The 72,089-nt window shown below is 40.3% G+C and overlaps 1 protein-coding gene across 3 annotated transcripts; it reads left to right on the top strand.

Annotated features, from left to right (window-relative positions):
* The first annotated feature begins 13,647 nt into the window (after nt 1-13,647).
* Nucleotides 13,648-63,364, top strand: LOC148033518 (uncharacterized). 3 transcript variants are annotated; one of them, XM_087681467.1, is made up of 17 exons: nt 13,648-14,118; nt 14,619-15,121; nt 15,270-15,540; nt 15,715-16,022; nt 33,061-33,237; nt 33,425-34,201; nt 34,424-34,521; nt 34,616-34,678; nt 34,914-35,002; nt 35,087-35,152; nt 35,313-35,409; nt 35,505-35,950; nt 55,080-55,154; nt 55,267-55,337; nt 55,515-55,572; nt 55,955-56,225; nt 62,008-63,364. In XM_087681467.1, exons 2-17 carry the CDS (start codon nt 14,706-14,708, stop codon nt 62,661-62,663), a joined length of 3,939 nt encoding a protein of 1,312 aa, XP_087537593.1. In that variant the 5' UTR covers nt 13,648-14,118; nt 14,619-14,705; the 3' UTR covers nt 62,664-63,364. The 3 variants fall into 3 exon arrangements, with proteins under 3 accessions (XP_087537593.1, XP_087537592.1, XP_087537591.1); XM_087681466.1 differs by having other exon boundaries at nt 13,649-14,118; nt 15,270-15,534; nt 33,425-34,228; nt 62,008-63,363; XM_087681465.1 differs by having other exon boundaries at nt 13,650-14,118; nt 33,425-34,228; nt 62,008-63,362.
* Nucleotides 63,365-72,089: the final 8,725 nt, after the last annotated feature.

Below are 72,089 nucleotides of genomic sequence, written 5' to 3'. Positions count from 1 at the left end.
CTTGATATGTTAGAGACATATTTCCTTGCAAGATTTTGTCTTCTTTTCTTTACTCTCTAATACAAGTTGATTTTATTTTTTTATGCTCTCTCTCTCTCTCTCTCTCTCTCTCTCTCTCTCTCTCTCTCTCTCTCTCTCTCTCTCTCTCTCTCTCTCTCTCTCTCTCTCTCAATTCTATTGGTGTTTCTCTCAACCATGTTAACCTATCTTGTAATGACCTATTAGTATTCTCCAAAACATCGATCTTATTTGTTAGCTCTGAAATATTTATTTGTACAGTTATTAATGCTTTTTTTCTTCATGTGCATTTGATCTACGTATATGTAAGATACATAATATAACCTCATACGATAGCCAAGCATCCGGTTGTAACCTTCTCCAACATATCTTATGTAGTCGTGAATATTGAAAAAAGGTAGAGCATTACCTATAGAAGGATCCTTGGGATAAATATTTCAATCCACCCACAAAACTATATGCTTTTTTCCTTGTAACCACAACCTATTAGCCTTGATCTCATCTATCATTACTTGATGATGTACAAGATGTATAAATAGGATCTAGTTGGATGGTAAGTTTGTACCTGTGTGTGCCTACACTTATCTTACTTAAAGATGTATTGCTAAACATTTTAGCATATCAACCACACAAGAATCTCATAATGATATAAAGGAAGTGCAACGAAAAGAATGACGAAAGAAAATGGTGTGTGAAAAAAATATGCGGAAGCAAACAAACTTGATTTTGGTACAAATATCTTGAGAATACAAAATCTGTTAAGTTTCAAGGCAAAAAGGGTCAAAAAGGTGACTCGTGACATAGATTAAAAGATGAGGGCAATTAATGGCTAACCTCTTCAATGAACCAAATATTTTCTCATTAATCACATTTGAGCAACCGAATTTAGAGGTTTCATTCTTCAAAATCCTCAACTAAGTAGCAACTAAATCATTTTCTTATAAGTGTCTTTTTTGAAGCATTTTTTGCCCTAATGGGTTGGTTACATGTGTGCATACATTCAAAGTTACAAAACTACATAAAGTATGTGAAGCATGTCAGTTTGGCATAGGCAAAGGCAATCATTTTTGCATGATAGAGATGATAGTAATTATATACTGGATGTAGTACATACATATGTTTGGGGGCTTAGCCAAAATGTATCCGTTGGTGGCAATAAGTATTTTATTACTTTTATTGATGACTGCTCTAGGAAACTCTATGTATATTTTATGAAGAAAAAGAGTGAAGTGTTTAAGCAATTGAAAACTTTCAAGACTATTGTTGAGACAAAAACATATTTGAAAGTTAAGTGATTGAGGTCAAAAGAAAGGGGAGAATACCTCTCTAATGAGTTTAGTGATTTTTCGAAGTCTTACGAGATAAAGTGACAATTTACATGCAAGTATATCCCACATCAAAATGGGATTGCAAAAATGAAAAACAAGCATATTGCTGAAGTTGCACGGGCATTGTTGGCTAAAAGGAATGTGCCCAAGCATTTTTAGTCTAAGGCTATTCATACTGATGTCTACATTATTGAACAAGTCTCCTATAGCTATAGTTTATAGTTTGACTCTCGAATAATATTTTACAAGCAAGAAACTTGATGTATCATACTTGAAAGTGCTTAAATGTATTGCATATATTCTTATGCTTGATGAGTTAAGGAAAAAATTAGACCCAAATGCTAAAAAATGCATTTTCATTGGATACTCTATTATGTAAAAAGGGTATCATTGCTATAACCCTATTTTAATAGTGAGTCTCGAGTGAGTAGGGATGTTTTTTTATGAAATGGGTAGTTGGTATGCATCTAGTGGAGATACATAGGATGTTTTTGATGATCATGATAGTCATGTGTAAATAGAAAAGTAAGAATCATTGTCTCTTAGTGGACCAAATATATCATCTAGTGATAGATCTATAATTATCCCTTAGTTTGGGAGACTAAGGAGCTACCCCACATCTTCAAGTGCATCTACTAGTGTTGTAGGTAATAACAAAGGAAATAAGAAAGTGTCAGATGATAATAATGCATTTGCTAGTCATACAGTTCTTAAAGGGGACTTTAGTGGCTCAAAGAGTTTGGATGATGAGCTTGGTATCCCTTCAATCAAGGCAATAGGTGTACATAGGGCACATGGTGATGTAAAGACTCCTTTAAGTGATCCACTAGTATGCAGCTTTAGCCAGGTGAGATATCTTGTTAGAAGATTTGGTTTTGAGGGTTATACAATGAACCATTAACGGATTCATATATGGTGAAGCTAGTTGAGAATATTGTGCCCACTTGATAAGAGGGAAGAGAGGTGAAGAATCTAAGAGCACACACATGAAACAATGGAGACTTGAGCACAAAAAGAGATAGAGCTCTTCTTCTTCTTCCACAAAAAAAGTCTACAACAACGATAAAACACTAATATGAAAGTACCACAACATATGTGCATGTGGTCACTAAGTATAAAACTTATAGGGAAAGAAGAGGAGGCACAATGAATATGCCATAATCAAGGATGGACTACATGGGTATAGCCGTGTTGTAGAATAAGGTCGTGAAATCCAAGCATAATTCTAAAGCATTGAAGTTTCTCAGCTCCCAAGGTCTTGGTGAAAACGTTACCATCTTGATCCTTTGTGCTAACATAGACCAAGTCAATATCATCTACTAGAACCAGTTTCCAAATGAAATTGTAATGGACCTCTATGTGTTTGGTTTGCACATGATACAGTGGGTTCCTAGCCAATTGAATGCTACTAAGGTTATCACAATAGATAATAACCTTCTTGTTTACATGCATCCCTAAATCACCAAGTAACTTGTGTGACCAAGATACCTCATATACTGCAATTGTAGCACCTTTGTACTCTATCTCTGTACTAAACAAAGACAACTTTTGATCGTTTCTTGCTACTCCAAGTAACAATAGCACTTTCAAAGAGAAACATAAAACCACTGGTAGACCTCATATCTGAAATACTACCAACCCAATCTACATCTAACCATACAAGTCCAATGATGCACCTACACCATAGAATAAGGCATACTCTAACGTGGACTTGACATAGTGCAATGTGCACATCTCAAATTCAATCTTTAGAAGACTCTTCAAATTGACAATCTTTGTCTCGCTATCACCCACAATGATCAAATCATCTACATATATAGTAATGACCACAATTCATGCATCACTCTCACATACATAGAGCAAGTGATCAACATATGCTCTATGAAATCCATCTTGCAACTCCCCTCGGCCGAGAAGACATTCTTTACATCCATTTGATGCATGATCCAACCCTTTGATGTAGCTACTACTATGATAGCCCTTACCATGGCCATTTTAGCCACTAGAGCAAAAGTCTCCTTATAACCAATACCATGAGTTTCCTTTGGCAACTAGTTGTACCTTACAACGCTCCATAAATCCATCAGGGACTTATGCTTGACCTTGTAAACCCATTTGTAACCAATAGTTTTCTTGCCTTCAAGTAAAGGTACTAATTCCCATATGTTATTATCCTTAATTGGAGCCATTTCTTCATCCATAGCACAATCACATACCTCATTACCCACTGCATCATCAAAAAAAGAGAGTTCCACATCCTACACAATCTTAGTTATGTATGCTATCATATGTCAATCACACTGCATTGTCTTTCTTACTCTACTTGACCTATATGGACTTGGATCACTACTAGGTGCTTTAGCATTCTCTTGTGCCTTCTACACACCATGTTTTTTAATAGACATAATCCCAAACTCCTCATCCAAGCTTTGCTCAAAGCCATTTGAATCGAGAAACTTGATTATATATATATCATAATAAGTGAGTCCCTAGCTTTCTCTTTACATTTTCTTGACATCTATGATGTACTTGGTGTTTTAACTTGTTGTCTTCATTTGCCACTCCAAGGTCCATCAATGGAACCATGACCAGGAGAGTGTTGTGGTTCACTCAATATCTATGATTACTGACTTGTTTTTTTCATAGCCACACTCTCATGCTCATCAATCCCAATTACATTCTATACATTACTATACCAACTACTCATTTAATAAAAAACATTACCCCTGCTAACTCTAAGCTCATATATAATAGTGTTATAACATCCATATCCTTTTGCTCAAGAGAATATCTAACAAATATACACTTTTCTACTTTAGGATCCAATTTATTGTGCAATACATCCAAATAATTTTAGATATGACAAATTTGGCTTTCTACCTGTAAACTTCTCTTCGGGTGTCATATCATGTACAACAGCAGTGGGTGTCCTATTAATAATGTATACAATAGTAGCAACTGCTTTAGCCCAATAGTAATAAGGTAGGTTTCTTTCTAACATCGATGCACGAGCTACCTCTACAATATTCATGTTTTTCTACTCGGCAACTCCATTTTGCTGCAAAGTATATCTATATGTATACTATCTTTATATATCATTTTTTTATTAAAAAATCAAAAAATCGTTAGAAATATATTTTTCCCCTCCATCTAACCTTGGGCATTTAATATGTAACCCTATCTCCTTCTCAACCAAAGCCTAAAGGCTTTTAAAGTGAGTGAATACTTTGTGAGTATGATCATCAATGAAGGAAACATAATACTAGCAACCACAAAGTTGCAATCTTTGTAGAACCCTACACATCAAAATGTATCAATTGAAGTGGCTCCTTGTATACATTCTTTTTGGTGTGGAGACACATACCTTGCTTTCTTTCCAAATTGATATGCTTTACATACTTTATACATTCCATAAACTCAAAACTTCGGCAAAACATCCACAATGTGTTTTAATTGCATGTCTTTCAACTACTACATATTCACATCACCAATTCTCTTATGCCATATTTCAATATCAGCCACCACAACACTTCAACTTTGTGCGAGCATGGCAACATCCATTTTAGGTAGACTTTAATCAAGAGTAAACAATTTGCCAACATGTTTCCCTTTAACAACCAACCTTAATCATTTTTAGATCTCTTATATAACAACTATCAAATGTGAACCAAACGTGCAATCCTTGTTCTGCCCTTTGACCAATAGAAACCAAATTTTTGTAATATTTGATACATGTAGCACATCAATCAAGTACTTAGTTTTACCATCCTACATACTAGAACATTTTCAACATGAGTAATGGGGTGAGCTATATCATTTCTTGTCTCCATATCACTTGGAGACTGCACATCTCTCTGAACCACTCTCTATGAGAAGTCATGTGATTAGAGGCACCTGAGTCTTCATACCATACATCATTCTTTTGAGTCATAATATTTATAAAGTGTTGCATAACAAACATTTGTTCACTTTTGTCATCATTGTTTTTGCTGCTACTATTGGATGCATAATTGCCTTACTACTTTATTCAATTTCTATTTTTAGCCTTCTTTTTGAAGTAATTTTTAAAAATTTGGCCTTTTTGACCACAATGCCAACACTCTTTGTTAGCACCTCAAATTTGTTGCCTATTAGGATCTGCAATTCGCCCTCTTTGACTCCCCCTTCCTCAAGACTATCCTCCTCTATTTTGATGTGTATCATAACCTTGACCATGACTACCACCTTGGCCTCTACCATGATCTCTGCCTTTTCTAGTAGAGTAAAACATATGTTTATACTTCTTCTTGCTTTGAGAAGAAGAGGAATCCAAGCCAAGCTTCTTCTCCTCAAGTATCGGTTAAAAAAAGCAAGCCTACAAAATTAGGGATACCATCCCTCGTATTCATAGATGACCTAAAGCTCTTGTATTTATCTCCAAGTCCATCTAAGCATGTATGCACAACATCATCATCATCATCATCAACTACCACATTGATAGATCCAAGAGCTTACATGGTACTCTTGATCTTCAAGACATAATCATTAATGGACATGTTTCCTCTTTTGACTTGGTTCAGCTCTTCTGACTTGAGCTGCAACTTTCTAGTCTTTGTGTTTACTTCGAACAACCTTGCCAAATTCTTCCATTAAATAGTTGGGATATCAGATTCTTGCAAATAGCCCATCACTCTATCAGTGACACTAACATATAGCCAATACATGACTTTATGTCTACTCCCAATCTTTATTAGCCTTTACCTATTCTACAGTAGCATTTCACACAAGAACTTTGGGTGTGCTATTGCCATGTCTCCTTCAGTGTAATTTCAAACATCTTTGCCCTTTAAGAACTTTGTCATCCTGAAATTCCATGTAGGATAATTATTCTTATCAAGCTTCTTGCTAACAATCTAGTTGAATTTATCAAACATTTTAGCAAAACAACCAACTTATTGCAAAAAATTGCAATTTGCCAAGAAAGTTGATACCAGGTGCACCACAACTAAACACACAACCTTTTTCAATGATTGCGCAACAATAACCACAATTTGCAATCTGTATGCAAATGCCTCTTATATTTGCAACCTAGTAAACACCTAAAACCTTACATATTCGAATCTATAACTTGTGCACCTGTAAAGGGCTAACACAATTAAAATTATAGTATACCTAAGAATTGTTTTCGAACCAGATGTGGGTTCAAAGCGGTAGAGCCGAAATGATCTCAAATGCCAAAAATCACAGTGGCTAAGCCCTAAGGGGCTTGTTTACAATATATATACTATTATTCTTACTCATCAAGTTTCACTGCAATCGGAGACTACAATCCTATCAACTTTAGGAATCCCTTGCCGCTATAACCCAAGGTAAATTGAGTAAGGTGGAAGAGCTTCTTACTCATTACTTGCGTACTTGCTTTCTTGCTCCAATGCCTTCACTTTAGCCTTTAATTGAGCTCCATGCAACCATGGGATGGCTCTAATACATGAAAATAGACAAGATGGGAGAGAAGTGAAAAAACCAAGAGCACACACATGAAACAATGGAGACTTGAGCACACAGAGAGATAGGGTTGCAATCTTCTTCTTCTTCTTCTTCTTCCTTCTTCTTCTTCTTCTTGCACACAAAAACTCTAAGTCTACAACATTATAAAATATTAATATAAAAGTGCCACAATGTATGTACATGCGATCACTAAGTATAAACCTTCTAAGAAAAAAAGAGGTGGCACAATGAATGTGCCATAACCAAGGATGGACTATTGGGTGTAGCCCAACTGTAGAATCACTGGTGCATCCTCATGTCGGTCGCCTAACATACCAATAAATAATAACTTGCCACATCACCAAGATGTATAATGGATGCTAGCTCATGTAGAGCTTGAAATCTTAACAAGATATACGGTTAGATTTATGTTTTTCCTTAGTATTATAGCAATTACTTGGAGTAACAAAAAGCAACCAAAGATTGCTTTATCGAGTACAATGGTTGATTATAAAGGTGTTACTATGGCAGCATGTGAGGTAATATGGCTGCAAAAGTTATTGGGTGATTTAGATGCGTAGAGAGATGGTCTAGTTGTCATTCACTATGACAATATGAGCAATATACAATTAGTTAGAAACCCAGTGTTCCATACTAGGACAAGATACATTGTGGTGATTTAATATTTTGTGAGAGAGAAGGTACTTGGAAGAGAGACTGACTTGGTATATGTCAACAACACATAGGAGCCAAAAGTTGACATTTTCACAAAGGCATTGGGTGTAGAGAAGCTTCAAAAATTTCGAAGATTACTTGGAGTTGCAAAGATGTAGTTGAGCTTGAGGGGGAGTGTTAAGATAACAAGCTCAACATGTGCGGAAATTGATAATGGACCACCTAGTTAGGTGGGTCTACACATCTACACTTAGCACATCAATGGTCATTACGATCATCACATTGTCATTAACTTATCACTTATTATATTTAGCTAGTTACACCTATCTACAATTGGCATAATTATAGTGCTAGTTGATTCATATAGTCAGTTATGCATTATTTGATGTAGTAGGTTACTTTCCTTTATGTTGCATCTTATTTATATGTTGTGTACATTGCATTGTGTGTGAAAGAAAAAAGAAAAGCCAACAAGAAAACGTATTGGCCTCCATCTCTCTTCTTGTATTCTTGAGTGAGCTTCCTCTTTTGTGTATTATGTGTTTGGTGCAATAGCTCGAGCAAGTCCTCCCACCGTGTGATTTGTAACATCTAGATGTAGAAATGCATGGCCTTGTCTACTATTGAGGCTAAATACATTGTAGCCCATTGAGGGTTGGAAGGAGACTCTATGGTTAAACCATCTGGTGTGGAAGACCTTGGTATGACTATGACTTGTACATTGCATTCAGGCTCTACGAGTGCCATTCAGTCTTTCATGTGAAGACAAAGCACATTGAGGTTTGTTATCACTTTATCTGAGAGGTAAAATAAGCATAGGATGAGATGGCGTTTATTCCTTATCTTATTGTACTTATATATTGTCACTTTTTCTTGTTTTCTCCATACTCAAGCACATTCACCTTTAATTGGGAGATTGTTGGGGGTTAAAGGTTGTATGTGCCTAGCTACCTAAATTTACTTATACTTACCCACACACTTGTAGACTATAGGTGGTAGGCACTTGTCACTTATTCTTTATTCTTAACATGGCAATAGAATAAGGGAAGGTAGGTTACACATTGTGACTATTGGAGTTTCCACATACCATCTTGCTCTCTCTTGCTTGAATCTCCATAGCTTTTGCTTCCACTCATGCTTCCACTTTTGCTTTACCTTTCACTGTCTTAGTCTCTTCCTACTACTTTTAGCTATTGGCCCCATTGCCTATAGTTTTCAATAGCTACTTTTTATAACAAGTACCATCTATAGTTATTCTTGAACCAGATTAATATTTGGTAGCATGTACTTTTAGACCAAAGTTGCACTTTCCAAGAATCTCCCTTGTCATTTATCATTGTGTCTCTTTGAATCTTAATTGTAGTTGTTCATTAGCCCTGGCCATTATCATTTGTTTAAAACTTATGCCTTGTTTCTTAGACACCCTAATTATTGATGCCTTGTGACTAAATGCCTCTAACATTAAACTACCATCTCTAATCCACGACGTTTGCTTTGATTGCTTGGCCTAGACTATCCATGATGCATATACCAACCAACCACAATGCAATTTGATAGTCTATATTAGTCCACTCTAGACTTTGAATATGCACTACCAAATTGCTTTGGGCAATTGAACCACACGTTGCTCCATCATAGTACATCCTATTGGATGGTGAACTTGCAAGCTAGAACCAACTCATACTCAAATATGACTTCTAGAGTTAGTTCTGTAATTTCCCACTACAACCACTAGTGTCCAACTTTAGGCCATGTATGGGAACTCCATCCAATCAACCATTGACTACAAAACTGATTGGTAGCACTTGATTATGATCTATGGACATGACACTAGATGTCAAGTATCTCCTTTACCACCATGACAATGAAACACAATCAACATGGATTCAATTTCTTGGTGAGGTGTCAAACACATAAAAAATGATGTAACCAAAACCAAAGATTGCCAACACACACAAAAGAAAATGTGAACATTAACAATTTTTATTAGGAGATAAGAGATAGATTAGTAATGATGTATCAATCATTGCACTACATCAATGCCCATCAAAATTAGGCACACGAAAACTACATTGATCAGAGTTCATCTCTCTTTCCACTGTTATGATGGTTTCCAAAGTGTTTGTGGTCAAAAGCACTACGAATTGATCTCACACACACACACACACACACACACACACACACACACACACACACACACACACACACACACACACACACACACACACACACACACACACACACACACACACACACACACACACACACACACACACACACACACACACACACACACACACACACACACACACACACACACACACACACACACACACACACACACACATCACAATAAACATAGATTCATTATCATCATCAACCATGAGCAAATGTTATGAGCAATGTGAGAGAAAGGGAGGTTGGCAATTGATGAGGCACAACCACCAATATATAACTTTGATATCTTATATATGAATATTCCCCTTGTGTCCTATGGATACATTCCTATACTAAACAAGTCCTCCAGTTAGAGGTGCTACGTGACCTTGGTTGGTTAGCTCCATTTATAATCCCCCAACCTCTTTTTCTACCCCACAGAAAGATGTAATATCTAAGAGGTTCTTGTGTGCCAAGTGCTAGACCTGAATCCTTGAGTCATTTTGCACCTTTCTTTCCCTACAATCCCACATAAGTGCCAATCCAACCACCCACAAACAACAAAGGCAGAAAAAAAGCACATTGGTAATGAGAGAAATTTTCATTCACCAATTGCTAGCTCAACGAGTGGTTGAGTCACCATGCAGACATATGCCCAATTACTCTTAGATACAAATTGAATGTTTGCTTGTCTAAAGTATTGCCTCCTACCAAATTTCTCCATGTTTCATGTTTCCTCATCATCAACAATGTTTTCCATGCTTGAACCGTGGAGAATGCCATGGTTGCAACAATATATCATAATGAGAAGTAAACTAAAGAAGCAATTACATAGATTGGGTCTTCAAGTGTGTGATACAACAAGGGAGTTTTAGCTTGTCCAATGCTAGAGCCATCTTGCAATTCAATAACATGTGTCCTATGCACGAGAAGACTATCACTCCCCTTAGGAAATGATTGGATGCGAGGCTTTTATTATAAATATTGAGGCTCATTAAGAACCTCAACCCCTCCTCTCTACTTCCACGAATAATTTCTTCATCCTTCCACACCTTGCATTCCCTCTGCTACACATCAAGTCATGATTCATAATGAAATGACTCACCAAGTTAGTCGTACCAACATCAACATCACATCATCTTCAACAAAATCCCAATCATCAATTGTACTTCATGAATTTCCAACCAACTTGGAACATAGGCTATTGCAATCCTCAACTTTAACAACATCCACACTAGGGCCCGTATAGCTTGAGCATCAATAAGACACATTGTCCATCCATGACCATCGTTGCTTCTCATACTGGCAATCATCTAAGAGGAGGCAAATGTTAACTGGTTATATAATTTGCTAAAATAGTAATTGTTGCTAATGATAATGACTATTAAAAATAGTAGTTGAAGCTTGAGATATCAAAAATTAGAGAAGACTAAGGTTGGAGCCAAAAAGTGAAAATTTCATTTTTGTAAAATATGAAGGCTTGACATTAATATTATTAGAGCTTTGTAATTAATTTTCATGTTCTTAAAAATTTCGTAATAGCTTAAAGAACTCAAAGCACACAAATAATATTTAATGTAAAAGTATAGTATTGGCTCACTTTCATGAAAATTGTATAAATTTGTAGGTAGAAGCAATAACTTGTAAAGTCCACATAATCTACCCTAACTTGCATGTAGATTTAAAGTCCTATGATAGTTGTGTCTTCTAATTAGAATTTCTTGTGAGTAAGCCATGTATAACTACATGCATTGTAATATGACACAAGAAATAAGAGATGAGGGCATCCACCTATGAAATCCTATGTGTAAAAAGTTGAAAATGAACAAAATATTCAATTATTGTGTACGTATACTTTGAGAGCTTCTAATTTCTTACATTCTTCTCCTTCTTGTAGCTAGAGAGAGAGAGAGAGAGAGAGAGAGAGAGAGAGAGAGAGAGAGAGAGAGAGAGAGAGAGAGAGAGAGAGAGAGAGAGAGAGAGAGAGAGAGAGAGAGAGAGAGAGAGAGAGAGAGAGAGAGAGAGAGAGAGAGAGAGAGAGAGAGAGAGAGAGAGAGAGAGAGAGAGAGAGAGAGAGAGAGAGAGAGAGAGAGAGAGAGAGAGAGAGAGAGATCCATTTGTATACATTCTAGCCTTGCCTCTTCTCTTCTTTCCCTCACTTTCACTTATGGGAGTGCAGGAAAACAAATCGATTTTATGTAGAAGCAAGAGGAGCTTACATGGCTTTCATACATTAAGTCACATGAGCATCTAGGATTCACATTCCAAGGATATACTATGATGAAGAAGAAAGAGGTATCGATGAACATTTATTGCATCCCCTTTTTCATGTTCTTGTTTGCTTGCATTCATGGAGTCTTAGTGAAGTAGGCATAGTAGAGAGTAAGAATGAGACATCATTTGAGCAAAAGGTGGATGAGCCAAGAGCAACTAATGCTCTTGAAAGTGTAAAAGTATTATGTCCATGTCCCATTGTTGATCTGGTAGCGTCCAACATTGTGGGATTGAAAATTCCTCTTTTGGCTCTACTCCTTTCCCTTTTGTCAAAACTTATTTCTTTCATTATAAATTCAAATGCAAAGGAGAAAAATAGTAGTTAAGGCATATCAAGAGTGAAAAGTATTTCTACATAAAAAATGAGATAGTTTTTTGTTGAGAGGTGAACTTGTCATCTAGAGGAGCCAATGGATGAGGTAAAGCTCACATGATCAAAGCTTAAGAGTAGGGTGCTACCTTTGCTTGAATTGTTTTAGTTGAAACATTCACTTAGAATTGAGAGAAGTAGAAGGGCGAGTTTAAAGTAAATGGGAGATGGAGGTGTTTGAAAAGGAGGGAGCTCAAAAATTTAAGTTATGATGCATAGTGCATTTGAAGGGGAAGAGAAAAAAGTTTTATTTTACCAAATCCTTAAATAAAGAAAGTTGGCACTAGGATATTGAATAAGCTAGTTTGGAGCATATAATGTAAGGACCAAAAGATCTAAGGTAGGCTATATTTGCTCAATCTAATTGTTCACTTTGTACTCAACTTAATAAACATGTATGTGATACTTCTTATGAGATGTTAAGGCTACTAGATTAACCTGGCTTAATATATTATCTATACATATTAAGCAAACATAATAGAAGTCATAGAGTTATTGCCAGGTCAAGCGTGCTATAAACTTTTAAAAGAAGTTAGATGATCGATGTATTAGTCTCTTAAAATGAACAAGATAGATTCAAGGGTGAAATGCTTTATTACAATTACACACCATTAAATCTTGTAGGGCATATAGGAAATGCCATCTAGTTGACACATGAAGTGGAACTATGCACAAAGCAATTAATAAATGGTTTGAGGTCTTCATAGAGGAGGAAAAATGTTGTGACAGCTTGAGAATGTTGCAATGCTACCATTTGGTTGGGTGGCAATGATTTGAATTATGCATCTCGCATATATGGGAGTGGTTATTGTAGTTAGATAGATACCTGTTTCTTTTTAAGAATGCCATGAACGTGTGGCATAGGAATAACAAATGCATCTGAGAATGCTCCTCAAGGGAAGCACATGAAGAGATTTTATTTGATGCAACTTGAGCTTGAGCTTACTAGAGATCGAATGGGATCTTCTTCGACAACGTCTCGGATGAATTATGCACCATGGATATATGGAAGTACTAATCATGGTGGATAGCAGATGTGCATTAGAATGCTCGTGAGAGGAAGCAGAGGGAGAGATTTTGATGCGCAACTTGAGCTCGAGTGTTACTAGAGACCAAATGGGATCTTCTCCTTCTCAACAACAATATATATTGGATTGGATGGATTGTGGCTCCATACGTGTGTGGGTTGGTGGACTAAGGAGTCCTCTTCAACGTTGACCTACGAAATCTCCAATATATAGTATTCGTCTAAGGGTAAAATGGGGATACCGAGCCTTTCAACAGTTAAGGGTGCTCCCAAATTCCTGTGTGGAAGTAAATTTAATTTTAATATTTTTTGACTATGTCCATTTTCTCTTCCCATGGTTCTGCTTTTCCTCTTTTACGCTTTTCCCTTTGGAGCTTTTGTTCTGCTACTCTCTCTCTCTACCTGTCTGCCTGTGGCTATGGTGACCAAGGCCCTTCCTTCTCTCCTGTCTCGCCTCTAGCCATTGCCTCTCATTTCCTCTACCCTCGCTCGTTCCTTCTTTCTCCCCTCCCCCTTCCCGGTCTCCATCTCGACTCCTGCTCACTTTCCCTTTAGCTGCTGCTGCTGCCTGAGCTTTGATCGCCGTATCCCGACCAGAAAGGACGGCATTTGTTCTCTCCCTCCCCATCCATTGCTGTCCGCGCGATCATCTTCGACGCCTCCGGGGCTGCAATTCGAGGGCTCCAATTACGCCACGGCAGCAGATTAGGGCTACACCGCGATCTCCCGTGGTGTTCTTCTCATTTTTTCGCCTAAATGCAGGCTTCGCATTGCGTGATCGCGCCCTAAATTTGCTCCCGCTCGTAAGTAAATTTCTGTCTCCTTCGAATTCCATGACGTGCGTATTAAAAAAATGGACAATTTTACTCAAACAGTAATCGAATTTTTGCTACACACACACACACACACACACACACACACACACACACACACACACACACACACACACACACACACACGATCATCATCGCATGATACGCCATTTTGGTCGAGCCTCAATCGAGGCTTGATATCACACTGCATGTGTGCCACACATCACGTCAGATACCAACAGTTGCCTTCAGGGACCCAATGGCTTTCTATCACTCTCCTGGCGACGAGCCAAATACTCCAGGGGCATAATAGTATGTCTTATCGCAATATGGTATCATCTTGTGAAGCTCTCTTGCAAATTGCGAGGGCTGCCTCACTAAAATGCAGCCTTTTCACGGCCGTGCAGCATCCGCACATGAAAATGTAATTGTGTTTTTCTGTTCATCCTTGCACGATTTGCTTGTTTAGTAATAACATGTTGTTTGTCCAGATTTTCAAGGATTGGTCACACGATCCTGCTCACTCTTTGAGTGTGCTGGTGCATCTCTTTGGACATGTAAGTGTATGAGGAAAGATAATGGCAGCGAATCCTCGCAATGAAGCTACATGTGGAAGCACAGATGGGGTATCGTTTGGATACCCAAACACACAAAGAAATCATTTTGTAGGTGGTTCAACCCTTGATAGGGGACCTAACTTTCGAGAAAGTCATGATACTAGGACAGTAGTGCAGGGTGCAGCAGGAAGCAGTGTTGCTTCAAGCAGTGCTGGTGATCTACAGTCTCTTTCACAAGTTTTGGCTCTGGAATTGATACCATCATGGGAACAAAAATATGCACGACAGCAGTTGGAGCTGAGAAGGGCCATGCTAGCTGCCACTGGAGTGTCAAGTGAAGTGCATGGAAACTTACAGCCCAAGCCTCTCGAGCAACAAACTGTAGAAGAGCTGAAACGTGTCAAAGCTAGCTTGTTGGAAAATGCAGCTAGGGCCAGGTACTTGATCTTTTAATTTCAAAGCTGGGATTTAGTAACTTTCTATCTTAAGGTGTTGTGAATATTCTATGCCAGATATTTAAAAACGAAAGCCTTTAGAGCAAGATCACTATATTTATGTGCTTATGCTTTTGTAACAACCTTTCAGGGAGAGGTCTCGAGGGTTGTCAGAGGCTACATCAAAGCTTGACAAGTACCGAGCCTCTAGGAAGCGAGTCCGTAGTGAGGCCTTTGGTCAGGAGAGACCAATGACATCTTTATCAGTGGAGCGCTCGATGCCTGCAGGAAACTTGGTAAAGCCTAGTTTGTCTGCATCCCCTAATCACATTGCTGACAGTGGTGCAATGAAACAGGAAGAGAAAAACAAAGGAGGTGTTGTTCCAAACAAGCGAGTCCGTACATCCATGGTAGATGTAAGGGTAGGTTCTTGAATTTCTTGTGCGTGTTTACTTAAGAAGACTTTAGAGCTTTGAATTTTTCTCTCCACAGTGGTTATACCCTGCTTGAATTCTTCAATGTGAGTTCTAATTATGCAAGATTAAGGTAACTGCTACAACTGCATAAATTCCAGACTGGCTTGTTTCACTATGCAGCTCGATGGGCGAACAAGCACTTCAAATTTTCAGAGGCCTACTGGGCTGGGTGATCGTGATCGTGATTCTTTCAAGTCAAGCAGTTCCATCCCCACTTTGGTAGAGGAAAAAGATCGGCCAGCCTCTACCAGTGGTGAAGGCTGGGAGAGAAGCAAAATGAAGGGTCGACGATCAGGGACCAAGTCTGAGTCTCTTACACCACATTCTGCAAATGGAACTACAGAAGTAGAGCGGGACCACAAGTGGGGGGCCCAACATCGGAGCATCACTGATAACCGGTGCAAGCCGAGTGAAGGTCACGGCTTTAGGTGAGAAATTTTATAACCATACATATGAAGTCCTTTTTCTTCTGGTTTGGTGAACAATAAGGGTTAGAGGTATGCAAAATGTGGATACATTAATGAAAGAGGTTACCCATGGTGATTTTTTAATATCATTTTGTGATTTGGTAAAATGTGGAGGGTAAGCCCATGTTAGAAATTTTGGCTCATACAAGTTTCTCAACAATGTTGGTGATGCTCAAGACGCTGCAACAACAGAGCAAGGAAAGGTCAATGACTGTTAAGTCCTTGATTTGTCGTATCCAGATTCCAATGCTTTGTAGCACACATGATATGTGCCATGGTTTTCCTATTTCTTTTGAAGAACATAGTTGCGTGAGTACCCAATTACTTATCATGCAGGCATGATTTCTTGATTTACTAGGTAGGTCCTCTAACTCTTGTACTTTGTTTATGCCAATGCTTCAAGCTGGTGCATTTCAACATGGATTTGCATATACTAAGATCAGTTCAGCAGTTTGGGCATTCATCCACTTCTTCCCTCAGACTTGTCTTGGTGTCGATGTGTGTTTCCAGCATGTGTCTCAACTAAGTCTCTTTGCACAGTTAGTGGTCCTTGCAAGTTGTGGTCAGGTTATCGTATGCTTTTGTGGATTTTCCCTTGAAGACAGACAGTATCAAGTGTCAGAATGAGCAAGAAACTTGTCAGAAAGGCACCTGGACCATGGTATTTAATTGGCCAATGTTTGGACATTAAAAATGTCTCTAGACAATCATTTCATGGTTAAAACTTAGAAGTGCGATTTTTTATAGGGGCTTTGTACATGGCTCAGTTAGCTGTTTGCTATAAATCCCGTAATGCAGGGTAGGCAAATGAAATATTTTTTAGCGTTTAATGCAGAGGGCGCAGATCTACTTCTCCGTGTGAAGCCTCTCTTGATCTGGCAAACTTCACATTTCCTTGTAAAGATTTTTTTCTCAGATTCAGGGCAGCCAGAAACGTTAGAACAAAACGTTAGAAACGTGTTTCGTAAGTTTCTTTCAAGAGGGGGTAAAATAAGAAACGCGGGTTTTTTGATATAGGGATTTTTAATAGTTTTAACTAGGGAAAGAGGTTCTAAACCTCTATGGAATTGGTGCACAGATCACTTGTTGTACGCGTGCGTAGTGAATGCCGGAAGGTCCCCAAGAACAAAGAACTCTACAAACTTTCTTAATTTCAAGTACAAAGCAAAAGCAAATTTGCACTACATGAGACAAAAAGACCAAATTGGGTGCAATTTCCCCCCATGCCTTGTGTTAGCGCTTCACAAGGCATGTATTTATAGATTTATTTATCTTTAAGCTAAAAAATAGCCCACTTTACAAATAGCATGCTTTTGCTTTTGCGTTTGTGTTTGCTCAAATATAAAGTAGGGCGTTTGGGTGTCCAAAAGTCGGGCTGTGCCTAAATATTAATATCAAATAATAAAGTATTTAACCGAGAGCCTATGCGCATACAAAGGCCTGCTCTCTACACATCAACTGAAGCATTCACAATTGTTAGAAAATAATTAAATAAAACCCAACAAAAGTGAATACCTAGCAGTCTTTAGCTGCAAAAATAATTAAATAGGTTGGAACTTTGTCCTAACCTTAATTTAATTCGAGTGCGCACTCTAAACTTGTAAACGCCTATTAATTTAATTACTATTTTACAGAATCACCCGTTGTGGAATCACTCACATGCACATTAAATTAATCTGATGTTCGAAAAGGACAGGCGTCCCCATTAGCTTTTCGCACAAGGAATCCACCTTGTGTACGAGCCTCGGCAAATAAATAGTTTTATGGAATCCACCGAAAAACCTCACGGAATCCACCGTGGAATATGCCTCCTAGCATCAAGAACTCTCTTAAACAAAGAGTAGCCAATTGAGCTTGAGTGATAATAGAGTCAATTGAGAATAATATTGTACATATCCATGAACCATTATTGACTTGTCACTTATGTCAAAGTTAGTTTTTGGACAAGCTATACTATAGTTTAGAACTCAAACATTATGATTCATATATATCATACAAAGAAAATTGAAATAAACATGTAAATAGCCTATCTACAATATGGACAGAGTCAAATTGCAATATCATGATTCTCATTTCAAAACGAACTCACAAAATGTCAAAATCAAGAATGAATCATAATATATCATAAAAAACTCATAAATGAGACTAAAGTCGTATAATAATCAACTCTTAAGACAAAAATAGATATTAGATTGACAAAATCCAATAACTAAACAAAATCACAAAAAAATCAATCTCTCATCCAAAATCTTGAGCTCTCAAGAGTCATTATACATCATTAGTATCATGTTTAATATTGCCCAATAATTTTTATTAAAAAAACCATATTTTGGGTTTAAACTCCAACAACCTCCCCCACCAAACCACGTTTTTTACTCTCAAACGTTTTGTACTTTAAGAAATGTTTCGTAAGTTTTAAATCAAAAGAAACACGTTTCTTATTTGCTATGCTCAAATTGCAACTCCATTGCATATTTTGATGAAAAACAATGTTAAGGTCAAGTGAAAATTTATGCTTCCATGAATTCAAGTATGCTGCTAGTACAGGACTGACTTTTTTCTTGATCTTGTGAAACATCTTGTAGTACTTTATATTTCTTCAAGATCACATTGGAGGAGTCTTAAACTAGAAAGCCATCTGATAGCCTTTGAAATTAATGAAAAGGAATGAGTTGTAGAGATTTATACTTTATCATACTACAAAGTCATTGTTTGTACTTGGATTTCATATTGCTTCTTCTTGAGACAAAAAATGCGATTGTGGGTGGCTTATCTTGTTGATTGCATGTAATTGGATATGATTTTGCTTAGATGGAGAAAACGTAATACCTATGCTATATATGGGAATTTTTAGCAGGTTTGGGGAAACTTGTAATAGGAAGCTCCTAAGCCTCCATTCTATGAAAGCTGTTTTGGTGAAACAAAAACAACTATGTTGTTAGAGACTTTTGGAAGAAAGCCATGTGAGATGAAAAAAGGATCGAAGTTCAGCTCAGAGTGCAGTAGACAATGTGGAGAGTGAAGCACGACACCCAACGCAATAGACTGAAAGAGTGTAATTTGAAAGTACAAAGTACAACCCTTAAACCTTAGGGTTGTAGGGAGTGTTCACACCTGAACATGATAAGTGCCCGTAAGTGTGTGACATAAGCACATACGAAATAAGACAATAATTTTGGGGGAAAAAACCTCTCGTACCGAGAGTAAAAAGTGCCCCAGTGTCCTATTGAGCTAAAACACGCTTTTCACCCGATTAGCATTCTTAAACAGCCCCAAAACATACTTAATTAATGAAAAACCCTAAAAAGGGGAGTGGTCCGAGAGAGTTTCAGTGGTCTCCCAAAAACCCTATTTTTTGGGGCACCCTTCTATATCTATAAATAGACAGGCTGTCCCCATTCAGCCCTATTCCATCTATGCAGGTTTCTTCTCCATGTGCAGATTTCAACCATCAGCCTCCTCCCATGTGGCTATCCAGCCCTTGTGACTGCTGCCACTCCATCTGTGTTTTCTCTTGTTGTTGGCGCCTTCATCCATGCTAACGTTAGCTGGTGGTGACATCATCATCTGCTGCGATCTGATCATCTAGTCATCGCTAGCCACATTAGACATTGTTTCAGCCTGCATTTGCACCTGTGTAGCCTAGACGTCAGTTGTTCATAATCTTGCGGCAATTTCAGATCTGCGTTTGCTGTCTGGGATAGTCACCAACCATCACACACACTTCTACTGTTTGCATTTATTGATCAACATCTACTCTCACTTGCGTTTACAACATCTACCTCCTTCTCAGACACTCCAACTAGTGGCCACAGATTTGGGATCTGTCTCCGATGGACGTCACACTCCGACATTGCTTTGCCCTTGAGCACATTGTACACTCTTACATTCATTTACAGCATTCATTCACTTTAGAGTTGTGTTCTCTCTCTCCCTTCTTCTGTTTGTGTTTGAGTTTCTGTGTTTGAGTTTTGAGTTTTGTGTTTAGGGTTTGAGTTTTGAGTTTTGTCCTTTGTGTCTGCGTCTGTCTCTTTGTGTTTCTGTTGTGGTCATACACTGTGTGTCCTCAGTGCAAACCCTAGCAGTTTTCTTCACATGTCCTACTGTTCACTGACACTCCTCTGTGAGCATAGGTGTAAGTGAAAACCCAACAAACCCCCCTGGAGTGAAGAGTGATCAAAAGTACAAGGATCATCCGCCACCAAAGGAGATCAAATTTAAAGCATTGTGAAATGCTTCAAATTTGTCACGGGAAAGAGCTTTGGTGAAGATGTCTGCCACATTACTGGTGGTAGGACAATAGACAAGGTTGATATCACCTGCATGTAGCCTCTCTCTGACAAAGTGATAATGTATCTCAATGTGTTTCGTGCGTGCATGAAATACTTGGTTCCGTGCCATTGCAATGGCACTCTGATTGTCAGTGAACAAGGGAGTAGGCTTTGTAATAGATACATCCAAATTAGCTAGCAATCGTCTAATCCATATGCATTCAACTGTGGTAGTGAAAGCTGCCTTGTATTTAGCTTCACATGACGATGTGGCAACGGTGGGTTGTTTCTTGCTAAGCCAAGATATACAAGATGAGCCAAGAAAGAAACAATTGCCACTAGTGGAGAGAGGTGAATCATAATCACGAGCCCAATCAGAATCACTGTAAGCATGTAATTGTAATGGTCCCCCCTTGGCATAAAGCAATCCAAGAGATCTAGTACCTTGCAAGTAACGAAAGACACGCTTAACAGCTTGCCAATGTGACATGCGTGTGGCTGATGCATATATCTGCTCAGGGCTGAAACTGCAAATTGTATGTCCGGCCTAGTGTTGCATAGGTAAATAAGACATCCAACTGCTGGAGCATATGTATGTATATAAAAAAAAATCACTGTCATCATGTAATGACATCTTTAGTCCAGGTTCACCTGGCACCAACTGACCACCAAAACCCAGTTGGCATAACTTAACACAACTTTTGCATTTAACACCCACTGTATTCTCAGGGTCCTTGGCCCATTCCCATGAAATAACTGCCATGTGCATCACATGTGCTAAACAACCTTGCACATTTGATTAATAACTTAATCAAATGTTACTAGCAAGATTAAAGCATCTCAAAATTTCACGTCCTCGTGACACTACAACTTTCGTGACACCACCTTCATTTGAGCTGTCTGGAGTGGGATTAGATGAGGAAGTGTGACCTCCACACCATGTGGAGTCTCTGCACCATCTAATCCATCGGTAGTGCCTAATGTGACCCCTACTTCATGCATATATACTACCTTTGATGCTAGTTGGGATCCAAAGAACGAAGATTTATATGCATTAGTGGCTCAGGGTTTCTTCCATGATGATAGTTTTTTGTACTGCTTGGTTACAGTACATCAAAGTGATGTGCAAGATTGGTGAATATGGTCCTTCCTATATACCTCTTGTGAGAATGCACAGATCATCAAAAGCAAGAAAGGGAAAGCGTAACATGAATAGAAAGGCATGAACACAAGAACACAAGAACTAAGAATAAACAAGCAATGGAAACCATAGATGAAGCATGAGATGTACAATAATACAATATTAACAGGGCATTGATGCTTCCAATCTCCCTCTCCAAGGATGCAAGATATCACGATACAAAATTTGAGAGTGAAGATGATATATAGGCCTCAAGGTTAGACAGCCTCATGTTAAGACTTTAGACAGCTGAAACAACCCTAAAAGAGTTGCCCAACTGGCTCTAAAATGCATCCAACTCAAGGTTGATCAAAGTGCCTGAACCCCATGATATGTGCCAATCAACACCCTCTCTTGCATCATGTGTGATCAATATAATAAAACATACAACAATGGGGAATATACAAGCCCGTAGGTCATGCACAACCCTGGTACTAAGCATTGACAAGAAATCAAACATGTCTTTCGCTATCTTAAAGGCACTCAAACATTGGGCCTCTTCTATCTTAGAGGCACTTCTCTTTGCTTGCATGCATTTATAGATAGTGATGGGCTGGTTGTTTTGACACGCGAGTGTCCACTAGTGATAATTGTTTCATGCTTGGTGATTCATGTATCTCTTGGCTGAGCTAGAAGTAGTTTACAATGGCCATATCTAGTTGTAAAGATGAATATAGGGCAACATTTAGAGGTACATTGGAATGTGTATAGCTCTCTTTTGGTCGATCTTAGTGTGGGACCACAGTCATCCACTCCTATATTATATATGCTGATAGCTAGAGTGCCATGGTAGTTGCAAGAAATCCAGTTTTTCATGCTTACACTAAGCACATTAAGGTGCATTATCATTATGCAAGAGAGAGGCTCCATGTAGGGGAGATTGACTTGGTTTATATCCCTTCATAGGACAACTTGGTAGATATGTTTATAAAAGCTCTCTTTAGAGAGAAAATTGAGGCATTTTGCAAGGCTTTAGGCTTATTGCCATTTGGTGAATGATTTGTCTATTCCCTATATATGTTCACATCATCCACTCGAGGGGGTTTGTTACACTTGTCGTGTTCCTCTGTAGCCCTAGTGCGAGTGTGCTTTTATCCATGGGTACTTTTTACCTTCTACTTGGAGAAGGGCTTTTTCCTTGTACAAACACTTGTTAGTGGGTGTGGAAGGGCTTTTCCTTGTACAAACACCTTTTAGTGGGTGTGGTACTTCAATACCTTGGGATTGTACTTTCTATTAGCAATCATGATTGTCATGCCTTGTCATCTCCTGCTTGTGAGCCTTAGTCTGAGTTAGATGAGGACTAGGAGGTTTGACTTATCTTCACCTGTTTTGACGGAGAAGGTAGCTCATTCTAGAGTAGTTAGTTTATTTCCTTTCAATGCATTTTCTTCTACAGTGGGGGTTTTATGTGCATTTCTCGGGCAGTTTCTGCATACTTAGTTTGCCTCACCTATTGGACATTGTCCATTATTCATAGGATTTTTTAAAGCACATCTAGCATTTTTACCATGCTCCAGCATTAAATGTGGGTTGGCCACTTTTTTGGTCTAGATTGCTGGTCGGCCAGTTTTTGGGTTATTTCACTATTTATAGTCTTCCCCACTTAGTTGGCAGATCATCTTCCTACTTCCTTGGCAGGTGCACACTTCAACTTTGGACTTCAACTTTGGCATCTTCCTCCATCTCCGATGTTGCCATCATCATGAGCTTGATGTATTGCCCTAATTGACATTGTGGGCTGCGTGCAAGGACTGATTAGTCCTGTATTTGGCATTCTTCCCTTGTTCACTATAGATTTCTTTATTCTTTTCTTGTAGCCTCTCTTTGTTCCTTTGTCTTTGTGTTTGTGGTCCCTTTTGTTATGCACTCTCACATGGTATCATTGCCAAATGAGAGGATATAGAGCTGGTGGAGCTGCAGCACTCCTTTTATTGCTGAGGTGACCACTACAGAGTTTAGGCAACCATCCCAAACTGCTCAAGACACATCACAAATCTGTGTTTTGCTGCACACAGCAAGTTCTTTTGCAGGTGGCATGTTTTTCCCCCTCTCTTTTGTGTTTTGTTGTTTGCATCATCAAATGCACACTTTGGTGGAGTAGGCGCCTAACTAGATCAGTAGTAGGCGACAAGTTTTTGCATCATCGTTTTCAGCAAACACAACCTTTTGTGAGCAAGGGACAATTACTTTCCTCCAGGCGGACCATCTACATCACGTCCTTCGTGATCCTATAGCTGCTCTCCACTATTCTAGGGCCTATCTAGTCCAAACTCTCTTGTGGATATCGAAGATGTCTTACAACGAGTTTTGCGGCTTTGATGATACAAGTGATGAGCCTTCTCAATACTCCTTTGAACGGCAGTGAAATTATCGCGAAAACTATCGCATAGATCGTGAAGATTGGAGGTCACCTAGCCCATTTCTATGGGATCCCTCTCCTCCCCATTCTCATGTTTCTTAGAAGGCCCGTTTTGCTGGCCTCAAAATGCCATCCATGGCACCCTCTATACAAGTGTTTGTACTCCCTTCTTTACCCAAAGAAGATTGGCTTGATGGTTCAAACTATTTGCTTTGGTCGTGTAAGGTCGAGTGTATCCTTGATACCTTCAATCTTTGGGAGTTTGTTACCCACCCTATTCCCCATCCAATGGAGGATCTCAACGTTGGATCATCAAATGATCAATGGATTGTGTGGCGGCTGGCCTTATGGGATTAGCTCAACTCTAGAGCTCGATTTTTCCTCTTTATGGGCTTATAGGATTTTGTCCTAGTGTATGTGTGCAGGTTGTGGAAAGCAATGGAAGTGTGGACGAAGCTTGTTTCTTTGCATAATTAAAAAACATTTGCCCATTGGATTACTCTTAAGAAGAAATTACAAATGCTTGCTGTTGACGATTCTCCTTCCATGAAGGATCATATCAATAGGTTGGAGGATATGAGGCATGAGCTTGCATCCCTTGGTAGGATGATCTCTTTAGAGGATATGGCCATGATTCTTTTGACTTAGTTACCGTCTCCCCGGTTTGATGTCTTCAACATCAGTCTTCTTACATTGAGAACTTGTGCGAAGCTTCTATGGAAGGATTGCCCTACTTGTTTTGGAGCATGACGAGCGTGCCAAAGAGGTTGCCAATGGATCCACCTTGACCAAAGCTTTTGTTGCAGGTTTGGAGTGGGGAAGAAGTAGAAAGGGAAGTCAAAGGCTAAACAATAGGAGAGTTCCTTAGGTTGTGAATCTAATTTGGAGAAGCTTAAATGTCCATATTGTGGGATGGAAGCATAAGAAGAAGTACCCTCACCTTCATCCAAAGCAAAGGACGGAGCTAAAACATCAGAGCTTGCTACCTCTACTCTAGCGGCTACCCATGAGTTAGTGTTCCTTCATATTGTTGAGTTGGAGGAGTCTTTTTCAGTGGTTGCCTCGTCTTTTGAGCAGCCTAGGCTGGTTGATAGTGGAACTTCAGGTCATATGACTCCATGAGATGATTTGTTGTAGGATCTATGCCCTTTTGAGGGTTCTGTCATTGTTGGTGACATTGTATCAGTGCCTATTAGTAGTGGTGGCACTTTGCCTTTGTTTTCTGATCGCATGTCGAGCTTCCTTTCATAGGCCCTCTGTGTTCTGCTTTCCACTCCTCTTAGTTTATGGCCTTACTAGGCTTGGTGTCCGGGTTGTGTTCACCAAGCAAGCCGTTTGTATTGAGGATTCTTCTATAGGGGCTGCTATTGCGGCTGTTTTTGGGTTATTTGGCTATTTATAGCCTTCCCCACTAAAGCCCTCTTTCTTACCAACTTGTCACTAGAATGGCTGAAAAGGAGAACTCGCAATAATGACGGCTTGCTTGATGAAGACAACTTAGGTACCGAGTCCAGTAAGGCCGCCATGAACAGAGAGAGTGGGAAAGCCCAAGTCCAAAACATGTAGGACCTCTAAAGCAGAGCTTGATGGATGGTCAGGTAATAATGGCAAAATGCCAACACCACTAATTGGCATTGAGCAAACGTTACCAATAGTGACTATACCCTTAGATGGACGAAGATCTTGTAGTAAATCTCCTTGAGGAGTCATATGACTAGAAGCACCATTGTCAATGAGCCAAGGCCGTTTCGAAGATGAGAGAACTGATGAAGAAGGCTCCTCCTCCTCATGAATGTGAAGGAACATGGACTCATGTGTAACAGTGGATAAAGAAGTAGAGGAGGGATCAAATGTTTTGACTCCATCCTTTTCTCTTGGACAAAGGTGAGGGTATTTCTTCTAGCACTTCTCCTTGGGGTGAGTGCCCTTCCCATAGTGTTCCCATAGTGTGGGCATTTAGTTCGCTTTGAATCTGTGTCAAAGCTTGAGGAAGACTCTGAATGATGAATCTGCTTTTTTTTTCTTGCTCTTGGCCTTCTTGTCAATTGTCCTTATAGTTGCCCCCTCCTGAACCTGTAGTAAAAGCCTTAGTAAGGTTGCATCCACTAGTACCAATCTCCTTGAGTTGCTCTTAGTGCTCCAAAAACAAGCAGTGCTAGCTCTTCCCATAGAAGAGTCTCTCGAACCTTGGAGGTAAGCAAGCTGGTGTATAAGATATCATACTTGGGAGATGACAATTGAGTAACGAGAATCATCGCCATGTCCTTTGATGAAATTGTCTTGCGAAGGGATGCAAGCTCATCCTACTTGTCCATCTTGTTGATATGATTATGTATAGAAAGGGACTCATCAATAGAAAGCATCTGAAGTTTCTGTTCTATGGTGATATAGTGGGTAAAGGTCTTCTAATGGTACAAAGAAGAGAGCTCTGTCTACGACTTTGCTACGGTTCAAAGTCTGAGCACATGCACAAGGACAAAATCTTACAAACTCATAAAGAGAAAAGATTGCGCTCTAGAATTGAGCAAATCCCAAGGGTTGCTTGTTTCATTGTAGAACCAATGTGGGGATCCTTCATTGGACGGGGGAGTTGGGGTAGTAAGAAACCTCCACAATCGAAGGTGTCAAGGATACACTCCACTTTGCAGGACCAAAGGGGATAGTTCACACCATCAAGTCGATCTTCTTTGGGGAGAGAAGGAAGCACTGAAATGTGAATAGAAGGAGCCATCATAGCTATATGAGGACTTGTAGTATGGGCCGTGTGAGAGAGAGATAGAGTAGGGGAAGAAGGGGGCTTTGATTTTCTCAAGCTATTAGAGTGAGAATGAGGCTTTGAATGTTGATCTTCATGTTGTTCTTCATGACAGTTTGACTGATTTGACCACCTATCGGTGGAAGACTAAATGGTCCCCGCATTTAAAACATCAAATCTGTCAAATCGGTAGCCACAACTCTTTAAAAGAACTTGCAAGCACACTACGAAATTTGAATTTTGGTGTCGGGATGCCTGAATGTAGGGTAAATCAACTACATCTTGCAAAGGGAAGTTGTAGTTGCCCCGCACACTTCATAGAAGGCATGAACAATATAGAAAATCTGTGTTCTTCATGATAGGTTTGCTCCAAACAACAAGTGAGTGTGGTGTTCTCTTTGTAGAACCTTGGAGTCCTCACTGTGTGTGAGAAATTAGAATCAGCTATGGAGAAGAGAGAAACGAGAGAGTGATAATGAGGAGTTGAAGCAAGAGAGTAGAGTATACTTGCTTAATTGAAAAGATAGTGAAGGTATAACCTACGTTAGGTCAAGGGTTGACCTAACCAGCCCTCCACCGAGTGGCTAGACTTAAGCTAACTAACTCTAGTCCCTAGTGTCACTACTTTTAAATGTGAAGACACTACGTACACACACAGACACACACAAAAGTGTCCACACCACACGAATTACATGGGCATTGCCTAGAATTGACAAATTCTAACACCCCTCTCTAGTGCCAATGTGATAAAGTACAAGGATGATCAATCACCAAAGGGTAATAAGTGTAAGGACTTTCGAAAAGCCTCAAACTTCTTGTGTGGTAGTGCCTTGGTGAATATGTTTGCAACATTTTCTTGTGTGAGTATATGCATTAAGTTGATCTCTCGTGCATAGCATCTCTCTCTAGCATAATGGTAATGCACCTCAATGTGTTTTGTGTGAGAATGAAACACATGGTTTTGTGCCACTGCAATAGCACTTTGAATTTCAGAAAGAATGGGTGTAGGACTCTCCAATGATAAATGTTGATTAGCCAAAAATCTGCGCAACCATCCACATTCCACTATTGCTGTGAAAGCTACCCTACATTTAGCTCACAAGATGAGATAGCCACAGTAGGCCATTTCTTGCTTAGCATGAAATGCACGAGCAACTCAGAAAGAAACAATGTCCACTAGTAGATTGCCTAGTGTCTACAGCACCAGTTCAATTTGAACCATTGTAAGCCTGTAAGTGCAAGTCTTCCCTCTAGGAAATAATAACGCATGCGATTGAGCACCTTGCAACTATTGGAAGATCCACTTAATAACTTGCCAATATATAGTTTGTGGGTGGTGCATATACTTGCTCATTTGAGATATTGCATATTGAATGTTAGGGCATGTGCTACAAACATAAATAAGACAGCCAACAATCTAGCTGTAAATTGCAACATTAGACATCTCATCACTATCATGCATACAACTTTAAGCTTGGCTCCATAGAAGTGCACAAAGGTTTTCAATCTTGCATATTAAACCTATGTAACAACTTATCCACATACTGTGACTATGACATGATGATACCATGCTGATTTTGGGTGAATTGAATCCCCAAATAATAGTGTAGGCAGCCCATATCTGACATAGCAAATGCATGTTTTAATTCAGCCTTAAAATCTGCAAATTTTCCCTGGTCCATCAAGCAACATGTCATGTCATCTATATAAAGAATGATAATTAGCAAGTCCCCCCCTTCATTCTTAATCCATAGAGTGGGAGTAGCTGGACTATTTTTGAACCCTTTGCTTGCCAAATAAGCATAAATTTTAGAATACCATGCATGAGGAGCCTGTTTGAGACCATAAAGAGGTTTATGTAGCGTGCAGACCATGTGCTCTTTCCCCTTAACCACAAACCTTGGAGATTGTGACACACAAACATTCTCATGTAAATCCCCATTTAGAAATGATATCTTAATGTCCAACTAATGTACTTTCTAGCCCTTATTTGTAGCCATAGCAATGACACATCTCATTGTACTATTACGGGATGTAGGAGCAAAAGTTTCCTTATAATCTATGCCTTGTTTTTGCGTATAGCCTTTTGCTACTAACCGTGCTTTGTACCTGTCAATAGTACCATTAGCCTTGCGTTTGAGTTTAAAAACCTATGTTGTACCAATGGCCTTCTTACCAAGTGGTAAATCCACAAGATCCCATGTAGAGTTAGTGGCAATAGAGTCTAACTCAACTTGCATGGCTTGCATCCAATGTACATCTTACTGAGCTTTGTCCAAGGAAGTAGGTTCATCATCATCCAACAATGAGCTCATAAATACATGCCTATCACAATCATCTACTTCTGTAAAATCAGTCAAATTTGCCCTCCTTGCATCATGTGTTGCATGTCTAGCAGCCCTTCTAGCGCGCTGAGGTAAAAAGGCATCCATTTTACTTTCTTGGAGAGTACGTAACCGCCATCTCGAGACTGTTTTGGCTACATTTGCAGCAGCCCTTTCATGCTGTGCTACATTTTCCAGTCCATGTGGCAAACCATCATCAATATCCTGTTGTTTGGGAGCATGTGATGTAGCAACAACTTGCTGTATTAAGTCTATCTTGCCATTTACAAAAGGTAGAGACTTCAAAGAAAGCGGCAAAAGACCCTTTAAGACATCACCAATGTCTCGTGGGTGGCTGGCATTTGAAATTGATCATGTGAAAATGTAACATTTTCAGCAAATATTACATCCCTATCGACAAAAACTTTATTCGTACAGGCGGTAGCCCTTACTCTTTGAACTATAGCCAATAATATGCATTTTATAGCCTCGTCATCAAGCTTCCCACAAAGCTCTTTCAGAAATGTGCATAGACTATGCAACCAAACACCCAAAAGTAGTCAACTTTGGGTTTCTTGCCATGCCAAGCTCCAAACGATGTGATTGTCTTCAAAGCTTTTAGTGGGTGCACAATTCAACACATGATTTGCACATTGAAGGCTTTCTAGCCAAAATTTATGAGGTATCTCTTTGTTTTTCAGCATACAAAAGTCATCTCCATAAGAGTCAGATTCTTCCTTTCAGCAACACCATTTTGCTCAGATTTTGCCTTCAGCCAATACACCCATCTATACCAAGAGTAGTCATCAATAAATGTAATAAAGTAAAGATGACCCCAAGTGCATGTGTCCTCGTGGGACCACAAACATCAGAGTGAATAAGCTGCATTTTTCGGATAGCATGCATTACACCATCCTTTTTGAAAGCAAACATGTGCATCTTGCCCAAAATACATCCCTCCCATGCATGAAAAGGTGGAGCCTCCACTGGAGACAATGTTTCTACCATATGACATTTCTAAAGAGTCAGTGAACTCCCAAAACTCATATGTCCATAGCAGGCATGCCATAGCTCCGCATTTTGCATAGTGGAAGAAAGAGTAGTAACTGCCAGAGCATAATGAGATCATTCGTCATAGGTATCCAACAAAAACCGACCCTTATATAGGGTGCCGTACAGCCTGAGTGCATAATCCATCTCCTTGTTTTTGACAATGCATTTGTCATTCTCAAAGATGACTTGAAAGCCATGCTTATTAAAAGTAGAGATAGATAACAAGTTCTTTGTAATGCGAGGCACAAATAAGCCATCTAGAAGCATGAAATCAAAACCAACTGCAGCAATAAAAGTGACTATACTAGTGCCACATACATCATAATTGTTTTTGTTCGCACATATAACATGCTTCTGAGCAGGGGCTGAATCAAAGAGGTAAACAGACACTCCCAAAGTAACGTGCTTTGACACCCCACTGTCAAAATACCATGTTTGTTGTGTTTCAACAGCATTAAATGTTGAATCAGCCATCGAAGAATTGTAAATGCATGTGAGAAATGCATACCTTTCCACAAAGTTGGTTGAAGCATCACCATCAGTAGATTTGTTGGTTGATGTCTCTCGGATAGTCAAACTAGAGTCTTTCTTCTTCTCTTTGGCCAATATCTTCCTGCATTCATCAATATAGCGATCGGGCTTCTTGCAATAATGACATTTCTCCTTCTTTTTAGTATTTTCTGTGTCTTGGATATCCTTGTTTGATGGCTTTCCAGCATCACCCTTTTGCTGATTTTTTGCATTTTCCCTGACTTTTTCTTTGCCTTTGAACTTGGAAAGCATAACCACATCACATGAACGCAATGCAACATTCTTTGGAGTCTATTTCTCTTGCAACAAGAGGCCTTTCAACTCCACAAATGTAAGGAGCTGCCGCCCCTCGCTCAATGACAACATCAAAGAGGTGTGGAAACCAAGATATGACTCTGGAAGAGAGTTCAGTGTGATGTTTACCAATTCAACATCCTGAATGAACTCATCAGCATTGAGCAGCTGCTCACACAAATCCTATATGTGAGTGTGGTGATCTGTCATGCCCCTTATCCATGTTCACGTTGGTTAACTCTTTGTGGAGATAGGATATCTTGGTCTCATTGCATGCTGCAAACATACTCTCAAGTATATCCCATACTGATTTTGAGGTCCTACATGAGCGAATGTGCCAAATAATTGTCCTTTTTACTAACAAGGCAATGAAAGAAAGTGCATGTGCATCCTTTGAGTCCCATTTCCTCACATCCTTAGTAGGAGGGGGAGGAGGGCTAGCAACAATAGCAATAGAACTAGCAACTTGTCCTCGAGCATTACATTGAGGTGTTTGAGATGCAAGACCTATTGTTGTTGCAAATCACTAGTGACATAGTCCCATAGGTTCTTTGCCACAGGAAGGTTGTAGACCATAAAACTCGACAACAGGTAGTTTGTGCCATCAAGTTTGTCCTCTTGAGTGAAGACACCAAGGATGTTACTTTGATCATTATGTCCTTGACGTGCCATGCTGTCAATAATGGACAAAAATCTGTAGCCAAATACTTCACAGCTGAAGTATAGAGTGTACTCCTTAGAGTACCAAAAAGCCTCATGAGATTAAGATACAAGTGCCAAACTGTCATGAAAATACCAAAGTGTGCCCAACGTTACCAAAATCAGCACTTAGCTTGAAAATAACGACAATGCATTGCTTTATCACACGTGCCTCGAAATGCGTGCCCACAAAAGTACAAATTACAGCAACTTAATGCCGATTCTCACCAAAATTTATTGAATTTTTCCAATTTTTTTTGCTTAATTTAACTATAACAGCAAACAATCAAATGCTGCTCTATCACTTGTTTCTTGCCTTGGAGTGTGTGTTAGGCAAAAGCCCCAAATTTCTTTCTAAAATTCCTAAGAAATTGAAGAGATTTATATCTTATAGCTCGAATTTCTGCAGAAATGTCACCTCAAGATGTGTGCCAATAGTGAATAGCAGTTGGAATCTTCCTCATGATGTGTGTTGGAGCCTTGGGAACAAAAAGCCCCAAAATTCTTGCACAAATTTCGAGGAAATTTTGCAATGTCGGCTCTTTGGATGTTGAGATATGCTTAGGATGCTGATTTGATGAAAAGCCCTAATTTTGGGTGCCTTGGGATGTGCGCACAATGGTGGAGACCTTTGGGATTTGGTTGTGGCTCAATTGGCTAAGCGAGTAGGGGCGGAGACAGTTAGCTGTGTTGTTGGCAGTGCCAGATGCTGGCGGGGATAGGGCTGAGGGGGTGTAGCAGACCGCATTTCAGAGGGCAGCATTGCTTAGGCGCAAGCGTAGGAGTGGTGGCAGCGGCGATTGGCAGGCATAGGGAACATAGTAGTAGGTGGGGTGGAGCTGTCGGAGGTGCTGGCGCAGGAGGTGTGCGTGCAGGAGGCAAGTGACAGCTACCAGGGTGGTGGCGCTACTCCCAGGGTAGTGGGCGGTAGTCAGGTATTTATAATGCTTGGCCCGGACTCACTCATGAGCTGGTTAGACTACTCATCACCTCCTTGAATGTGCAAGAAAATAATTTTTTGTAAAGTATTCTTAAGCCATTACTGGAGTACAAGTCCAAAAACTTCTCCAAGGAGCTTGCTACCAGAGATCCATTGTTGCTAAAACTTGACTCTCTTATTTAAGAGTGTAAAGATCCTTGAGCTGCATTGTAGGATGATCAGAACCTACATGCCTCCCCTCTATGCAGTTGTAGCACAATCAAGTATTTCTGTTAGATGTTTTGCAGCATTTGTCATTAAGTAACTAATTGTAGTCTTGTGCTACATGCTCAAGGTAAATCAATGTACAATCAGTACTGAAGTTCAGGACTGCTAGCTTTTCTGTTTGAGTGTTAGTCATCAACATCAGTGCTTAGGCCAACTTATGCATCGGCTTCAGCACAACTTCAGCATATGTGTATAATGTTCAGGCCGAAGAACTATCAATAGTGCAGCTTTAGTCGTATTGCTGCTTTTTGTTTGAAATACACTTTGAAAGTTACTTCAGTATATGTTTTTAGTATCTTTCATTGGTTTCTTTACTTGTGTAGGTCTGGCCCAGTTCATGGTGTGGTATCCATGCATAAGATAGAAAGTGCCCAGCAAAATGCTGGGCTGGTAAGACCCTTGAACAAGATTGAGTCTGAAGGTTCACCTTCGATGGGGGATAAGGGAGATCGTGTAGTTTTCCCAGACAAGGAGCGGTCTCTCCTCAAAAGTGGTGTCAAGTAAGTTTGAAGCATTTTTTGGGTCTAAAACATCACTATTCATCCAGATGATTACTACAAGAAAAGTGGTGTCAAGTAAGTCTGAAGCATTTTTTGGGTCTAAAACATCACTATTCATCAAGCTGATTACCACAAGACCTTGAATTGGAAGCACCATATGTTAAGCGTTTTCTTGTGCGTATTGCAGGCTTTCAAATAAGGAGGATGTTCCCATGCACAGTCCAACTGCAATCACCAAAGCAAAGTCTGCTCGGGCACCTCGATCTAACACAGGGATTTTGGTCAATCCTACAGCACATACTTCAAGGCCTCCAGCTCCTGATGTTTGGGACCGTGCCCAAGGCAGGGCTCAACCTCCTGTTGGCCCAACAAATCGAAAACGACCAGCTCCATCCAGACCATCATCACCCCCTGTAGCTCAATGGGTTAGGCAAAGGCCTCAAAAGATGGCTCGGATAGCAAGGAGAATGAACTTGGTGCCACCTGTTTGTCCTGTTGGAGGCACAGATGACACGGTTCCTATGGGAGATGGCAACAATCCCCGTGACAGCAATGGTGGTGCTGGAGTGAGGGTTAGCCCCAGCATACCAACACCTGCAAGCCTGGTGAAAAAGCTTGCAAGTACTTCCACATTATCACAAGCCAAATTAAAATCAGAAAAGATTGCAACCTCAGGAGGACTCTCTGAAAGTGAAGATTCAGAAGGTGGAGATGTAAAGTCCAAGGAAAAGTGGAAAAAGCATGGTGAACCTGAGGCAAAGTTTGCAGTTGTTAACCAGAAGATGGCACCTGTAGTTATTCCAGGCAAAAAATCACGTATTGTATCAAAGGAAGAAGGCGGAGATGGTGTTCGGAGACAAGGTAGAAGTAGCAGAGGTTTAATGGCAGTTAGAGAAAGTGTTGCTGTGACTCACGTTGAGAAGGTGGATCCTGCTTCTAATGCGAAGCAATTAAGAAGTGCAAGGTCTGGGCCTGAGAAACCTCATGATGTGTAAGTCAACATTGGTATTTTCTTCTTACTAAATCTGTCAACACAGGGATATATGATGTGACATAGTGACAATATTTCTTTTTCTACAAGTTAGTGCAAAGAGCAGGATATTTATGGTCTTTGAGTGGAAGACTTTGGGAAAGTGGAATTTAATTTCATCTTCAAAAACTCAAAGATGATGTAACTACTCTGCAGAAAACCTGGAAGACCTCCATCCAAGAAGGGGACAAGTGATCGTAAAGCCTTAACCAGGCCACGGCGACCTGTGACCAATGGTTCTGCAGACATATCAGGTGTTGACAAAGTTGGAATGTAATAAATTTTTCTTTGCATTCAAGAGTGGTTCATTGATGTGTGACTTACCAATGGTTTTTGATGACACTTTAGGTGAATCTGATGATGATCATGAGGAGCTGGTCGCGGCTATTCAGGCTGCTGTAAATGCTAGTGGTAAGCTTGTTTTCTTTTTCTGTAATATACATTTATATGAGTTACTGCATGGGATACTATGATGATGCTGGCTAGAATTTATGGTTGCACGCCATAATATGATGATGATGCCCGTTACAAATCATGATTTCATCACTATGTAATTAGGACTTCAGTTATGTTAGCTGCTGGTCTTAATGAACTTGTATCATAGTAACTCCCACATATTAACAAAAACAAATTAATGGATCTGCAGCTGCAGCCTGTACGAATAGTTTTTGGAAAGAAATGGAGCCCTTCTTTGTTTACTTGACAACTGAGGAGCGTGAAAGTCTAAGAAAACAAGTGAGTAAACCTCCTGGTCTCTTCTGTAGAGTGTTTTGGGCAAGGGCTGACAATGGTTCCTTTGTGTAACTTTGCGATAATCAGGCAAGACAACTGGAAGAGACAGAGCTATTACTGGCTCGTTCAGTGGATGAATGTAAAAATGAAAAGGTATGGATTGGGAGTCCCTCTTTCTGACGGTTACCTCTGGTTTCAAGTCCATCCTAATGGTTTAAAAAACAAAAACTTTTTCATTTGGGCTAATCTTGTCTATATCCATTATTATTATTATTATTCTGCTTTGACATACTTGGTCCACTCTATCTTGCAGGATGTTACTGATGATACTATTTCTTCAGAACCCCTTGTGCGGAGTGTGGGTGGTAGGGTGTCATGCTTGGCAAATGGAAGCAAGGAGTTAGCTGGAGGTAAAGTTTCCATGATTTTGGATTTTTAACTAGTAAACCAAGTTTACATTTAGATGTCAGGAAGGCACTAACTGGAGGTTGGCCTGACAACAAAGGACCTCCTCTTTCACAAAGGCTCATAGCAGCTCTCATCATCGAGGTTGATATGGATAGCAGCCGTAGAGACGACGAAAGCCAGTCCAGAGGCTGTATAAGGCATGCATCTCTTCAAGGTTTGAGTGACAGCGAACAGATGGACCAAGAGAAGAAGGATGAAGATTCAGAATCAGACATGGAGGTGAGAAGAGGAGGTAACAGACAGTACAATGGGTGGGCAAAAAGTCCTCGATTTGATGGCTCCTGCATATCCAATGGGCATAGACAATGGGACTCGGAATCAGAACTTCTAAACTCTCCTGCCAAGGCTGAAACAAGGAAGGAGGATGGCCTACAGTATCCAGATTCAAATGGCCTAAGTAATTTGGACACAAATTACTGGAGCCTTGGGTTGGATGACAGAATAGCTTTGGAACTCCAAAGTGCAGGATTGTATCCAGATCCGGTGCTTTCTCTCTCCCCTCCCCTTTCCTTGCGCTCTTTTTTTGTGTTTGTATTCATGTGCATGTGCACCTTTTCTCAACGCTCATCTCCTTTGTTTAGTTTGTTTTAGCATGCACAAGTGCATAAAATTAATCTTGTCCATTGATGGTTCTTTCTAGCAGTGTTGTCTTCAGTCCATTTCCCCTTCTCTTTGCTTTATATTTAAGGGGCTCTTAACTAGTAATAGTTTCTAGAGCGCTGTTTAAAATTTTGACAAGCTGCATTGGTACTAGTGCTCTGTAATAGTGGCTGTGTATAGACTCTTACTGTGCCAGGTGTTTGAATCAGTCTATTTTGGGTTCAGGTCTAAACTCTATGTGCCCTTTCTCTTCTAATAAAACTTGCACATCTTGGCACATGAAAGCAAACTATCTTAGGACACAGACTGCAGTAGAGGGGGTTCATGTATAAGACAGTACTGGCAGCCTTTATCTGACAAAGCTTACTGTGCCTCATAGTTTCTGTTTTGCACATAACACAACCACCATAGCCATTGGGAAACTCTCAAAGAGATGAAAGGATTGGTTTCAACTTTCTCCAAACACTCAAACGTACAGGTACTCAGACTGAGGAAATAATTGATTTCCACTTTTCAAATACCTGACTATACAAAGAATATACGTGAAAAAGGTATCAGCAATGAACACACTTATTTTGCTTTTTGAAACTAAAAAAGGGTTTACGGTTTAAGAGCAGGTCCTAAAAAGGGACCCAAGGAAAACTAGCTTCAGGTTTAGACCGAAAATTGTATATTGTGTGCTGTTTAAATCTTGATAGCTATTAGCTAGAGTGGCATTGACTGTATTCTGCATCACTATCTGTACATTACAGGCAGTGTGCACCCTGACCCGTAATAGATGTGCTCTGGTGGTTTGTCAGTCATGTGACATAGTCTGCTGCGTGTTTATTCCACACTCACACATTGAGAGGGGGGAGAGGAGAGACATTAAAGCGGCTGCAGGTTTAGACCGAAAATTGTATATTGTGTGCTGTTTAAATCTTGATAGCTATTAGCTAGAGTGGCATTGACTGTATTCTGCATCACTATCTGTACATTACAGGCAGTGTGCACCCTGACCCGTAATAGATGTGCTCTGGTGGTTTGTCAGTCATGTGACATAGTCTGCTGCGTGTTTATTCCACACTCACACATTGAGAGGGGGGAGAGGAGAGACATTAAAGCGGCTGCAGGTTTAGACCGAAAATTGTATATTGTGTGCTGTTTAAATCTTGATAGCTATTAGCTAGAGTGGCATTGACTGTATTCTGCATCACTATCTGTACATTACAGGCAGTGTGCACCCTGACCCGTAATAGATGTGCTCTGGTGGTTTGTCAGTCATGTGACATAGTCTGCTGCGCGTTTATTCCACACTCACACATTGAGAGGGGGGAGAGGAGGGACATTAAAGTGGCTGTGAAGAAATTTCTAATGACATTGGCTGCTGCTCTTAACTCCACACTCGCATGTTAAAAGGAAAGACAGGAAAGATGCATAATAGGCAACATGAAACATGTTCTATTTGTGGACTATCTGCTCTAAAGCTGGATTCTGCTGATGAAATGAAGATGAGTCTAAAATGGAAACTGGACAATATATCTTTAAGACGAACAGGTCATATGTCCCTTGGTTTAGAATTTGGAGTTTGTCATTTGAAATGACAGCTGTATAGGGTGCTTCCTGTGCTGAGAGACTGCCGAATGGCATTGCACCAAGGCTGACATCGATGTAAGCAAGAGTGCAGTCATATCTCTGAATCATAGTTGCCAGGTACGAAAAGTACGGTACGGCACGGTGTCATGATGTTATGAGGACACAGTGTGAAAAAGTATGGAATGCATCATCATCCGACTTCTCTATTAATCTAGAGAGTCAATGTGATCTGAGCCATTAGTACTAGTGTGAGTTGCATGGATTATCCGAAAATACTAGATTTTTGGATAATTTTAGTCTATTTTTGATATTATTTATTGTAAAAATCCGAAAAAGTTAGAAAAAGCTTCTAGATTAGGATGGCATGCAAAAAGCTAGTTGCTTTTTCAGCCAATTAGGAGATTTTTCATAAAAAAGACAGATGGACGAAATCACGCACGTTGCGATCGCTGTAAACAGACTAAAAACTGTAGATTGAATTGAAAGAAGAGAAAGGAGTGATCTGGAAGATCCGTGAGCAGGTGTCCTGCGGTTTTATCCCTCTTTCAGAGGCAATGGAGCCATTAGATTTGGGTTCCGGGCAGCAGAGAACGAGCTGATTTTTTTGATCCACGTTTATGGTCTACGAAGGAGCTCCACGAGAACTAATGCCTAGAGATTACTTCTGAGTAGTGCGAAGATTCCAGGTTCTTTCAATACATATTGATTCAATTTATTGTGATTTGTTTTTGTCGTGTTTACCACTTGGGTATTCTCTATCTTCTCTTCCATCTCCTATCTCTACTTCCTTCTACTTCTGATCCCCGGTGGATACGACCTTTCGACAAAAACCCCTCTGACAACGGTACGATAAAATATGGTACTAAATGGTACCTTAAGATTTTATAAGGTATGGTACGATATTAGTACGAAAAAAAAATTAACTTCATTATTTTGAACTATAGATGATAGAACAGATGTTTAAAGTCTAAATAGCAATGCTATTGGAGTATATAAGATGAATACTTGAGGGTAACACGCCAAAACCTCTATGGCATATGCCGCATGCACAACATGCGCTACAACTTAAGAGTACATACATAGGAGTGGATACATTATACATGAATGATCATACAAATAAGAGGCATGTATGCTTGAGAGAGAGAGAGAGAGAGAGAGAGAGAGAGAGAGAGAGAGAGAGAGAGAGAATCACCCGTCAGACCTACGGGAGGAGATCGCTGCCGTCGCTTGTCAGACTTGCGACTCCTGGTCTTGCACGTTCTGTTGGGCGTTTGGTCGCGCCTATCTGCTGCTGCCCCATCACTTTGCCACACGTCGCAGATGCTCGCCTTGACTCGATCAACGTGCTGTCCTCTGGCCCTCCCGCTTGCGTTCGCCCATTTTTGCAGAAGGGCCGACCTGTTGAAAACCCTAATTCGACGGTCGTCAGACGAATAGAGCGTCTCGTCCAGGTTGCCACACAGCGAGAGAGATCGTGAGCGAGTAAGGGAAAGAGGTGTCGTGTTCCTTGCCTGTGGACGTGCCTTCCTTGCCGAGCGGGCGTCTGTTCCTGCTCGCGCGCTGCCTGAGCCTCTTCGTCAGTCCAGTGCAGGGTCCGTTCTGCCCGAGAGAGAGAGAGAGAGAGAGAGAGAGAGAGAGAGAGAGAGAGAGAGAGAGAGAGAGAGAGAGAGAGAGAGAGAGAGAGAGAGAGAGAGAGAGAGAGAGAGAGAGAGAGAGAGAGAGAGAGAGACCTGTGTCGTTTCTGCCTCCCGTGAGCTCTTGGCTCGGCATTTGACCGCATTTGATCGGCATAAGTAGTGATACAACATGGCTGGTCTGGATATGGCTTTTATAGACCAAACGGTGGCAGCTCTTGGTCCGGATTTTGATACAGAGGAACCAGAGGATATGGTTCCTTGCACAGAGGAGATGCCCCCTAGTCCTGACTTCGAGCCTGTGGGCAAACGCACCAAGCATACTTCGGAAGAGACAATGGATCATCAAGAACGTTCTTATGCTCAGGTTACCTCTGATTCTGTGGATTCTCAGGATGTTGACTGGGAGCATTTGCTAACACTCTGCTTGGCAATTATGTTCAACATAATCATGAAGCGTTTTCTGACTCTGGAACTGAAGATGTTCTGGAAGCCACTGTGGACTCGAAAAATGTCTTGCGCTCATTTTCAATGTTTTATGAACGTGCTGTTATATTCTTCTTCACTGGTAGGATCCCAGTGCTTTCCCGTATTCGCGAGTGGCTGCACAATCTGCTACAAGGGGAGTGTGTTGAAGAGATTTTTGTTGGGCCCCGAGGCTTCTATGAGGTGCTGTTGAAATCTGAGAAGCATTGTGCTGATCTCCTATTTAAATTGCCATTGTTCTTTGATCGCCATTTGGTCCATGTTGTGCCATGGCGCCCAATGGCAAATTTTCAGCGTCTGCTTCAACGTGAATGCTTGGTGTGGGTTGAAGTGGAAAATTGTCCGAGCCTCAGGGCCATGAATCGTAACCGTTTGTGTACGTTATGGGACACTGCTAGGAAAAGGCCTGCTTGGTTACGTCTTAATTGCTCTGGTATGCATCCTTTGCACTTTCATTTGAAATGGGAAAACTTTGCAGGGCATTGCTTTTCGTGTGGAAAATTGGGGCATTTTATGGCCGAATGCCCAGAGAAGCAACCGACTTCAGATGCTGAGCATGTTGTGCTGCCCATGGAAGATATGGTGCTTGATGCTCCGTCGCAGGATGCAACCCAGCCACCTAAAGTTTTGGATAAAGGTAAACAACATGTTTCGGGTTTGGATTCCCGTGGCAATGACTGGGTAGATGTACGTGCAAAAAAAGGTAAAAGGTTTGATGCCGGCATGGCGGATACTGTGCCTACTACTTCACAAGATTCCATGCGCACTTATATGCGCAGGAAAGAAATGTTATCTTTAGAGCACACTGCTCAATGCTAGGGTTTCTTCTGCTCGCCGTAATCAGCCTACTAGGAAAGTATATACGGACAGTCCAAAGGGTCCACCTGCTAAGTTGGCTTTTGATACTAGAGGTAACGTGATTCCCCCATGGGATCGTCGTTATCCCCGTTCGATCCCCAAGACAATGGATAACTGTCTACCTCCAAATCTGGCCGTCAGAACTCTTTTGCCGTGCTAGCTGATTTTTTGGATGATGGAGTCCTTGACATTCTAGCAGAAAAGGTTAAATCGAGGCAAGCTATGCCTCATATACCTGATTTTCTTTTTTGAATACACATGAAGAGAGCCACGTGGAATGTGCGAGGCATTTGTTCTCGCCATAAGCAACATGCTATGTGGACTGTATTGCATGAGAATCAGTGGGATGTCTTATGTGCTGTTGAGCATAAGAGTCACGCTGAAGTAGGAAAAGTTGTGGATTGCCATGGGTTTCGCTTGTTTTATGGAGGGACACATGCCATGCATTATTCTGGTGTGCTTATGATTGTACATGAGAAATATCAGCCCGTTCTTATTAAAAATGATGTACATGGCCGTTTTGTGATGATTGAAGTTTTATTTGAAGGAGAGATCTTATGGTTACTTGGCCTCTATGCTCCGAATGATCCTTTATCTCGTAGGGATCTTTGGAATACTTTGCATACCTCCTTGTCACTTGGCAGACGGGGTTTTTTTATGGGGGATTTTAATATGTGTGTTGATTCTTTACAGTCCACATCAGAGCATTTGGTGATGGACGCTCCCGAAAGTTGTGTGTGGAATGCGTTTGCTCTTGCCGTACTTAAGCAAGATCTCTGGTCTTGGCTACACCCTTCTTCTACAGCGTTTACTTTCCATTCTGCGCATAATGCAACTACATGGTCGCGGTTGGACCGCATGTACATTATGTAGAATGATGATTTTCTTCTTGAGATGCTCGAAATGAAAGTGTTGCAGCAATATGCCTTGTCGGACCATTTCCCTCTACAGCTTGAGATGCTTGCACAACCCATTGCACCTTTTAAGCAATTTCTGGATAGACTCCCTTTGCATTTCAACTCGTCTTATTTGAAGCATTCAATCTTTCAGGGCTATATGCAGCAATTGATTGATAGATTCTTATAGGACTTCTCCTCTGAGGGCAATGCTTCGTTTGAACGATTGCTCTCTAATGTGCAACGGGTTGTTCGGCAGTATGGGATCCATCATGCCTCTCTTTGTCGGCGGCGTCGACAAGCAGCGGAGGACTTACTGGCTTTGGTTCGTTCTCTGCTGGTGGACACTCCAGATGATGTATTTCTGCTACCATTGGCGATGGTTTGGCTGATCTTATTAAAGAGTTTCAGTTGAAATCTTATTAGTAGGCCAAATTGCAAAATTTGACTGAGAATTTGCAAGATAGTGCTTGTCAGACTCATAAGTTCTTTCGAGCTCTACATGCATCTCCTGCTCGAGAAAATATGACCAGACTCCTGGATCCAGAAGGTCAAATGGTCATTGATCCTCAGACTATTGTGAATATGTGTAGGAATTATTTTCTAGACCTTCTTGGTTCTTCTTCTTCACCTTCTGACCAAGTTACTCATGCATATTCAATTTTCTATGATTTGGTCCGCAATCAGGTTCCACATGACATGCAAACTACTTTGGAGACAGATATTTGTGAGGCGGAGGTTATGGATGTTTTGTTACACCTGCCCAAGGATAAAAGTTCCGATTGGGATGTTCTCACCAATGAATTCTTTAAGGCTTTTGCTACTCAATTGGTGAAACCATTGATGACTATGTTTCAGCAAGTTTGGGAAACGGGGTTCATGCCTTCCTCATGGAAAGAAGGTCTTATCAAACTGCTTCCAAAAGTTCCTTCGCCGTCAATGTTGAAACATTGGAGACCAATTTCTTTGATGGGTTCGATATATAAAATCTTTTCCAAAGTGATGGCGAATTGGGTTCACAAGCATCTTCCGGCCATTGTGCATCCTCTTCAATATGGTTTCATTAAGGGCCGAAACATTTTGCATAATATCTTAAATGTGCAAATGGCTATTGACTATGCAAGGCACTCTAATCAGGAAGTGGTATTGATTCAATTGGACCTAGAAAAGGCTTTTGATTATTTAGACCAGTCTTTCATTGCAGAACTTATGTCTACTATGGGCTTTGGTACTCGGATATCCCGCTTGATCTACACCATTAGTGCTGCGGCTTCTTCATGAGTTATGCTAAATGGCGGTGTTACCGAGCCATTTGTCCTTGCACGCTCTGTGAGACAGGGTTGCCCTTTGAGTCCTCTCTTCTTTGCCCTTGCGACTCATCCAGTTCTTTCGATGTTATCTTCTATGGCAGCTTCAACTCAGTTGGCTGGATTGTCGCTTCCTTTTGGACAGCACTTCATTAGTCAATCTTTGGCTGATGACAGCTTTATGATTTTGCGTGCGGACAAGGATAATCTTCACAAAGCATTAGATGTCTGGACGCTCTTTGGTCAAGCGTCTAGTCTTCATATCAATGCTTTCAAATCAGCCATTCTCAGTTGCACGGAGTCAGATTTACAGTCATTGGGCTGGCAGGGACTGGTTGTTCCCCGTGGTTCCGTTGTCAGCCATCTTGGGTACCCTTTGGGTGTTGATGCTTGGCCAAAGCAACTACTAGAGTGGATTTCACAGAAACTGACAGAGCCAAGTTTCTGTATTGGAAGTCGCAGGCTTGGCCCTTCCATGTTCGCCTCAAAGTGGCTCAGACAATTATGTTGCTAATGCTCACATATTTCTTGCCATTGCTGCCTTGGACTACTACTACTTTGAATGCTCTTACTCAGTACATTCGTTTCATATTATGGAAGAAGGAATCCTTGCATGCAGGCATTTCATGAATTTCTTGATCGCATGCATGTACCCCCAAACGTATGGGTGGTAGGGCTATTTTGGATGCCGAAACTCATATGCTGGCTCTTTGTTGGTCTCTTTTTCGTGCCATGTGCTTGGATCATCACCCGTGGGTCGTTATGGCCCGTTATTTTCTTGAGGATCACGGGCTTGTGCATGGTAATATCCAAATTCGGAGCTCCTGGTGGCATGTTCTTAATGCAGACTCTCGGTCCCTGCTTGCTCATTCGGTATGCTCCTAGAAATTGGTCCTTCAGAAGGCTCGGTGGCATCCAGCGGAGGACCGCTTACATACTAACTCTTTTCAATTGGAATTGTTGGCAGCCTCGCGATTACTTTCTTGGGAAGGCAAACATGAGCTCAGACCAAAATTTAACCGCATGGCACGTTTGGGCTTGACTTCAGTTGCAAATGCCACCCTTGCAAGTTGCAATGTGTCGATATCGTTTCGTATAGCTAGGAGGCTTTTCAGAATCCCTCGTGGATACTGTGATTTATGGGAACAGCTTTTGCTAGTGCTCCAGAGCAGACAACCGTTTCCTGCCCTTGCTTTGGATCGTCCTTGGCAGGATTGGGACCTTGCTGGTCGGTTGAATTTGGAAAAGGCCTCAGCTAACCAGGTGTATCATCTTCTGATTAAAGATCATCAATGGCTGGTTACTAAAGCTAATACTGTATGGGGATTGTGTAAATCTTAGTCCTGGTGGAAGGCAATTGTGATGGAGAGCTGGTTGAACGAGACACCTTTCAAATGCAAGGTCTTTCTTTGGAGGGTGATATTGGTGGTCTTCCTCTTGCTTCCGCCCTTTCTAAGCGTCGAATCTCTAACGGCAATTGTTTCTTTTGCACCACCAGTGTGGAATCGGCTCGTCATCGATTTATTTCTTGCCCTCTCGCTAAGAATATCTGGTCACTCTTGTCAGCGGTTTGGCAAGCAATGGTTGGTTTCTCGCTAAGCCCTTTTGATTAGGTTTTTGTACGGCCCAAATACCCCACACCGGCACAGTCGCATATGAAGATATTGTTTCACTTTCTTAGATACTGGTGCTGCTGGCACAATTGGACCACTCGGAATGCCTTTCTTTTTGATTCGGCCTCTAATGTTCCGGGACATATTGCGAGGCTTAGAGGTCTCCTGTATTGGCAGTTAGATCTCATTCGGCACTCTGACTTACTCCTTGGGGAGGACTTACTTCCTTGACATATGGCAATTTCCTCTGCGTCTTTACCATGACTTTTGTAACTCGATGGCTTAGAGCCATCGTGTATCTTGTAATCATGTAAACTTGTACATTTTTTTCGTAATTAATACAATTACCTTTTACTGAAAAAGAGAGAGAGAGAGAGAGAGAGAGAGAGAGAGAGAGAGAGAGAGAGATTACGAAAAAAAAGGGAGAGAGAGAGAGATGAAATGACATGAGATGCTTTATTAGCGTCTACAAGAGGCCAAAATGACTTGTGAGACCAATAGTTACCAAACAAACCACCAAAGGTTTTGGTAAAAGATTTATGAATTTTGTTATGGTTTTGTTTGGCATTGCTAAGGCTAAAGTAGCTACCGATGGTACATTGTCACAACTCTATAGAAACAGAATTTGTGTCCTTTTTCATTAATTTGTCTATATAATGATTTATTAAATTTGTTTCCTTTGCACTAATTAGATATAAAGAAAAGTGCATTGCAGCTGGCCACTGATGAGTGGTCACAGGTTATGGTGGACCCACACGGTGGGTTAGAGAAAAGATAGTTCACACTTCCACCTATATGGCCCGATTGGGCGCCTGTGACCAGAACTCACGCATATCAGGGTTAGACTCGCACATAGAAAGGATTGATGCCTTGAAGTGTGGTCTAGATCCGCCAGAACAGACAGTTACAATCAACAAGATGGCATGATCATGAAATGCTTGTACAATGTGCATGTGTGGGTTGAAAGCTTGAAATGCACATTTCTTTGCATAGGAAAGTCACATGAAGATTTTGATACCGTTTTTGCGATGTAAACGGAAAAAGCTTTCATATGACACCCATATTAGGGGGAGTCCCTAAATTTTAGGAGTCTCGAATTAGCCTAAAAATGCTAGTCCTAAAAAATAGGGATGTCATTCTAAAAATAGTAAATTCTGTACTTTGACTGTGCTTACTAAATTTGGTTGTTTCTATTCTTGACAGTATTCAGCCCAAAAAGGAAGGCCATAGAGAAAAGACAAGTGTCAAGACACTTGTCACACAAGTTTCCAAGTGTCCCACCACTTGTCACATCTCATGACATGTGGCTGGACATTTGTCTTGTGCTACTCCACTTTCCCCTTTTGTACTAGCTCTTCCCTCTCCTATAAATAAGAGCTCGTTTTTATTCATTCAGCATCATTTTTCTTTGCTGTAAACTCATGTACAACACCCACAGATAGCCAGAAACTGGCCCCATCCATCCCCATCATCATCCCCCGCTTCTCCATTATCAAATTCCTCCATATTCCCTCTTCTATCATTGTTGTTTTACAGGACAACAAGCCTGTAAATTCATTACAGCACCTCCTTCTCGAGCTCTTTCTTCCATTTTAGCAACAAGAAGCAAGCCCTATCCATGTACTGCTGTTCAACGATGGAGAAATGCTGATTTCCCCTCTTTCTTCTCTCATAGTGTAAAGAAATTAGTTCTTATCATTGCATAATAGATAATGCATGTGTATTTGTACATCTTTGCATAATCTTGTGAGAGTGAGAATTACTTCTCCTCACTCTCAGGTTGATTATAACTGAGCTCTTTCCTAAGGGACTTGGATTGAGCAGAAATACATTCCTTCCGGGGGGGGGGAGCTTTGCCTATCTTCAACCGTCAATCTTGTCTCCATTACTTTTATATTTTCATGGCTGTAATTTTGTGAGTAATTTTCATTTTCAGCTTTAAGTGTTCATTCTCTTTTATATTAAATCTCGAAAAGAAGCGAATATCATAATTGTTAAGCATACTACGTTGTTCGGGGCATTTACAGTGGTATCAGAGCTTTGGCTCGGTCCTCACCCCAACATTGGTAGTGCTTACAATTATAAGTTTGTTTGTTTTCAGCCCTTGCATTGAGTGCTTGAGCATATTTTTCTTAGAGTCTCAATGGATCAGTCGAGTGCTATTCGTCAAGCCATTCAAAGTCTTAGAGAGGAGAATCAACAAATTCGTGAGCAACTTCTCAAACTAGAAAAAGTTGAGAATCCCAAAGAATTCAAGGAAAGAAGTCCATCTGCTTTAAGGAGACAAAGCCATACCAATGAAAGGAGTCGATCAAGAAGTCCAACTACTTCTAAGAGACAGTCCCATTCTACTTCAAGACAAAGAAAGAGATCGCATCGAAGCTCATCCTCTTTTTCAAAGTCATCTGGCGCCTACTCTGATGGATCCTCTTCTAGTGACGAAGAGTCACACCCTTCTCGTGGAAGACCTCATCATCGTCAAAGGCGTCGACATTCTTCACCCTCGTCTCCATCTTCATCCCCATCAAGCACTTCATCATCTTCAACCTCAAGATCCGGGCATGGACGAAGGCATAAGAAGAAGAAGAAGACTAAGTCACTATCTCAACTTGAAAAGAAGATCAAGTTCAATATGTATGATGGTTCCCGAAATCCTGATCTTCTTCTGAAGTTTATTCATCAATTTCAAATTTTGAATGGTCGTGACAAGTATAAAGAAAAAGAAAAGATTAAGTTTGCAGCTTTACATTTGACCGACTTAGCCCATACTTGGTGGACGGGGTTGGAATATGATCATGCTGCCCCAAAATCATGGCGGTTCTTTGTTCGCATGATACAAAGCCAATTTCTTTCTGTTCATTTCAAAAGAGATGTAAAAATGGAATGGGATCGGCTTTGGCAAAGGAAAAATGAGTCACTTGGTGACTATACCAAGAGATTTTGGGAGCTACTTTTGAAGGTCCAACATTTCAAGAAGATCAGCAGTTCGGAAAAGCTTAGGAAGTTTCAAGGAGGTTTGCATTTTAAACTTCGTACTGCTCTTAATCATTATCATTGTTCTAGTCTCAAGGAACTCATTGACCATGCTGAGACATGGGAAATGGAGCACAATGGCAATAAATCATTTCAAAAGAATGATAAGAAGAAAATAGCTGATGATGAAGAGTATTCAGCCCCAAATGAAGGACAAAAACAGCGGCAAAAGCAGCCATCAAATCAAAAAAAGATGAAGCTCTATGCACCTCCTAATGCTTCTTAATTTCACTCCAATCTATACCCACAAGCAAAGCAACTTTTCGAAGAAGAAAAGCAGCGCTTCATGAAAGAAGAGAAGTGCTTTAAATGTGGACAAACAGGCCACATAGCGAAGCAATGTCCAAACAAAGGACAAACCAAGGTTTCTGACAATAAGCCTAATTCGCCAGTGAAAATCAATGCTATCAGTGATGTAGTTGCAAACACAACTCACACTCTAGAGATGCACAAATTATTAAAAGCTTAGGGACAGTTGCAAGGTAAGCAAGCACTATTCTTGATAGATCTTGGGGCGAATGAAAATGTCATTTCCTTGCAATTAGCTAAAGAGCTTGGATTAAAGAATGAAGAGATGGACACTCCGGCAGAAGTTCTCCAAGCTTTAAATGCCGATGAAGGTGACACAGTGAAGACTGTGACACCCTACATTGGCAAGCTCAAGTTTCAAATTCAAGGCTACAGTGACGAAGATACCTTCTGTATCTGAGACCTTGATGGTTGCAATGTGATTCTTGGCATGCCCTGGAATCATAGAGTAGATTCAACCATCTTCTCTCAGAAAAAGAAGGTAGAACTCACCAACAAAGGCAAGAAGTACGAGATCCAAGCTGGAGTTTCTGGAGACACCATACCTATGGTAAGCCATATGCAAGTCTTTAGAGCAATTAATTGTGTTCAATGTTGTTTGCTTTATATCACTGATGTAAAAGATAATATGAATGCTGAAAACCAAGAGTGACTTCAGCTCTTGGAAAAGTATAAAGATTGTTTTTCGGAAGATCTTCCTTATCAGCTTCCCCCAGAAAGGCCAGAAGACCATCATATTGATATTATTCCGGGCAGTTCTCCTCCTAATATAGCACCATACCGTGTGAGCCGTCCTCAACAAGAAGAAATCAGAAAGCAAGTGGAAGATCTACTCAACCGTGGGCTAATTAGGCCAAGTAGCTCACCATTTTGTTCACCGGTTCTTCTTGTTCAAAAGAAAGATGGCACATTCAGGATGTGCATTGATTATCGAGCCCTCAATAAAATCACTGTGAAGAATCGGTTTCCTATTTCCAGAATTGACGACATTTTGGATCATCTAGGAGGCTCAAAGGTTTTCAGTCGCATTGATCTAAAGAGTGGTTATCATCAAATTAGGGTAATACCACAAGATGTACACAAAACTGCTTTCCGCACTTCATACGGTCTTTATGAATTCTTGGTGGTTCCTTTCGGATTAACCAATGCACTAGCCACCTTTAATCGAATGATGGAGCGCATCTTTAGAGAGCATCGACAATATGTCGGTACTTTCTTTGATGATATTCTTGTCTTTAGCAAGAATGAAGAAGAGCATCATCAGCACTTGGAGATTGTTCTACAATTACTTCAACAAAATCAACTCTTGGTAAATGGTAAAAAGAGTGAATTTTTCATGCATAAAATAAATTACCTTTGGCATGCCATCTCTTCTGAAGGGATTGAGATGGATCTTGAAAAGATCAAGATAATCCAAGAATGGCCCCATCTTCATGATGTACATGAGGTGCGATCGTTTCTTGGCTTATGCTCTTATTACCGCCGCTTCATCAAACATTTTGCACCTATGGCTTCTCCACTTCATGACCTTACAAAGAAGAAGACCTCTTTCCAATGGAAGAAAAAAAAGAAGGCAGCCTTCACAAGGCTGAAAATAGCTCTTACTTTTGGACTTGTTCTTATCATTCTAGATTTGGTAAAACCATTTGTGATGGAAGCAAATGCTTGCGGTGATTGTATTGGTTTAGTGCTAAATCAAGAAGGCTATGCCGTAGCCTTTGAAAGCCGCCGTCTAAATGATGTGGAGAAAAGGTATGACATTTATGAAAAGGAGCTCTTAGCAGTGGTTCATGCTTTGAAGATATGGATACATTATCTTTTAGGCAATGAATTCCTTATTAAAATTGATCATCAGAGCTTGAAGTATTTCAAGACTCAAAAGCATTTGCAGGAGAAACATGCAAGATGGGAAAATTTCTTGTCTATGTTTCATTTTCAAATTATGTACACTTCAGGGAAACAAAATGTAGTTGCTGATGCACTTTCTAGAGTGCCTCGCATTGCAACTATTACAGTGGCTCATCATGAAGATTTTCAAATGATGAAGAATACTTATGATGAAGATACTGATTTTGCAGCAATTTGGTCAAATTTACAGCAAGGAGGTTCTCATCCAAATTATTCCATCAAAGATGGTTACCTTCTCATGAACAATTGCCTTTGTATCACTCTTCCTGTTCGACAAAAGGTGCTTAAAGAAAGTCATGAACCCCCTTATGCAGGGCATAGAGGGAGGGCTCCACTCTAAGTGCAATTGAGCGCTACTTTTATTGGCCAACATTACGAAGAGATACACATAACTTCATTGAGGCTTGTCTAGTATGCCAAAAATTCAAGTATGATAGGTAGAAGACTCCAGGATTGTTGCAACCTCTTCCAGTGCCCAAAGATCCATGGGAATCTATCACAATGGATTTCATCTCAGGTATTCCAAGAACACCTCAAGGTCATGATATGATTTGGGTCATAATTGATCGATTCAGCAAGCAATCACATTTTATTCCATGTCATAAAACATTGAAATCCGCACAAGCTGCAAGACTTTTCATTCAACATATCTTCAGATTATATGGTATGCATTCTGAGATCATTTCAGATAGAGACTCCAAATTCACAAGTAACTTTTGGCATGCTTTATTTGAGAATTTGGGAACCACTTTAAAGTTCTCCTCAGGTTTTCATCCTCAAATTGACGGCCAAACAGAGGTGATGAATCTCACTCTTTTGGATATGTTGAAAGTTTATGTTAGTGAATATAAGTTACAATGGGAGAAATATCTTCTGTTATTGGAGTTTGCTTACAACAATACAGTGCACTCATCCATAGGGAAAGCTCCAAATGAAATAGTACAGGGTAAAGTGATTCCTCCTCCAATTATTCGCACTAAAGATAAGATTTTTGCTGCTGATGAGTTTGCTTCAGATTTAAAAACAGCAATCAAGTTTGAGCCACTATCAAAGTTGCCCAAGAGCGACAAAAGAAGCAAGCAAATAAACGAAGAAGACCTTTGGCTTTTGAAAAAGGTCAATATGTCTTGCTAAAGTTTGATAAAAGCAGGCTCAAACAAGGTTCCGGTCAAAATTCATCTTTTCCAAAGCTCTCTAGTAGATACTTTGGACCCTTCAAAGTGATTGAGAAAATAAATGAAGTTTCTTATCGACTTGAGCTTCCTGCTCATTGAAAAATACACAATGCTTTTCATGTAAGTTTGCTAAAACCTTACATAGGACCAGAACCAAAGGAACCCATTACTGAAGATCCCCTAGAAGTTGAAGAGACAGAGCAACTCTTGGAACCTGAACAGATTTTGTTTCACAAGGATCGAACCACGAGAAGTGGCCTTGTGACACGAAAATTCTTACTAAAATTCAAGAATCTACCCACAACAGATGCATAGTGGATAGATGAAAAATTCATAAAGGATTACCCATACATTCTTCAGCCATATCAAGAAGCTTTTCAGCTCTGAGGACAACTGAATAAAAGCCAAAGGGCTGTCACAACTCTATAGAAACAGAATTTGTATCCTTTTTCATTAATTTGTCTATATAATGATTTATTAAATTTGTTTCCTTTGCACTAATTAGATATAAGGAAAAGTGCATTGGAGCTGGCCACTGATGAGTGGTCACAGGTTATGGTGGACCCACGCGGTGGGTTAGAGAAAAGATAGTTCACACTTCCACCTATATGGCCCGATTGGGCGCCTGTGACCAGAACTCACGCATATCAGGGTTAGACTCGCACACAGAAAGGATTGATGCCTTGAAGTGTGGTCTAGATCCGTCAGAACAGACAGTTACAATCAACAAGATGGCATGATCATGAAATGCTTGTACAATGTGCATGTGTGGGTTGAAAGCTTGAAATGCACATTTCTTTGCATAGGAAAGTCACATGAAGATTTTGATACCGTTTTTGCGATGTAAACGGAAAAAGATTTCATATGACACCCATATTGGGGGGGTCCCTAAAATTTAGGAGTCTCGAATTAGCCTAAAAATGCTAGTTCTAAAAAATAGGGATGTCATTCTAAAAATAGTAAATTCTGTACTCTGACTGTGCTTACTAAATTTGGTTGTTTCTATTCTTGACAGTATTCAGCCCAAACAGGAAGGCCATAGAGAAAAGACAAGTGTCAAGACACTTGTCACACAAGTTTCCAAGTGTCCCACCACTTGTCATATCTCATGACATGTGGCTGGACACTTGTCTTGTGCTACTCCACTTTCCCCTTTTGTACTAGCTCTTCCCTCTCCTATAAATAAGAGCTCGCTTTTATTCATTCAGCATCATTTTTCTTTGCTGTAAACTCATGTACAGCATCCACAGATAGCCAAAAACTGGCCCCATCCATCCCCATCATCATCCCCTACTTCTCCATTATCAAATTCCTCCATATTCCCTCTTCTATCAGTGTTGTTTTACATGACAGCAAGCCTGTAAATTCATTACAGCACCTCCTTCTCGAGCTCTTTCTTCCATTTTAGCAACAAGAAGCAAGCCCTATTCATGTATTGCTGTTCAATGATGGAGAAAGGCAGATTTTCCCTCTTTCTTCTCTCATACTGTAAAGAAATCAATTCTTATCATTGCATAATAGATAATGCATGTGTGTTTGTACATCTTTGCATGATCTTGTGAGAGTGAGAATTACTTCTCCTCACTCTCAGGTTGATTGTAACTGAGCTCTTTCCTAAGGGACTTGGGTTGAGCAGAAATACATTCCTTCGGGGGGGGGGAGGGGAAGCTTTGCCCATCTTCAACCCTCAATCTTGTCTCCATTACTTTTACATTTTCATGGCTGTAATTTTGTGAGTAATTTTCATTTTCAGCTTTAAGTGTTTATTCTCTTTTATATTAAATCTCGAAAACAAGTGAATATCATAATTGTTAAGCATACTACGTTGTTCGGGGCGTTTACATACATTCACTAATTCGTGTACTCTCAGAAGGTACATTAGGCCAAGCTATCCTCTGGCCTAGTTTTATTAGCAACGTGTACTAATGCTTTGGGTTGGGTGGTGCAAAATGAGCTGTGAACAAAGGTAAAATCAATAGGATTTAGTTACTTGATGATTCTCAAATGGTGCTGAATTTATTTATTGATGACACTAACATATTGTGAAAAATGATGGGACATCAATTAAAAACGTATGGAACTGCTTGAATACCTTATGTATGGCCTTTGGCTCTAGGATAAATCATAACAAAACATGTATGAGGAGTCTAATCAAGCTTCCACCCCCTTTCTTGGTTGATCGATCAAGGCTACAAAATCACCACCACAACAACAACAACAACAATCAACAACCCAAATCACCACCAGCAACAACAATCACGCAAACAAAGAAGAAGAAGAAGAAGAAGCTTGTTTTTTGGTACGAATTCGTAGGGTACGGTACGGTACGAACCGTATAGTACGAACCAGTACGTACTGCATACGAGTGCAACTATGCTTTGAATAATACCCAAAAGCAAAGTCCTGGTACACATTTGTACATCTTGTTTGAGTTTGGGTCCCCCTGTAAGGGTCCTCCAAATAGCAGGCTGGAATATCTACTTCAACAACTAGGCAACCCATGAAATCTGTGATATGCAAATCACACTTTGAGATCAAGAGACTTGCTGCCCTGCATAACATACTTGCAAATCATGCATCCTTGAGTTGGATAAGCAGTTGCTATCCTTGAGTTTGTAAGCAAAGGATCATATTGACATTTCAGTTGTGTTTACAAAAGAGAACATGCATTTTTCAGAGTGCTCAAAAAAGAGGTAAAAGACTTATAATAGTTTCTTGATGAGTTTAATGTGAAAAAAGCAAGAAATACAAGTTATAGAGTGGAAAAAATTGAAGTAAGAAGGAAATGGAGGAAGAGGAAGCAAGCTGAATTTCTGGAATGCAAGATGATATTCAAGGGTTGTGAACATATCAAAACCCTAGAGTGGCCACCCTTTTCTTTTCTTAAAAACATGTGCAAACACAAAGTAATTGGAGTTAGGTGGAAAGACGTATACAAGGATAAAAATGCACCTACACAAACAAGTTGAATCCACTAATTGTAGTCAGGTAGAAAAGACCTGCACAAGGACAGAAATAAGGGGAAATGCATCAAAGCAATGCATGTAACCTAAGTGCTATAGAAAGATTCAATTTGCAAAACTGAAATGGGTTAAACAGACAGGGCTAGGATGCCGAAATGGACTGCTGGAAACATCAGTAAACTCTCTAGGATGTGTGCTCGAGCAAGGATAGAGAGATGCTCCAAATTCCTCAACTTCTTTAGAAGAAAGCTTGCTATATCAGGTCTGTACACAGCAGCAGCTGAAGCAGAGAACCTTAATTACAAGGTCACAGTTGATAAAGACAGTTGAAAGATGATAATTTCTGTTGTGTTTTTGCTTTTGTGGGTGTTAAAAATTGACACGAGTTGGCTGTTAACAGTTCAAAAACAGATCTCTTCGTTGAGAGAAAAAAGTTGAACTTCAAACTTGAATTGATGAGTGGCACACTTAGATACATATTCCATGAAGAAATCCTTCTTTATTTTGAACTTTAAATTGCCTTTTTCACCCTTCCAGAAAAGGATTTTGAGAAATTTGTAGAAGGGACATGCCATGAGTTAGCTGAGGCAAATCAGCCAACAGCTGTTCGTTTGATAGGTCCATATGGCAGGTTGTGCCATGTGGCATATGGAGCTTACATTCTCTAAGTTGACTGCTCTTATCGTGATTGGGAGGACATTGCATTTTAGTGTTTTCTTCCACTGATATGGGACTAACACTCTAAACATTCTCCTTATCAGCTCCACTTGAGTGGACCAATGCCAGATTACTTGAGAAGATACTCTGCAGAGCCACATTCGTTGAAAATTCTCATGTATTTGTCCATCGGTTTTGGGTCTCATCATCTACGCTGGCTTCATCATTTTGCCATTCAAGGGAGTATCTTGACTTGAATTAAAGAAATAACTTCCACCGTACATGTAGGGAGTATACCTTGAGCATGGAATAAGGAATTAACTTCCAGCTTGCATTTTGGTGTGGGTGCATGCATGCACACACATAATGCATGCCACAGTTGGTTTCTTTCTTTCATGGAACGGTTCTCATTAAAAAATGTCTTTGTATTATCACTCTCACACGTGTTCCTACACATGCTTTCTTGTGCAAGCACATAAAAATCATATTCAGTGTTTCCTAAAGTTTGCAGCATGAAATGGAATTTCTAAGGCAAGGAGTTGAAAGGTGTTATGCACCACAGGTAAATGCTCATGAATTTGATTCTTGTTGTTAGCAGGCTGATCTTATAGTGAGGGAAGATGATGAAATTGCCAAGCAACTCCAGAAGTCTCATATAGATTTGAAGGATCAGGTTTTGACTGTGTTAATAATCGACTTTCTAAGGCAACTGAAAACAAAATAGTAAAGACTTGAGTTGCAATTCTATCATCACTTATAGAGACTATTATGGGCTTGTTGTACAGATACATGCAAATAAAGAGCGCTTGACATCCTTGGAAATAGTGGTTTCAAGAAGCAGAGCTGCTGAAGAAAGGTAAGGTGTTTTTTGGCCTTTAGAAGGCTGTCAAGACCATAAAAGTTACGGACTAATTTTACTTAAGAAGCAAGCTCGCTCAAAAAAATGCGTGCTTTAATGCTCATTCTATACATGCTTTAAGGTTGGAAAATAAAAATTTCTTTGCCTGGCTGATCCACAACTTCTTATCTGCAGGGAAAGAGAGAGACTGGCCATGTCAAAACTAGTTGAGATTGCATTCACCAAACGAGTGGTATCATCCTTGTCTTGTATTATCAGATTTGGTTATGAACGAGCTGTTTCACACTCTCTCAGCAGCTTTTGTTTGCTTTTCTTTTGTAGCTGTATTTAGGACTTGAGTAGGCTAGGTGAAGTACAAAGAAATGAAAACGTTAGGTAATGACTTATACTTTCAGAAACAGTTGCAGGATTTTGTTAGCTGTTTAAATGAAAAATGCAGGTGCTTAGCTCCAACTTGAGTTAGCTTTAAATTGTGACATACAAGTATGCCATGAAGAATGAAGTGGCCTTTGAATTGGACAGTGCTTTTGACTCATAAGCAAAGGTGATCCAGCTTTATGATCACCTTGTCAGGAGCTGTAATTCAATATCTATATTGTGTTTCTGGTTTGCAGGGTTGCCGTGGTGGTGTTGTAGGGGTTCCTGGGATCAAAAGTTCCGCGTCAAAGGGTGCAAGAGCTGCTGCTTTAACATTTGCAAAACGAGCACTGGCAAGGTGGAGACATTTTACAGAGACTGGAGAAAGCTGCTTCACTGATCCTGTCCTTCGAAACAACCTTTTCTGCATTGTGCCAGAAAATGGAGAAGCCAAATCTTTAACAATCATGGGTGAAATTCAAGGAGTTGGAATCAATTTGCTGGGCTCTTCAAAGTTGAAGCCAGCAGGTTTGTTTTTCTATACTATATTTTTATCTTAAAAGGGTGCTTGCTTGAGTGTGTTGCGATAACAAGAGTGGCAACATATGTTACTCAAAAAGAAATCTGGAGAATACAAGTTTCAACATCAGGGCAGGAGCAGAAAAAGTAAAAGGCTTTTATGAAAGCTGGAGAGCACAAGGAATCTCAAGAAAGTCTCTGGAAAAAGGGGTAAGAAGCCAAGATGGGGGGTTATAGATCTAGGAGAGGCTGGTATCACACACTGTAACGAATGGACTATGCAGCCCAGTAAACAGGGGCACCTACAAATGCCAGCAGTTCTGATGCCAATGATCCCAAAGAGTGTGAATGATTGTTTTACCAAGATAACAGCTACTGGTCCCAGATCATGTTGATGAAGGCATACCGCCTTGAAAGGCTGCCATTGGTCTTCCGAACCTCCAGAGTCCCATGCAGTTGGTATCATCTGAGCCTTGTAGGGAAAGGCTCAAAGTAATGCAGCCCGCACTTGGCTCAGCCTGTTCAACAACCTTGCAGACTCCTGGCTGCACCACCTGTAGGCTGTACCTCAGTCTAAAGATGGTGCCTCAGGATCTCTAAGCATTGCATGGGGCACCTGGTACATGTGCTGCACCTGTGCAAGCTAGCTGGGCATAGTGAGACCCACTGTGAGCCACCAGCAAAAGGCTCAATGATACTGTTCCCTGTGTCTAGTTTAAAGGCCTTCACCCATCTCTTTATGTAAGCAAAAGCCTCCCCATGTTCACATTGTAAGTGAAGAACCTGGTAGGCCAGCCCTCTCCAATGGGGCACCACTTCTAATGATCATGTTCTTCTTCCACTCCCACACTTCTGTCCACAGGTCAGAAGGATGACAAACTTCACTCCAAAAGAGTCTCAAAGCCAGTGTAGGTTCCAAGAGTGCCTGAGAGGAGGATTTGGCTTACCAAATCAAGGTGATAGTAGAAGAAAACTATGGTGTTAAGTAAGCTTCCGTAGGTTGTTGAGGATTTGGCTGCAGCCATTGATGGTAATAGGGAGCATCAATCTCCTGTTGGCAATTGTCATGACCGTGGTCAACCCTGACACCTGTCATGCGCTCTTGATTAGCAGAACTGTAGGTATCCTTTCTTTTTCTTGAAGTGATCTAACAGGATTGGTATACTAGGCTGCCCATAGAACATGAAAACACCCTCCTAGACATTGCCCACCAGCTGTTCTATTGTTTTGTTCAAACTGGTAGGCTGCATGCGAAACTTCCTGTGAAAGCCCTGCCAAAATCTCACAAAGAAGGTTGCAAAGGAAGTTGAAGAGGGGATAGAATTGTCAAGGTGGTGGTTTAAGACCATCTCGGGGATGGCTTTCACCACCTGCCTAGTTGAGTATGTCAGCCCTACAGTCTCTCCTAAAGGTGAAGCTATCAGGTTTACTTCCTAAATTGAGTGCTTGCATCAAGGTTTACCCAGCAGGGCTTGCCTTTGAATTCTGGATCAATGATTTCTAACCTGATCTTGGATCTAAGTCAATGACCATCTATCAAGCTACGTTCGTCTGAGTCCTTGGCTCTATTGGATCAGCACCAGAGAAAGTTCTGGAACAGGCAGGGCAGCTATGAAGTTTACTATGCCAGCCTGTCGCTAGAGCATCCTAGTTGACCACTAGGGTCTTGGCCCCCTAGCAGGTATGGTTGGGCAATGGGCCATGGTCACTTTAGCTAATGAAGTCTAAAACTGGCAATGCATTGCTGAAGCGGATATCTAAGCCAACCTGAAATCCCAAATTTGGGCTATTTTCTCTCTACCCAATTGTTCTAACCCAGTTGGGGGACTCAGATTTGTGCTAGCATCTAGGCCTGTGAGGATATCAGTTGACTTGACCTTCAAAGCTAGCAGAGACCTCTTCCATAGCTTGTTTATTAGAGAATGAGGTATCATATGTCTCATCATATTCACCTTGGTTTTGAGCAGGACCTGCTTCTCTTGCTGATCTAGTTTCTTGCTCATGTTGTTGCTGTTGTACATGCGTGATGATAATTCAATCTTAAGTTTGGCATTTTAACCCCCTTGCTCAATTTGAAAGGCTTCGTACTCAATTAAGCTTGAACTTCCTGTTTGTTTGCATGAAGAGCCATTCCATCTGCATAATTAGAATCTAGGAGCTCTGCTCTTCTGGTGATAAAGAACATGCAAGCCCCAGAGCCCTATGGAACAAGTCTGAAGGAACAGGAGGAGGAAGTACAGAGCTAGGGCGACTATGTGACTGCTGATGATGGACTTCTTCTTTCATTTACCTCATTGTTAATTTACCTAGACAAATCTGAAATCCTGCTGATCCATTGCAGAAGGAAGCCCATGACCACTCCCAAAAGTCCCAGATCACACTTCATAGGCCTCCTTGAAGTCCAAGAGCAGTCAGGACCATCATCTGCTGACCATTAAGCTGTGCACACTGGCTTCAAAGAAAGTGAAGGTGTCTTTCCTGAACAAACCCTGTCTGTACATCATATACCATTTCTCAGTGTAGACCCTGTAGTCTGCTGCTAATGAATTTGCCAATGCCTCATAGGCAACTAAGAGAAGGTGATGGAAAGCTATTGACTAGCCCTTCTCAAACAGTGATAAACAGGCTTTGGACAGCCCATCCATTCTGGGGCACGTCAACCCCTCCTCCGAGGCTGCAAGATCTTATTGTAAAGATATGCTACAGTTTGTGGGAGAAAACACAGAATGCACGAACAAGACTAAAACTCGATAACTCAGACAAATAGAGAAGACACACTAGGGGAATGGCTCACCCCAATATTTGGCAAACTATGAACAAGCTAGTCATGAGCCGCCTTCCAATGGTACTCGTAGTTGAGGTGGCTGAACCAAGCCCCTTGCCCCTGGCATGACACCTGCTTCGTCTTGCCATCAAAATCCCGAAAAAAGTTTGCATCAATTCCACTATGAGGCCTATTCCATGAATTTTTCTCATTGAAAGGAGGTTGTAAGCTAGGCCTGGTACATAAAGGACCTCCAATGTATTAACATTGCTGTGTCCATCCGGAATAAGTTGCATGTGACTAGTGCCCTGTATGGGAACTGAAGAATGATCAGCAAATGGACTATGCCCATGGATCGGATGCGTGTGGGGCAATACCATCTAGAGTCATATGGCAGAAAGTGCCACTGTCTACAATCCACTCTTGAGATTGGGGGGCCATCAACGTTGCATCGGGTGTAGAAGACTCGATAACTTCTAGATGAAAAAAAATTGGTGATAATGGAGCAGCCATTGCTCTTGTTGCATTGGAGTCCTGCATAGATTTCTTCTTCTTTGCATCCTTATTGTCCTTGTTGGGGCAGTCTTTCTTCCAAAGAGTCTTACCACACGTGCGACAAGTAGACTCGTCTTTCTTGGTTTTATCATCCTTCTCGTCATTCCCCTTCTTTTGGAAGCTTTGGTTCCCATTTAATAGTGTTAGAACACTCGAGGTGGTTAATGTGGAATAAAATGCACCAAATCCACTGGCTTTGGGGGGTGCCAGGGGGGGGGGGGCGCAACTTTGACAACAGAGTCATTGGCATATCTTCTATTGGAATCACCTTGCTGGCATTCAGAATCTGCATTTGCAATTGTATGAGCTTGTTAATGTGTTGGCACATAGAGGTGGATTTTTTTGGGTTCAAAGTCCCCATTTGAACCTCCAAAGACATTGGCTTCATAGGCGTCATTTGATTGTAAAGCTGGTCCTGATCAAATCTCATGAGCACTTGTCAAATGCTTAATGTGAGCAGTCACGACCGATGTGCATGAGAGGAAAAGGAATGAGTGAATGTAAGCATTCCACTTTTCCCAATGTGTATGCACCTTCTCCAACACCTTCTCCTCTTGAGAAAGAGTGGAAAATTTTTGACTTTTGGATGGTCAATTGCTTCAGTCACAAGCTTTGGAAGATGATAGGACTCCGAGATGGCCTCCATCATTATGCACCAAAAGCTGTAATTTTCTCCAAGCTTCTGATCGTGTTGGAGTGCTAGTAGGATGATCTTGTGGTCCATAATGTCCTAGATTTCCAAATTTGCTTCAGAAGACATTGCCATTGAATAGCTCTGCACGAAATGGGTGGCTCCCTTTGACTCTGAAAAGCCAGCCAGCTGGGACTTCTTTCGCTCATCCATGAGCAAACTTAACTGCCAGAGGTGATTAAAAACTCAAATTTTCTCCAAAAGGCTCAAAACATAGCCTTTCCCATGCTTTGACAGCAGTTCCTGCACAAATAAACAGCAAACAAGCCTCCTTTTGCGCGTGCTTTGGCTCACCTCATCCTTGACTTGATGCCCAGCCCTCCCGCTCCCGCCTATATGCTGAAAACACAGCCTTCTTGTTGTGCCGAATCCTCCTCTAGTCTATTCAAGCTTGATCAGCCCTGAACTTGATCTGGTACCATGTTAGAGTGCTGTGTTGTGGAAGCGTGTGCTTTACTGATCAAACATGCTGAACGCAAAGAGAAGAGACAGAGAGGGAAAGAAACATTAGACCACTGAGAAGAGAGCAGAACTTTGAAATGCTCAAGAAGAGACAAAATCTGAGTACAAGGCTGTGTGTACTGCTGGAACACCTCAACCTGCATACACAACAATGGATGGGAGCAGTCTGATGACAGGCTTCAAATTCTGAGAGAGAGAGAGAGAGAGAGAGAGAGAGAGAGAGAGAGAGAGAGAGATCAGTCAGCCTGTTCAGATCAGGCAGACTGGACAGGTCCTGTTGCCTGCCATGTGGCAGCAGGTCTGTTGGAGAGACCTGCCTGCCTCCTTGTGAAGGGACCCAGCCTGCTGCACACTTCCTGTCCACAGAGGGCCCTGCTGCCTGTGACTGCCCACAAAGGGACCTGCTGCCCATGCTGGTTATAGCTTGCTCAGCTGTCCACTATCCCCTGCCTGCCTGGTCCAGGAGGTGCCCATGCTAACATAAAGGAGGCTACTGTTTTACCTGTTGAGGTGCTTGTCTAGACACGATCCTTGTTTACCTCACATCTTCTTCCTGTAGATGAACATGCCAAGAATTTTGTATATAACCACAAGGCTCATGCAAGAGTGAAAGGCAAATATTTGCTGCCAGGTTGATAGCATGTTTCTCTTAAATAAGTTTATCCTGATGGTCCACCAGTCTCTGTATTCCAGATATGCTAAAAAAGAGCTGCTCTGTATGCGATCTACTTATTGGGTGAAGGTCGGTTGGGATTTTGTGGTGTTTTTTTTTTGGGGGGGGGGGGTGGGGGGGGCAGGGGGGAGTACGCTTACTGCAGTGTTTGGTGCCCACCATCTTCTATGGAACTTGATCCTTTTTAAAAACTTACACCTGGCATTGGGATAAATGTTTAGAGAGAAAAATCCAATCTTTACCCTAAGCTGATAGTAAATGTGATATCAAGCATCTGCAACAATGGATGCGGTCCGTGAATGGCAAGTATTCTTCTCAAAGGGTTGAGTTGTCCCTTCCTGTAAGCCTCTGCTCAGGAGATCATTCCAGCTGGTAACAGGCCAGCATGTCATGAGAAGGGAAATTTAGAAATTTCAGTGCCTTGAACTGTGGAGCAGTGCAATCTTTGCCTTTAGGACTCTTGTTTGGGTCACATCTTCACCCTACAGTAAAAAGCAGAAAACTAGTGGTCAAATGTATGCTGTGCAAGGAGTGGTACTGGTGATTTTCTTCTGTGCAAGGACTTGCACTGGTGCTTTTCTTTTTCCTGCTGCACATACAGTTTTCGATAATAACTACTTCTCTCTTTGGGGATGTGGATCAACAGTGTCAGATGGAAGTGGACGGCTGCTGCCTATAGTTGGCATGGACAAGGCAGATCTGGACTCCTCTGAGAGTGGCCAAGTAGCAGCCACTTCTTCAGAAAGATTTGGAGATAAGGATGACATTGCGTCTTCTCGACTTAAAGAAAGAGAAGCTTTACTGAAAGATGTGGGCAGTGTTGGTCCTGGGAACATTCTTGGTGGCACAAAGGGAAAGAGGAGCGAAAGAGAACGGGATGGTAAAAGTCAGGGTAAGGAAATTGTTGGCAGTAGTAAAGGTGTGCGACAAGCCCTTGGCACAATAAAAGGTGAGCGAAAGACAAAAACAAAGCCAAGGCAGAAGACTGCACCACTTTTGAAAGCTGTGAATGGTTTATTGGGAAAACCTTCAGAGGTGTCAAAAGATGGTGGGTCTTCTCCTGATAGGTCATTGAAACCTAAAGAGGAACTACTCAGTGGTGTTGCTGAAGTACAGCCTGAAGCTGAAGGAGCACTTGATCTCTCACACTTGCCAATTCCTAGCATGGATGAACTTGGAGGGCAGGGTCAGGATTTGGGTTCATGGCTGGATTTTGAAGATCCTGTTCTAGGGGACACAGGAGGGGATTACATGGGTCTTCATGTCCCAATGGATGACTTGGCAGACCTGGTGATGATGTGAGCTGTGACAGTCAGTACTGGATGGTGATCAGCATGACAAGTCTGCAGATGGTTGGGACAGGTGTAACCATGAAATTTATACGTGGACAGTATTCACGAAGGATTTTTCCCTGGAAAGGACCATCCGGAGAAAAAATTCCATCCCTTTACGAAGGTGTTAGCCCAAGCAGTGCACCCAAAAGAAGGCTTGTACATTACAAATTCTGGAGAGCACAGGCCTCCTTGTAACAAATTGTGAAGTTCGTCAGTCAACTATGGTATGTACATGCAAGCTCCATCTTCCTTGCCCTTTGAAGGGAGCAGCACCTGATCCAAAGCTTTTAAATGTTGGTTCAGGTGGCCGGGGGGCTTGGCACACATTCATTTCTGATCATTCATAAATGGCTACCCATCCGTCCATAAGTTGTACCCTCTGATTAATGAAGCTTCAATACAGAGTCTGCCTTGCTTGTAAGAGCACATGCTTTTTTGAAGTGCTCTTTCATCCAACTGAAAAAATGAGCCTTCTTTTGTTTGAGGTTTTCCAAAGAGACTTGGAAGTTTCACAATCAATTTACATGCCTGTCATAAGCTGTTGAACTGTTGGTGCCAAATGTTTGCAAGTGCTTTGAATAACCTTTTGGAACCACTTAGGTAAGTGCGTGCAAGCTGCTGGGTCAAAATTTTGCCATCTTCATAGTGAGCACGTCTTGGCTATACTTCATTATCTCCCACAAAGTCATGAGTTAATTCACCTGCTGCAGGTGCCAATTGCAATCGACCCTTTGCTTGTAGCTCATTCGGGGCTTTCAAACTAGGCCTTCTGGTTATGCCGATGACCTTGATAATCAATTTTAGTCTTCTGCAATTAAAGCACCAAAGTGGGAATTTAAGGCAATGCAGTGTGTATATTCTATATTCTTTCAAAACCGAAAATAGATACCGAATGTAACCATTTCATAACCATTCAAATGATAAGAAAACATTGATTCTCTATGAAGAAACCATGATTGTTATACCTTTAAAGTCATAATGGCTATCAGATTGTTATACCTTTAAAGTCATAATGGCTATCATTGGTGCACATTTACAATTTGAATATCTAGATGAAATTGCAACTTACAAGATAAAACATCCTTCAATACACGAATGAGTTGGCATACAAAGACTTTTCTACATAACATTTGTGGCAATTTTGATCTCTTACAATCAAGATGCACTATGGAAAATGTACGAATCTTTAAGCCACATACGATCCATATTTTCAGATTAAGTTGGAATTAAAGTCACACATGAAGACTTGAATGTGGATGGACTGATCTCTTGGTCTAGACTAATGGTGTTAAGCATAAGTTTTGTAATTAGCCATAAAGTGGTTGTGAGCCACAATTGGAATAACATGTGCATACAATGTAGAATTTGACGATACACTGCAATATGTATACATGTAGAAGGATAAAGTTTGAACAACTTAATTAAAAATTGACAATATGTGGCAAAGTAGGTTTCCACAACTACAAAAAATTATACATAAAACTTTTTTTGGAGCTAAAATCTTGAGAGGTCTTATCTGATTGTGACAATTTTTGTGGGTATATAGTGCAAACTCTTTTTCATCAAAATTTTAGGATAATAATAAATTTATTCAAGGTTCTTTTGTTTGGGGGTATGAAATTTCCTCCCCCTAGCACAACCGGTCTAAGTGGCAATCATAAAATTGTAAGAAAGAATATACTTAACTCATGATTCACAAGTAAGCATTAGGGGAATATGTATCCCAAAAGGGCCTTGTAAGGAATGGATTTGAAAATAGAAGCTTGGAAAAATTTCCATTCCATGGCCATCATTACATGTTATTTTGTCCCTTGGCCCCTCAATATACTTGAGATCTACCCTACTTTTTATGGAGGGCCCCATCTTGAAGGTAGTTGGCTTCCCTACTTTTTAACCTAGTTTGGCTTTTTATTTCCTCCCAAAACAAGCTTTTTTAATCCTAAAAATTATCCAACTATAGTATATGTTTAAATTTTTTACCTTTTGCCCTCTATTTTGAACTCCAAGGCCATTGAACCAAAGTTTTGCCTTGTGATTCCATCGATCAACTCTTCTTTCCTACAAAACCCCACCCTTATGGTCGCACGCTCTACTCTTTACTAAGAACATACAAGGCTATGGTCACGGTGGAAACATAAAGCATCTCTTTGCTCTTCTATGTTCTTCCTAACCATGAAGATGTGGGGAGAGAGATCCTTCTAGGTTGTCCATTTAAGTATCAACTCCATGGAAATGTTGACTATGTAAATAATTGCATCCATTTGACATTTCTTAGGGCTAAAGTGATCTTTTCTTTATGTAAAGAATTACATGATGTAGCGTAAAGAATTTGAGCAAGAAAGAGAGAGTACACAACAAATAAGAGACACACAAATTTTCTTTAATTTCAAACAGACGTATAAAGATGGCTCTATCTACCCATGTGCTTTCATTGTGAAGCTTCGATGGTGATCTAGAACAATGATAGATGAAGAGCTTAAGGCTGGTTGGAAGAACTCAAATTGGTCGAGAGATAGATGATGGCTCTAGGGGTCTCTCTTTTATAGCATGTGAAGGCAATCAAGTCGGCTTGTCCAACCTATAATATTATGGACCTTCACTAGTTGGCTAGAAAATATTTTAGAGAATGTTCCCTTTATTGTCAAGGTAGGGGTGTTGCGCCTAAATTCCCATTAACGGGGCAACCCCCCTTCCCCAAGGTAGTCCAGGGTCTAAGGGCCACAAAAATAGGGATTCCTTGATAACTCCTACATCATGCAACTTGCTGTAGTATGTAAATTTTTTTTCAAAGAGCTCTCTTTGAAAATTGATCATAATTTGGCGACAAGGTCCTCAACTTGAGAGATATCTTATCACACGTTGCTATATACTTTCCTATGAATGTCTCTAGACATCCATACTTTTTCTTTATAAAAGTACTCATTAAAGGTGATCAAAACTCAATTTTTATGCCAAATTTTTTAATATTAGGCAATTACTATGATTTCGGGCACTAAAAAATGACCCTATTTTTTACCTAATTTATTCTAGGATCCATATTTTTAGCCTAAAAAGTGAAATTTTGCTTAAAATAAAAACATTGATAGTATGCCTCTAATTGCTATCGACTTAACTATTCTAGCCAATCTAAATATTAGATACACAAAGGTCACCTTTTTGCTATCCAATCGTAAAGATCTTATTGGACATACAAATCAAGACCCAATCCCAATGTTTGAGCTCACATATACTTCTTCTCATAGTGGGAGACCTCACCACTCCATAAATGAACTACATCCTTGCCCCAACACCAAGTTGTTGAAGATGAAGTAGATTCTTCATAAGAGCTTTGGTGAAGACATTTTCTCCATTCTCCTACATTGGTAAGCTTTACTGTCCCATTCTTGATCAAATCATGCATATAGTGATAGTGGATATTTATATGTTTGGTGTGTGCATGAAATACTAGATTTTTGGCAATGGTCATACAACTTTTATTTGTCACATCTTAATATTGTCAAATCTTCATCCTACACTTCCATATGCCATAAGATCATTCTCAACCATACCTCTCCACATGCATCAAAACAAGCTACCTTATACTTTGCTTTGGTAGAAGGCAGTGCCACTATTGGTTGCTTGTTATTAATCCAAGAGAAAATTCTTGAATCAAAAGAAAAACAATATACATAGACTGACTTCTTAGATTCATTGTCTCTTGTCCAATTTGAATCACAATTTCCTACAAGAGAAGTTCTAGAGCTATATGTGATACCATAGTTAAGAGTTTCCTTCAAATATCCGAGTATCCACATCTAAGATTTTCAATAACTTTAATGGGATTCATTGAGAACCTCCTCAAAACACAATAGCAAAATTGATATTCGGCATGCTAGTTACACAAATAGATGAAATTGCTAATGAGCCCTAGGTAACTCCCACTGTTTGCTTGTGTGGATGTACTCTCAATGGATAACTTTGCATTAACCTCCATAGGTGTAGCTATCTCCTTGCACACGGTCATTCCAAATGCTTTCAAGATCTCCCATACATACTTCTTCTAAGAGTTGAAGATTTTTCCTTGAATTTGCCAACTTTAATCCCCAAAAACAATAATTTAGTAAGCCCAAGTTTATCATTTCAAACTTAGAACTCAAAACCTTTCGAGTTTGATGGATTGTATCTTCATACTCACATGTAATAAGAAGGCCATTCACATAAAGGAAAATCACAAAAAAACTTTTCACCATCCATGTAATTGTACAAGTTCGCATCTAAGGTATATCTTTTGAAGTTTAAGCTTAAAGAGAACTTGTCTATTTATAAAAAGATGCGGATCTAGAGCATGGCAGTGGCTATGGTGGATCGAAGATGAAGACCAAACTCATGATGACATAGACAAGTAGAAACAAACTGTTACACAAGTGAATTAGGTTCCAAGATTGCAGCTTGGACTCATAAACACAATCTTGTGTAGGACTGACAAAGACAAGATACTTAACTAAAAGTACAAAGCATCATGACATTGTATTCATTCCATATGAAAAGTGGTACTCAAGTAGAATGCTTTATAGTTGTTGGATGGGTAACAGTTTTCCCTTTCTGTGCATATGGGATTCAGTTTGCCTCCATCTCCTAAGCCCAGAACTGCCTCATACAAAGAGGCCACAATAGGTGTGATTGCAAATATCTCAACACCCCTTGTGTAGAGGCTTTAGTGAGAGCAACACCTGCAAAGTGTGGGCACACCATGAGGCTGTCACAAAAAAGGCTAAGTGTGGGTACCACAAACATGATGGTCATCCAGAGGCTGTAACTGGGGCCTCACAGAGGTTGTAGTATAAGGCTACATGAGGAGTTTACAAGCTTATGCTAGAAGCATTAGGGCTAGATATTGCAAGGAAAAAAAAACTCAGTTTAAAATTGGGTCAAGGTCCGGCAGGCCCTTGCAGTTTTTAGCATTTGTTTTGACATAGATCTTCAATTCATTGCAGGTCTTCTTGTCGATGTAGTCCAGCTTGCTCTTTTTTATCTTGTACTTGTTTTTGACTTTGCTTGCAGCTTCAATGTTTACCGCTTTGATCTTTTGGTCCTCTAGGTTCTCTTTGTCATCTTCTTTAGTGACTTTGCTTGCATTAGTTGCATTAGTCTTCATGTCCATGTCCCCCTCAAGCAAGGGAATCATCTTTTTTGAAGAAGCAGATATGTCTTCAAGGTCTTCTAATGAGATCATTGATTGTACTGGAGTGTAGACAACTTCATTTCCTCTTGCAAGTAGAATAGACATTTTTCTAGTGTAGTGTAGTATAAATGAGTAACAATAATCATGTTACTTCTCTTGAATGAGTTCTACAGTAAGGTCTTCCTAATTTCCATTGAGAATGAGTCTTGAAACTCTAAAGTATTTCAGCAATAGAGTTGAAATCTAATGTGTCAAAAGACACAAACAATGGTAGTGTGAAAACACACTATGTACTATGCTTGAACTTGATGTTGAGCTTAAATGTCTTATTGCTTGCTCCAAATCTTTCAAGTCTGCAAGATCTCCCCTTCATACTGATTTGTTGGTCTGGCTAGGCAGTAGACTTGAGTGGCAGGAGCGCTAGTGAGCTTGAGAAAGTGTAAAGGATGAAATTTGGAGCTTTGGCTATGGAGTCCACACTCTAGGGTTTGCAGCCCGTCTAGTTTTTTTCGTCACAGCCATGTGTGGAGTGGACGATTCAATCGAATATCTGGTGTAGAGGTAGCTTAGGTAAGGAGCTATCAAAGCCCTATGGTTCTAGGACAAGGCACGCATCAAGTGGAGCACACAATCGTACAACCAGTTCGTAGGTGCAAAAATGGACAACGAAGCACAATCTCTAGAATGCCGGGCAGAACGATAACCGATGTCGTGCTTTTATGTGATAGACAGTAGTGCCCAGAGCTAGGGAGCAATCCCCTAGAAGAAAGTAAGTGGAGTTATGCTTTGTAGGGGGAGATCAAGAAGCTCAATCAGAGGTAGGTGCAGATCTGGCAATGGCTGCCATAAGGTGACTATGAGATTCAAGTGAGGAATGGGGGTCATGCACTCAAACTGAGTTGGACTGAGATGAAGAGGAGCTGAGAGGAGTGAAAGGAGAGTTGGGCCATGCTCAACTAAGCTCTAATACCATGTAAAAAGACACGGATCTAGAGCATGGCAGTGGCTATGGCGGATCAAAAATGAAGACTAAACTCATGATGACACAAACAAGTACAGACAAACAATTACACAAGTGAATTAGGTTCCAAGATGGCAGCTTGGACTCATAAACACAATCTTGTGGACTAACAAAGACAAGATACTTAACTGAAAGTACAAAGCATCATGACATTGTATTCATTCAATATGAAAAGTGGTAGTCAAGTAAAATGCTTAATAGTTGTTGGATGGTAACAGTTTTCCCTTTTTGTGCACATGGGATTCAGTGTGCCTGCATGTCCTAAGCCTAGAACTGCCTCATACAAAGAGGCCACAATAGGTGTGATTGCAAATATCTCAACACTATCCACTGCTGATACCATGCTTTAGGGGCTTGTTTTCAACCCATGCAATGCCTTTTTGAGCTTACAAACTTTGTTCTCAAAATGGGGATCTCAAAGCTTCGTGGCCAAGCCACATAGACCTCCTCCTTGAGTGGTCATTCTGGTAGTTGGAGCAAATGATTCTTAAAATCAAACCTTCAACATGTGAAAATCCTTACGTAGCCAATCTAGCTTTATACTTTTCTAAGCTTCCATCAACCTCATACTTTACCTTCTAGACCCATGTCATTTTCATTATGATATTATGCTCAACTTGTATAATTTCTCTCCATACTGGATCTACAAGTACTTCCAAGTCAATTGGCTCATTTACTTCTCTTATAATCTCAGGCGCACATCTGTCATCAAGGCCATATTGATTATATGAGTAGAAGCCTTTTTTTGTTTCTTTATTCTTTGAGATCTCCTTGGTGCATTTGCCTTTTTCTTAATAGATGTAGGCATATGATTATTTCAATCATAGGGCTGCTCCACCCATCACAATCACGACTTTTCTAATGGCGTGATGGTAGATCAATGAACTTTCTCCTAATCATCCAAAGATGATGCTTCCTTGTCCTTAAGGATAGGGATAGCTCTTGGGACATGTTCATAGTGGACTACTTCTTTACTTGATGATAAAGTGGAAGAACTTACATTTTCCTCCATTGCATATGCTTGTTCCTTGATCACCACATTACGACTCGTGATCTTTGTTGCCTCTTGGTCATATAATTTGTAAGCCTTTTTCTTGTCATTACATCCAAAGATGATACATATCGTGCTTTTTGGTTTTAACTTGTTTTACTTACTCTTTGCAATGTGTGCATAATATTCATAGCTGAAAGTTGTAAAGTGCGAGATAGATAGTTTCTTACTAGTGTAGGCTTCATGTGATATTTTCCCTTGAGAGATTTTGTATGGCTCTAGTTGAGAATGTGGACTGGAGTAGTAATAGCTTTGGAAAAAAATGGTTAGGCAATCCCTTGCCCTTAAGCATGCACCTTGTTATTTTCACAATGGTGTGATTTTGATATTCAACAATGACATTCTGTTTTGACATGTATGAGATGTTGTCAATCTCTAACTTTTAGCCATTCTTGAAACTTACCTAAAGCTTGAGCCTTTTAATAAAGGATGTAAACCCGCATCTTTCCAAAGTAGCCATTGACGGTCAACACAAAATAAGAAGATCTCCCTACGGCTTGTATAGGCATCTTACTACATAAATCAATATGCACCAACTCTAGAGGAGGCTTTGCTCTACTCTCGATTTCTTGTGAAAATGCCTTTCTTTGGTGCTTTCCTATCATACAAGCTTCACACATTTCTTTCATTTCAGTTAGTATAGGTAGGTGAGTAGCCATACCTTGCAAGTGCATCTTCTTTAACATTGCATAGCCAATGTGACCAAACCTTTCATACCGAAGTTTACTTGTGCTCACTCTAGTGGTGGCTAGAAGGAGCACTTACATCATATAAGTTGTTCATTCTTTCTCCTTTGCTAACAACTTCACTAGCACTATTGAGAATTTTTACACTTGTCTTGGCAAATCTCACTTTATGGCCAAGATTAGTTATGGAAGCAACATTGATAACATTTTTCTCTTAAACTTTGAAACATACAACACATTTGAAATAATTTTTACTTCACCATTTGCAACAACAAAGAAAATAGTACCAATAATCTTGGTAGAGCATTTTGTATCATTCCCAATTGTCATAGTGATGGGTTCTTGTAGAGACTACATCGAATTGTATAGACATTTTTTGTTGGGCATGTGATGAGCGAAGTCACTATTCAATACCCATGAGTTAGTGGTAACAGTTCTTGTGTCAAGGAACACACTTCCTCAATTGTTGCTATGAATAACTCCAACTTTACTTCAACCATATTTAGTGTCTCATTCCCTTTACTTTTCACGATAGTTTTCTTTTCATTTGCCTTCTTTACATGAAAATCCACAATTGCATATCCTTTCTTCTTGTAGTAGAAGCATTCTCCTCTAAAACTTTGTATTGGTATCCTTTTTCTTTTGTTACCATCTTGTTTGTTGGAGGAACCACTTTGACTTTTGCAATATAATGCAACATCTCCATTGCAGATTCCTTCTTAAGCTTTAAGCCACAACTCCTTCTCCATTTGAAGACACCTTCGAGCTAGCTCCTAACTAGTATCTTATATCCCAATACCACTTATCTAGCCATGTAGATTCTTGATGTGAGTGATGAATGATTTTGCTATCTCTTCTTTAGTAAACTTCTATATTGTTAGTTGATTCTCTAGGTTTCAAAAACGTGTTTAGTTTCATGTTTCACATTGACTCTTTAGTATGTTCCAAGACTCTAGTGCCTTGGTTGTATGATGAATCGATGTCAAAATACTATCAAAACATCTTGTAACTAAGGTACACATTGTATATGCATTCCTTGGTTTCCAAGCCCATAAAATATTAGCATTTGGAGGAATCATTACACTTGAATTTAATGGGTTGTTGGTAGGTTGTGGTTCTCGGTAAGTCCCTAGCATCATCTGTAGGAGCTTAGAACAATCAAGGATAGTTGTAATTTAAAACTTCCATGGAATGTAGTTTGTACAATCTAGCTTGGCTTAATTGAAGGTTAGTGAACCAATGTTTATTGTTTGAATTATCGATGAATTATTATCATTACTTGATGCTTTGGAACCACTTCCAAATGTCTACATCATTTCTCTTTGTTATTGAAGCCCTTGCTCACATACTCTTCAGTTTCTAGAGCCCATGGGCTATGACATAATGTACCCAATGTAGTGTATAGAATTTGCGAGAAATACATAGTACATAACAAATAAGAGAAGGATATACATTTATGTAATTCTAAATAGATT

Source organism: Lygodium microphyllum, chromosome 7 (genome assembly GCF_053477565.2).
Source record: "Lygodium microphyllum isolate KBCC chromosome 7, Lygodium_microphyllum_v1.1.10, whole genome shotgun sequence".
Classification (NCBI taxonomy): domain Eukaryota; kingdom Viridiplantae; phylum Streptophyta; class Polypodiopsida; order Schizaeales; family Lygodiaceae; genus Lygodium; species Lygodium microphyllum.
The sequence above is the reverse complement of the archived record's forward strand: the minus strand, read 5'-3'. Positions and strand labels throughout refer to the sequence as shown.

What these genes read in the sequence shown, in the direction of transcription:
- LOC148033518 (XM_087681465.1), top strand. Translation starts at nt 14,706, where the DNA reads ATGGCAGCGAATCCTCGCAATGAAGCTACATGTGGAAGCACAGATGGG. An exon ending in GAAAATGCAGCTAGGGCCAG is followed by an intron (nt 15,122 to 15,269) that starts GTACTTGATCTT and finishes ACAACCTTTCAG; the next exon opens with GGAGAGGTCTCGAGGGTTGT. An exon ending in TGGTTCTGCAGACATATCAG is followed by an intron (nt 34,522 to 34,615) that starts GTGTTGACAAAG and finishes ATGACACTTTAG; the next exon opens with GTGAATCTGATGATGATCAT.